At 38.2% G+C, this 72089-nt stretch overlaps 4 protein-coding genes and 1 pseudogene across 4 annotated transcripts; 4 read left to right on the top strand and 1 right to left on the bottom strand.

The window, feature by feature from the left end:
- Positions 1 to 18022: 18022 nt before the first annotated feature.
- On the bottom strand, positions 18023 to 24984 carry LOC143529231 (multiple organellar RNA editing factor 8, chloroplastic/mitochondrial-like). Its single transcript, XM_077025059.1, has 7 exons — positions 24888 to 24984; positions 24688 to 24784; positions 21247 to 21378; positions 20695 to 20792; positions 18801 to 18866; positions 18613 to 18703; positions 18023 to 18026 (listed from the first exon to the last, which is right to left on the bottom strand). Exons 1-7 carry the CDS (start codon positions 24982 to 24984, stop codon positions 18023 to 18025), a joined length of 585 nt encoding a protein of 194 aa, XP_076881174.1.
- A 19109-nt stretch (positions 24985 to 44093) lies between these two features.
- LOC143529230 (pentatricopeptide repeat-containing protein At2g39620-like) lies at positions 44094 to 47863 on the top strand. The gene is made up of 4 exons (XM_077025058.1): positions 44094 to 44223; positions 44308 to 44443; positions 46057 to 46063; positions 46160 to 47863. Exons 1-4 carry the CDS (start codon positions 44094 to 44096, stop codon positions 47861 to 47863), a joined length of 1977 nt encoding a protein of 658 aa, XP_076881173.1.
- Positions 47864 to 59886: 12023 nt separating this feature from the next.
- Positions 59887 to 63646, top strand: LOC143529229 (TMV resistance protein N-like). Its single transcript, XM_077025057.1, has 7 exons — positions 59887 to 60404; positions 60511 to 60980; positions 61103 to 61575; positions 61778 to 62056; positions 62140 to 62970; positions 63081 to 63177; positions 63285 to 63646. Exons 1-7 carry the CDS (start codon positions 59887 to 59889, stop codon positions 63644 to 63646), a joined length of 3030 nt encoding a protein of 1009 aa, XP_076881172.1.
- A 96-nt stretch (positions 63647 to 63742) lies between these two features.
- On the top strand, positions 63743 to 65314 carry LOC143529228 (pentatricopeptide repeat-containing protein At2g39620-like). The gene has a single exon (XM_077025056.1). It carries the CDS (start codon positions 63743 to 63745, stop codon positions 65312 to 65314), a length of 1572 nt encoding a protein of 523 aa, XP_076881171.1.
- A 652-nt stretch (positions 65315 to 65966) lies between these two features.
- Positions 65967 to 68733, top strand: LOC143529227 (THO complex subunit 4B-like; annotated as a pseudogene).
- The last annotated feature ends 3356 nt before the right edge of the window (positions 68734 to 72089 follow it).

Raw genomic sequence — 72089 nt, 5'->3', positions numbered from 1 at the left:
ACCCTCCTACCCCATTGCATCCCCCGTCGCCTCTCCACCCCATCCAAAAGAAAACACAAAAAGAAACAAGTAGCTCGCATGAGTTCAGTCTAAAACATCAGTATATTCAATTGTGAAAACCATAGATTCTTTATAAATACTTATTTATGTTTTCTCTCTATGTATCAAATTTGTATTTTTGGTGGGTCTTTGAGATAGATGTGTGTGTGTGAAAGTATAAAAGATCTTTGGCCATCTGGTCTGATTGTTCTTCGGAAGAGGAGGAGGACCCGCCGCTGGATTCCGGCTGTGATTTGGAGCACTGGCTAGTTTTGGTCGGGCTACCCGAAGATCGTGAGCTGACCAGAGACGAGATTATAGACTACTACATCAACATTTTGTCGGAGGTGGCGGGAAGGTACAGTTTGTTTCGTATTATTATTATTATTATTATTATTATTATTATTATTATCTATGGAACTTGCATTTGGTCGGACTTGTATTTAGTTAATTTGTGTTGTTGCTTATACATGGATACTGGAACACAGTTACATAAACCAAATCATAACCTAATATTTTTATATCTTGCTTAGAACATGGATATGTTTAGACCATTCTCGTTCTGCTTAACGGGCCATTGTGATGTAATGTCTGTTAGCAAGTGGGCGTGCGTGCGTTGGGTTGGGTAGATCTTAGGTAGTAGGGCGTTGGGTAGCTCCGTTCGAAACCTAATGATCCCTAGCACAGTTTGCACATGATTCTTCATATCCTTTGATTGAATATTAATCCCTACCAAGTGGCCTAACCTCCAAATAATACAGTTCATAACAGCTACATATATGTGCCTAACTCCAGATAATACAGTTCATAAACAGAAGACAATATACATTACATATATTTGCTTTAAACATTATGAAGTTGACTCTGGGTTTTATTGTATTTTGTGATCCCTAGCTATGATGATGCAAGAATGAAAATCTACATGGTGTCAACGAAATGCTATTATGCTTTTGGAGCACATGTCTCTCATGAGGATGCGTATTATCATTATCATCATAATCATCATCATCGTCATTATTATCATCATCATCATCATCATTTATTTATTTATTTACTTTTTGTTTAGGCTGCACAGACGTTCGTTTCGTGCTTCCTGATCATTATTGGAATAAGAAGACTCAGGATTATGGAGGTATCACGATGTTGCATACTTTTTATAGATGAATTAGTGGGTGGACCCCCACTTGACTTTGACAACGTGTACAAGGGCTGTTACAATACAATGGTTTAAAGAAACTTTTGCCCTTAAAGGGCATGGGACCCGTTGACACGTCTATTATTGAAAACTTATGCAACATGTGTTGACATTGTAAACCAAGTCCATTGTATGTAACTTGTAGTACTTATTTCTAAACTTTATAGTGTAGTAACTATCTATTACCATTACATCATCTTTTGTTAACAAAATTATAAATTCTCATTAGATCATGTTATGTTTATAAATTAAGAGTCTTACAGAATGTGCATGTTTATGTGACAGGGGAACCGTTTGTTGATGGGAAGGCTGTCCCATATGATCCAAAGTATCATGAGGAATGGTACAGAAACCAGAGCCGGTACGCATCTAGAAGAGACATGCCACCGCCGCCAAATTAGTCGCAACATATTAACTTTATTTTCAGTTTTCAGACCTGATGCACTTTATCTAGTCTTAGTCTATAAGATAGTTATCTTCGTCAGTGGACTGTCTATGCAAAAGATTCATTTTGTGGTACTTAATAGCTTTAAGGAATCATGTTGCTAACTTAATATATTCATTAGTGGCTCAAAGTATGTTATGCGCATGCTACATCAGTGAGCGGGTTATAATGTTATATAATGCATCGGTGCTGTTACAAACAGTTATAGCCGTTGACCAGCTAATTGCTAGGGCTGTTCATAAGATGAGCTGGCGTCAGCTCGGGTTTTGGTCAATGGCGATTGACGGAGACCTTTGCTTTCTTGTTCTTTCCATGAAGTCAAGGTCAAGTCTTTGCCTTATAATCTTCTAGTGTTAAAAAAGCAGGTCCAGCTCTTATAATGCTCCACATTATAAGAAATTTTAGCCCTGGTCCTGGTGATTTTGCGGGGTAGACCTCCCTCTTTGTGAATTTGTTGGTTGATTGAACTTTGACGATCTATGTTCTATGCTCATTTGACTGTGATTTCACGGGATGTTTATTAATTGTTAAATAAATGTTAATGAAGAGGTATGTACCCGCCTCAACATCGAGCGAGGCGGGTCAACCCACAAGATATAGACAAAAGGCTTGAAATCAAGATATTATGAAGGCACAAAGCCAAAACCTATGCGCATGGCGCATATCACATATGCTCACGCATCACATATGCTCACGCGTATCACATGCTCACGCATATCACATCTGCGCTTGGCGCATCCGCGCATGGCCATATCACATGCCCACGCATCATACATGCTCACGCATATCACATCTGCGTGTGGCGCATCCGCGCGTGACGCATATTACATATGCTTGTGCATATCACATCTGCACGTGAGAATAAAGAGAAGACCTCGCGCATCCTCAGGATAGGCGCATATCACACGTGCACATAATCAACCTCGTCCTTATCCAAATCAGGATAAGGACAACCTTGATTGTGCTCGTCAGCAAACCTTCCAGAAGGTATCCTTTAAGGAATAAGAATATGTTGATGTTGACAGCTGCCAATGAAAGGTGGACAACTCAGCAAAACCCATGTGCTACCACGTGATTGCACATGGGTCAGGTAAAATGCCTGGGTCAGAGAATAATCAATGAAAAAGCACCAGGTGTCCTAAGGACACGTGGCGCAAAGCAATAGGAGGAGGCCAAAAAGGCCCTAATGGGATCTGAGCCCAATCATTGGAAACCCTAACACTATAAATACCACACCACCTCCACAGGAGGAAAGGTAAGCAAGAAAATACATTCCAATTCCCTACTCTCAGATTATTATTATCTTCTCCTACAATCTCTTATTCTCACACCGGAGGGTTACCCCAAAGAGGACCCCTCTGTCCCTTTCTGAGGGGTAAGTTCACGGTGCTGTTCATTTTGTAGGTGGAAGAATTCATACTCCGGAGAACCATCGGTGAAATAGCATAATCATACCCGAGGAAAGTTGATCGTCTACCAGTGAGCCGATCCACGTTTCTTCATTGGCGCCATCACCTGTTACAACGGCAACAAAATCTCATCAGTTCTCTCTAAAAAATTTCACCATGGTTTCTGGTGTTCGTAATAGCGATCAAGTTCGGGAGGATATTGAGCGTGAGGATGTTAATGAGGGACATCAGTTTCTGAGGGTGCCGCGTGATTCTGCGCGCACCACCAGTAACCATCCCTTCATCACAACTCATAGCCAGACTGAAACTCCTCCAGACGATCTCACGTTCCAAAATCTTACCGGCGCGAAACAAAAAGGACCAATGGGTCCAGAAGATGAAACCAATGACCCTAAAGAATGGCTCATAAACGAGCAACGACGTCTAATGGACAAGTACAATGAGCTGGTCAAACACAAAAAGTTAGCCGACTTAACACAAAGGCTAGCGTTTGATAAGCAAACCATTCAAGAAACAACAAAAAGGGCACGCGCGCCGGAAGATGGTCACTCTGTTCACACTGAACACGCTGAGTTTAGTGAAGTGCACAGCATGAGGAAGACGCGAGATACTCATGCAGGAGGCTCACAGCTCCGCGCGCACATCAACATGGCGCCTGGAGTCAAAGCCGATATGGATCTGTACACACCGTACAGCCCACCAGTGAGAGGGCAAGTGGACGTAACCACACCATACAGGCCAGCCATCTTGGTGAAGCATTCAAAATTCACTGAGCGCATCGCGAAGGCTCCCATTCAGCACAAAACCAAGATGCCAAGTGGTTTGGGCAAATATGATGGCACAACAGATCCAGACGATTTCTTACAAGGTTTTTATTACACTGGAAACCTAGATGCCAACATGGTGTCACATGTTTGCTCACATGTTTGCTCGCTGCCTTACAGGCGCGGCGCGTGTCTGGTTCGAAAGCTTGCCGACTGGACAAATCGATGGGTTCGAAGAGCTGTTGGAAAAGTTCCAAGCTCACTTCGTACAGCAGCGCAGACACACGCGCGACCCTGATGACATCATGCACTGCGTGCGCAGGAATCTCTTGCCATTGGAGGTATCACTGAGCAACTCTTTTCAATCAGATTGAAGACTACATAACTCGTTTCAATCAGGAATCTCTTGCCATTGGAGGTATCACTGAGCAACTCTTGCGCGTGGCCTTTATACAAGGTGCGCGCAGTGATCAACTCCGCAGAGCTCTCGTGAGCAGAGATGGCATGCCAACCACTTGGGCTAAGCTAATGGAAGCATCGCGAGTCTTCGCACGAAATGAAAAACAAATTGCCCAAGATAGAGCAAGAGAAAGAGGGCATCAAGCAGAGGCACCGCGCAACAACGAAAGAAGGGGCAAACAAAATTCTGTATGGTCCAGGTTGCAACAAACCAGTTTTTCTCCCGCAGAAAAGCAGGCGCAACCAAGCTCACCCCAGCCCCCAAAAAGACATTCGTAATCGCGGAGAGGGTGACAAGAGGGAAGGTGGCAGAGATCCTAACAGACCTCTACCAAGAATATGGACCCCCCTCACTAAAACGCCTTCACAAGTGTTAAGCACTTAGAATGTCCAGTTCAAAAGCCCCAAGCCACTACACTATAAGGGACCATCAAACAGTGGCAAGTATTGTGAGTTTCACAAGTCCACAGGGCACAACACTGATGCATGCCACCATTTGAATGATGCAATTGAAAAAGATGTGAAATCAGGCAAGTTGGCTCACCTGGTGAAAAACCCAAGACCAGAAAATGAACAACCAGAAGGAGCCCCAGCCAACAAAAAGTTCAAAAGAATCTGTGTAGCCGAGGGAGGAAGGCAAGGGCAACGATCGAGAAAGAGAAGCGCGCAAGTCCAAGGAGATTGGCGCGAGCAACAAGTAATCTTCCCAAGAATCAGGGGAGGCCCTTCTATCAGCAGTCCTCTAGTCATCACTACACACATTGCTCATTATGAAGTGTCAAAAGTCCTGGTGGACACTGGCAGTGAATCAGACATCATGTATGAGCAATGTTTCAGGAAGTTGGATCCAGCAGACCAAGCAAGGCTCGAAATTGTGAATGCACCAATCTCTGGTGTTTCAAACGAAATCATTCACCCCCTAGGTCAAATACAATTTGAACTAACTATGGGGGATGAGAAACACAAGCGAGCCGAAATTGTCAACTTCTTGGTCTTGCCCACCACTTCATGCCACAATATGATCCTGGGTAGAGGAACGATTGCCCAATTCAACGCCATACCGTCGCCAGCGCACAGCACGTTGGGGTTCCCAACACCAACAGGTGTAACGTTCGTATACCGAGATCATTTGTGCGCAGCGACAAGTACACCGCGGGAAGGGAGAATGAAACTTCCAATGGCAGACAACGCGCCAGAGGAATGGATTCTCAACCCAAAATTCCCAGAGCAAACAATCACAATTGGAGCTACGATATCAGACGACACGAGGTTGAGAATGAAAAGATTGCTCACAACATATATGTCGGTCTTCGCGTGGCAACACTCTGATATGACCGGGGTTCCGCGAGACCTGGCGCAACATTCTCTCAACACGTTCAAGTCTGTAGAGCCAATTGCTCAAAAGAAAAGAGTCATGGGGGATGAGAAGGCGAAGGCCATGAATGAGCAAGTAGAGGATCTACTGCGCGCAAACATCATCCGCCCAATACGATACCAGACATGGGTAGCCAATCCTGTGATGGTAAAGAAGAGCAACGGGTCATGGAGGATGTGCATTGACTTCAAAGACCTCAACAAAGCATGTCCAAAGGATTGTTACCCCCTCTCAAACATTGACGCGAAGGTGGACTCCGTGGCGCCATTTAAGCTCAAATGTTTTCTGGATGCCTATAAGGGCTATCACCAAATTCAAATGGCACCACAAGACGAGGACAAGACTACCTTCAGAACCGACAATGGTGTTTTTTGTTACACAAAAATGCCCTTTGGTTTGAAGAATGCAGGAGCCACCTACCAAAGACTTATGGATGCTGTTTTTGAAGAAACGTGGATCGGCTCATTGGTAGACGATCAACTTTCCTCGGGTATGATTATGCTATTTCACCGATGGTTCTCCGGAGTATGGATTCTTCCACCTACAAAATGAACAGCACCGTAAACTTACCCCTCAGAAAGGGACAGATGGGTCCTCTTTGGGGTAACCCTCCGGTGTGAGAATAAGAGATTGTAAGAGAAGATAATAATCTGAGAGTGAGTAAGGAATTGGAATGTATTTTCTAGCTTGTTGTTGCTTACTCTTGCTTACCTCTCTTTGTGGAGGTGGTGTGGTATTTATAGTGCTAGGGTTTCCAATGATTGGGCTCAGACCCAATTAGGGCCTTTTTGGCCTCCTCCAATTTCTTTGCGCCACGTGTCCTTAGGACACCTGGTGCTTTTTTATTGATTATTCTCTGACCCAGGTATTTTACCTGACTCATGTGCAATCACGTGGTAGCACATGGGTTTTGCTGAGTTGTCCACCTTTCATTGGCAGCTGTCAACATCAGCATATTCTTATTCCTTAAAGGATACTGTCGAAGCACGAAATGAATCTGACCTGATCCATGACGATGTTTCCACGGATTTTCGAGATGAACGGACCACATCTTGATCTTCTTCTCGGCTGTGCTTGAGACCTGCAATGGTTTTCGGGGGTGTGGAGGTGACTGCTAAGATATCCTGAGGATTTCTTGTTTACAGACACAAAAAAGTGGTGGTGGCTCTTATTGAGCATGACCCCTTAATAAGGAGGTGGAGACCTCCTTATATAGAGAGTCTCATGGCCACCATCATGGTACCCTAATGGGCCTAGCCCAGTTAGGGTTACCTTCACAAAACCCCCTCAGCCCAATAACATTGTATTAGTCCATATAATAAAATAAGCCAAACATGATAGATTTAGGGTCGTAAAACCGGGTTTAGTACCATACCCCTACAGATACCTTCTGGAAGGTTGTCTGACGTGCACAATCAAGGTTGTCCTTATCCTGATTTGGATAAGGACGAGGTTGATTATGTGCATGTGTGATATGCGCCTATCCTGAGGATGCGCAAGGTCTTCTCTTTATTCTCACGCGCAGATGTTTCATGCGCAGATGTGATATGCACAAGCATATGTAATATGCGCCACGCGCGGATGCGCCACGCGCAGATGTGATATGCGTGAGCATGTGATATGCGCCACGCGCAGATGCGCCACGCGCAGATGTGATATGCGTGAGCATGTGATATGCGTCACGCGCGGATGCGCCACGCGCAGATGTGATATGCGTGAGCATATATGGTGCGTGAGCATGTGATACGCGTGAGCATATGTGATGCGTGAGCATATGTGACATGCGCCATGCGCATAGGTTTTGGCTTTGTGCCTTCATAATATCTTGATTTCAAGCCTCTTGTCTATATCTTGTGGGTTGACCCGCCTCGCTCGATGTTGAGGCGGGTACATACCTCTTCAAGCCCCCCCAGTCTAATGTGTGTCTTGTCTCGCGCGAGCGAGGTAAGATAGATATTAGACTTAATAGTTTGCTCTTTTAATAGGGTTTGTCTTTTCCTTTTTATTTCTCATCGTTGCGCGAAATTCTATCCTTTTGGTTGAAACGAATCGTCCATGTACGTGGTTGGTTGGTGCTGACATGCGTCAGAGATGGAGACGTGTCAGACTTTTCGTGTGCTCGAGGTGCTACAGTTGCCTTTCATGTCCCCTCACATAGTGTCAGGAACACGTGTCGCGCTCGTGTTGGCCTGCACCTGCGAGTGGTGGCGCGTGAACTCTGGCAGTACCTGTTTCGTTCCCTTTCGTGTCCCCTCACACAGTGTCAGGGACACGTGTCGCGCTCGCGTTGGCTTACACCTGCGAGTGGGGGCGCGTGAACTCTGATCAGTACCAGTTTCTCTCTCTCCTGGCCCTATAAAAGCAAGCCCTTTGAGTTATTATTCTTCATCTTCATTGTTATTTTAGAGCTTTTCCTTTCATTTTTATTCCGATTGCCTGTCTTCTGCTTCCAGATTTCCTTTCTTGAAGTATGAAGAAACGTGGATCGACTCACTGGTAGACGATCAACTTTCCTCGGGTGTGATTATGCTATTTCATCGATGGTTCTCTGGAATCTGGATTCTTCCACCTACAAAATGAACAGCACCGTAAACTTACCCCTCAGAAAGGGACAGAGGGGTCCTCTTTGGGGTAACCCTCCGGTGTGAGAATAAGAGTTTGTAGGAGAAGATAATAATCTGAGAGTAAGGAATTGGAGTGTATTGCTTAATATTGCTTAGTATTGCGTGATACAGCGTAATATATCGTACCTCTCCTTGTGGAGTTGATGTGGTATTTATAGTGCTAGGGTTTCCAATGATTGGGCTCAGACCCAATTAGGGCCTTTTTGGCCTCTTCCTATTGCTTTGCGCCACGTGTCCTTGGGACACCTGGTGCTCTTTCATTGATTATTCTCTGACCCAGGTATTTTACCTGACCCATGTGCAATCACGTGGTAGCACATGGGTTTTGCTGAGTTGTCCACCTTTCATTGGCAGCTGTCAACATCAGCATATTCTTATTCCTTAAAAAGATACCTTCTGGAAGGTTGTCTGACGTGCACAATCAAGGTTGTCCTTATCCTGATTTGGATAAGGACGAGGTTGATTATGTGCATGTGTGATATGCGCCTATCCTGAGGATGCGCGAGGTCTTCTCTTTATTCTCACGCGCAGATGTTTCATGCGCAGATGTGATATGCACAAGCATGTAATATGCGCCACGCGCGAATGCGCCACGCGCAGATGTGATATGCGTGAGCATGTGATATGCATCACGCACGGATGCGCCACGCGTAGATGTGATATGCGTGAGCATATATGGTGCGTGAGCATGTGATACGCGTGAGCATATGTGATGCCTGAGCATATTTGATGCCTTAGCATATGTGATGCCTGAGCATATGTGATGCATGAGCATGTGATGCCTGAGCATGTGATGCCTGAGCATGTGATGCATGAGCATATGTGATATGCGTGAGCATATGTGATATGCGCCATGCGCATAGGTTTTGACTTTGTGCCTTCATAATATCTTGATTTCAAGCCTCTTATCTATATCTTGTGGGTTGACCCGCCTCGCTCGGTGTTGAGGCGGGTACATACCTCTTCAAGCCCCCCCAGTCTAATGTGTGTCTTGTCTCGCGCGAGCGAGGTAAGATAGATATTAGACTTAATAGTTTGCTCTTTTAGTAGGGTTTGTCTTTTTCTTCTTATTACTCATCGTTGCGCGAAATTCTATCCTTTTGGTTGAAACGAATCGTCCCTGTACGTGGTTGGTTGTTGCTGACATGCGTCAGTGATGGAGACGTGTCAGACTTTTCGTGTGCTCGAGGTGCTACAGTTGCCTTTCATGTCCCCTCACATAGTGTCAGGAACACGTGTCGCGCTCGCGTTGGTCCGTACCTGCGAGTGGTGGCGCGTGAACTCTGGCAGCACCTGTATCGTTTCTTTTCGTGTCCCCTCACACAGTGTCAGGGACACGTGTCGCGCTCGCGTTGGCTTACACCTGCGAGTGGGGGCGCGTGAAGTCCGATCAGTACCAATTTTTCTCTCTCCTGGGCCTATAAAAGCAAGCCCTTTGAGTTTTTTATCCTTCATCTTCTTTGTTGTTTATTCAGAGCTTTCCTTTCTTTCTATTCCGATTAAGTGCCTATCTTCCAGATTTCCGTTCTTCAAAAGCAACTTGTGCCTGACTCTGTTGTATGTCTGATAGCCCAGACAACACAATCTCCCCCAGCAATCGCCGTGTGAAATCGTTAGTAATGTCTACGTTGAAGAAGACCGGCAAGGGGAAGAGGGCTGCTGAGGCCTCATCGGAGGAGGTAGGGAAGACCAAGGCAGTGAAGAAGTGGGATGAGATCCCCTGTAAACTGAGGCAGTCCGATTTTGACAGCCTTATCACCTCTCAGGGTTTTCTCCTTGAGTATGGCTGCATGCTGCCGGCGGCCGGGCAAACGGCGGCGGACCCGCCCACCGGCTATATATCCCTTTATTGCCATTTTTTCACCCACTGCAACCTTCGTCTCCCGATGACAAGGTTTGTGGGTGCGCTGCTTAGGTTTTGTGGGATTCATATATCCCAAGTCCATCCGTTTGGACTCGTGCGCATGACTCATTTTGAGTTCATGTGCAAATCTCAGCGCGAGGAGCCCACCCCTCGTCGCTTTCAATTTTTTTATAAGCCAAAGATCCAAGATTCTTGGTTCTCCTTCATTCCTCGCAGTCAGAAGGTCAAGTGCTGCACTGTTTCCTTCAAGAGCCTTCATGACTGGTCTGAGAGATTTTTTTACATTAAGGCTGGTGTGATCCCCATCCGCATGACCATGCGCGCGATCTCTTCTGCGCCTGCGGATGTGGGTGTCTTCAAGAACCCAACTGGCGCCTGGGTTAAAAAGTTGACTGCCGAACCATCCCCCGCCAAGAACATTTGCGAGGAGGCGCTGGTGGGGGTTGGTATGAGCAGGAGGTGGGCCGACAGCGCGACTGAGCCTGTTATCCAAGTTGACGGCTTGTGTAAGTTAACTCATTGCATTACTTCTGCGCGAAATAATTCGTTTTGCTGATATCATTTGACTTGTTTTGTGCAGTCAGCAAGGAGTATGTCCACGCCGCCTATGATGAGCATATGGAGGGTGGCTCCGTCGCGCTGGGCGCTGGGGAGGTTGGCTTCCCCGATCGCTTCGATGACATGTTCATCCCTGTTGATCTGGGATTTCGCTTTGACAGCGACGCGCCTGGTAAGCCTTTGTACTTATGCTTATGCCTTTATAATACCAGATTTGGCTAACCTTTCTGTTGCGTGTATTGTAGATGCGCTCGAAAACTACGAGCTGGAGCTCGCGGAAGAGGAGGAGGAGGAGGAGGAGGCTGAGGTGCCCCAACTAAAGCGTAAAGCTAAAGGGAAAACTGGCGCAGGGGCCAGTAAGAAACAGAAGAAAGATGATGCCCCTGTTGCTCAGGATCCTCCTACTCAGGCGAAGGGACTTGAGAAAACCCAGGAGTTTACCTCCAAGTTTTCCTTGTCTTCCTTGCCTCAAAATGTGGGCAGACCTCCGGTCCACACGAGGTATGGTGCCGCCACCTCCACCCTTCGCGCGGCAGAAAAGGGAAGCGGCGCTGCGCCTGCTGTTTCCTCTTCGACAGGTATACTTTGTTTATACTTTATGGTTTTATGAGTGCGATTCTGATAGAATTATTAATGAATCTTTGCTCACTCAAATGTTTGTAGAGCCGGCGACCTTGGTGGATCAACCTCAGGCGCAACAAGGTGCCGAGGCTGCGCCGGAGGTCGCTTCGAAGTCCCCTATTTTACCCCCAAAAAGGGGGAGAATGGACTTCATGGCGATGTTTAACTCGCGAACGGCGGTGCGCCAAGGTATGTATTGCGCTTTTATTTTCTGACTTTTTTCTTTTAGATCAAGTCATGAACCATTTCTTTTTGTTGATTTTTTCATAGGAGTCATAGCTGGCGTACAAGCTGCTGGCGGCACTGCTGGCGCCGGTGCCAGCGCCGTTGGTTCTGCTCCTGCTCCTGCAGGCACTGAAGGCCGTTTTACGCGCCGATCTGGCGGCGTCGAGACCTCCCTCACCTCCTCCTGCGCGCAGCCCTCCTCGCGAGACTGGTTTTGGTTCTTCCAGGTCGCAGGAGAAAAGGCCTGTTTCAGAGGAAGATGAGGAGGTTCGACTTGAAGACTCCGACGGCGGCCGCGCCAGCCCTGCAGCGCCACGAGATTTCTGCTTGCTCCCCTGCAGCCCTGGCGCTGACTTTTCTGCTTGCTCCCCGCAGGTATAAGTTCGTTTTGCTCCGCTGCGCGGACTTCCATATTAGTGTTTTGATGACTTAGATCATTACTTTGTGTTTGCAGGAAGCCGATCACATTTACCGCCCGAGATGGAATATTACTGAGGACAGCTCATTTCAGTCCATGGGTGTGTGTGAGGACTTCTGGGCTCATTCTGTGCCTCCAGCTGAAAGGAGGTTTCAGGAGGACCGCGCTCGCGTGGACTTGCTCAACGATCATCTGTTTGCTGGGTCGGCTTTCTTTGCTGCCTCCCAAGAGCTTCGCTATGATTACGTAAAGGTACGTGATGCTCTTGCGGAAGCCAAGCAAGAGGCTAAAGTATCTGCTTGGAATCTTTCTGATGCTCGAGAGAGAGCTGAGAAACTCCAAGCAGAGCTCAGCGAGAACCGAGCAAGTGCCAACACTGCCTTCGTGAAGCGCGGGCATGAGCTACAGGCTGCGCGGGAGAAGCTGCAGGCGGCCGAGGCGGACGCGGCCAAGTACGCGCGGCGAGTGCGCGACTTGGAGCTGGACGCAGAGGCGCGTGACCAAGCTCTTGTGCAATCTATCACCGACAAATCTTCATTAGAGAGTGAGGTTGCGCGCCTGAAGAAGGAGCTAGAGGCCGCGCGGGCAGAGAAAGATGAAGCCTTGGCGACGGCAGCGTCTAGCCAGGAAGCACTCGATGCTGCGCGAGCGAAAAAGGAAGAGGCCTTGGCGGCAGCAGCGTCCGACAGAGAGGAGCTGAAACAGACTAAGGAAACTGTTGAGTTGTTAAACTCTCAGATTCCTGCTCTTGAGACGTCTGTTTCTTCCCTCGCGCAGGATCGCCAATGGCTAATCTCACAGGGTATGACTCGTTGCGCTTACGCGATGAAATACTCAGACGAGTTTCAGACCCTTGTGATGGATTGCAACGCTGCCTCGCGCTTGGTGGGTCGAGCTGAAGGGTTCAAGGATGGTTGTGAATATAGCGTGCTGAAGAAGAACCCATCCGACTACCCTTATCAGCTCGACGTTGTCTGCGCGGACATGGCCGAGATGGGGGAGAAGTATTTGAATACTCCCATTCCCATCCTTGCGCAGGTATTTTAACCTTAATGAGTTTACCTTGACTTATTTTCCTAGTCTTTTTGTACTCATATTTTTCCTTATGATTTGCAGATATCCGCGCTCGCAGACCAGCCCGATCTCGGCGCGCTAAAGAAATTACTTGACGAGTGCGAAGGGGCTGGTGGCGGCGATGATGGCGCGGGGAATGCTGCCCCTGCTAGCGGCTCTGGCGTGGCCAAAGGACCCGCTCCTGACACTATTGTGATAGAAGACTCCATTCAGGACGAACAACTTGACTATGGTCAGTTTGGAGATGAGGAGCGGGCTGCGCCAGATGCTGAGGGCGATGAAGAGGCTGACGTCGACGTGGAGACTTGAGAAGCCCTTCATGTTTTTTTTTTTTTTTATTTGTTGTTTGTATCTCATCATCTTGTAAACTTGTAAAGTTCAATGCTTTGGAATGAAATTTTGTTTTTCCCTTATTCGCATCTTGCGCATTCCCCATTCATCTCTTTATATTGCATGTTTGCTTGTTGAATATAAGATATGCTTGCACGTTGAAATAAGAACAAGGTTGTAAGGAAATTATTATACTTAATCCTTGTCATATTGTAAGTGATTTTGCAATATCCTGACTATGTTGACACGTGCTTTGGCGTTTCATTATTCCTCTTTTGCGCGACGTTATCGCGCATTTATTATAGGGAATTATGAGTTTTTTAGCCTTTACGTGTCAGTATGTGTTACTCAGATATCCATTACTTCTACCCTGACATCCATTACTTTAGCCGACGGGTTGCTCATTACTTCTACCCTGACATCTTTGCCAAAGTGATCGAAGCTGGTTGATGCCATCTTGCTCAGCGCGTCGGCAGATTTGTTTTCACTGCGCGGAATATGTATGATTCTGAAGCAGTCAAATTGCTCGATGAGCTTTTTCGCATGCTCTAGATACAGAGGCATGGTGTTCTCCTTGGCATCATAAAGGCCATTGACCTGTGCTGCTACCAAGTATGAATCAACACGGGCCTCTAGCTTTTTAACTCCGAATTTGTGCGCGATGCGCAGGCCGGCCAGCAGGGCTTCATACTCAGCTTCATTGTTGGTGCTCTTGAAATCCAACCTGATTGCATAAGTATACTCATGATTTTCTGGATCCACCAGTTTGAGGCCTGCGCCGGACCCTTCGTTGTTTGAAGCTCCATCAGTGAATAATCTCCAAACATTCTCTTCATCATTGGCTCGCGGAGGATCTACCTCGCGCTGAGCCTCTTCAATTTTTCCTTCAGGGATTTCTGCGATGAAATCAGCTAAGACTTGTCCCTTTATTGCTGGACGGGGCTTATAGGCGATCGTGTGCTCTCCTAATTCCAGCGCCCATTTTGTCAGCCTTCCTGAGAGCGCGGGACGCCGCAAGACTTGCTGGATGTTGTAACCAGTCAGAACTTCAATAGGATGACCATTGAAATATCTATGAAGCTTGCGCGACGCGTGTGTTAGTGACAAAACTAACTTTTCTATGATGGAGTAGCGCGTCTCGAGATCTGTCAGCACCCGACTCACATAATATATTGGTGTTTGGATTCCCTTGCGATCCACCAACAACACTGCGCCGATGGCGCGTTCTCCTGCTGACAGGTACAATGTTAGAGTTTCGCCAGGAAGTGGAGCTGTGAGCGCGGGCAGATTTATCAGACATTCTTTTATCTCATTGAAAGCTTGCTCAGCCTCAGGCGTCCACTTGAATTGGCTTTTCTTTAGGCAATTTCTCAATGTGTTAACGAATGGGGTAGATTTGCTTGCATGGTTCGCTAGGAACCTGTTGATTGACCAATGGTATGGATTTTCGACCAAGAACCGGACCCGAAACCGATTCCTTATAATACCCGGTTTTTAAGAACTGATTATATCCGAAACCGGTTCTAGAACTAGAACCGGTTCTTAAGAATACCCGATTTATGCAACTCTAATGCAGACTACGATCACTTTTGGATAAACAGTTTGTACGTTTTGTAATTACTTTTTATAGATCTTAATGCATACAAATTTTCAATTAACGTTCTACTATGATCTTGAATTAAAGATGGGCATAAGTATCTTACAGGACCAATAGAACTTGTTAAATGGCCCAAGCATTTATCTTGGGCTTACACCTGCTTTGGATCTAATCTGTTCGACTTGGTTCCAGTTTATATTTACACTACTAGTTTTGTACACGCGTTTGCGGGGAAAGCGACGATAACGTTGTTTGCTCATAAGTGATTTCTGAGAATCCTACAAACGTTTTGGGGGGAAACACCATAAACGTACAGTTTAAAAACACCAAACACCGATTTTTTACCAAGTTCAAAAACAATAAAACGCTGACCATAGAAACGCTTAGTTTTTTTTAATATTTTTATATAACAATACCCTACTCATATTAAAGATAAAAAAACACTCGTTATTATGGTGTAGTTATTTTTAAAAAATAATAACATATGAAAAGGTTATGACCGCTTAAAAATGAAGGTGAATAACGTAAAAAATAATATTAATTTCCTTAAATATCGAGAGAGAAAAAAGGTGGAAAATCAAATATAATAATCAAAATAAACGTGGAGATGATACGTGGAATGAAGGCTCTAGAGGACGTCCACGTAGGCGCTAAAAACACTCTATGCTTGTCACATCAGCTTTTATGTTACTCTTTTATTATATTAGATGTTCCCAAGTTCACTCATTAAAAGAAAAGAAATGAAAAGGTTAAGTTTTCTTTTCCTTCATTTCCTTTCCAATTTGGAAAGAAAACAAAACTTATCAAATTTACTCTAAAAATCTTTTATTTTTCCTTTCCTTTCCATGGTTAAATGAAACTTGGGAACATGATTCTTTCACTTTTCTTTCATTTTCTTTTCTTTTCCATGACTAAATGAAACTTGGGAACATAGTGTTAGGCTTCACATGAGAACGCTATTGTTATACACTAAATACTATCTGCATATTGGTTGGTGTAGCTGACGTGTTAAATTTTTTCGTACAAAATCGTGTACCAAGTCAAACAAAACGAAACGTCACACGAGTGGACATGTTTGTCCCCTACAACAAAAGGACAAAAGAAACTTGGGCTTTGTTGGATTAATGGGGTTAGTTCACGGGTCACGGTTCAACGGATCATGGTCACAGTTCAAACAGGTCAAAGTAGCTGATATTTTCCCATAGTTAGTTTCAATGGCGGATGTACTATATAAGGAGGGGTAGCACCCACTACCCCTCAACTTTTACGACGTTGTGCAAATTTTTATTTTATTTTTACGGTTTTATTTCGTTACCCCTAAAAAAATATTACGTTACCCCTGGAAAAAAAATTATGTTACCTCTTTAAAATTAAAGCTCAACTGTAATTTCATGATTAAAAGCCCACTAATTAATTTAAATTTAAATATTATTAAACTAAACTATACCCACTGAACAATAAAAAAGCCCATTAACCCAATGTTGTAACTTTCATTACTACTTGTGGCTTTGTGACCGATTATCGTTTAGCTCATAGTACAAACTGCTAAGACTGAAGTTATTCTCAGAATTCTGAAGTATTTGGGGATATTAGAATATCCTGAGCATATTATTTGAACTAACCCTTTTTGTCCTCTATTATTTATTTGTTTTGCAGATTAAAGCACGTGTTAAATATGGTCATTGAATCTCACATTTACAATGGCTAAACACGAAGTCCATCACTCAGAACGTGGGAGATAACAGCAACATTTAGACTTAATCTAGGGATTTCGAGTTTATCAGAATGTTAGTTGTTATCGTTTTTCTTTATATACTAGCCGAATTGATCACTGGAAACAGACAACTCGCACACTTAGCAACTTAATACTTCCATAACACTTGGCTACGATCATTTCAAGCTCCACCCTTGTAATCACAACACTTTTTAGTACTGGATTGGAGGTGATAGTTTTCACCGTTCGAGGTTTTTTTTGTGCCAGCAATCCTCAAGATCAAGTGCTTTTTTTCCCTCGTGATAAATCATTGTGTTCACTGTTATTTTCACACTACCTCGCATACTAATTTGGTTACAAAATCCCTATTGTTGATTTTTACCCGAAACACAAACAACATAGACCATAGTTCAACTTAAAACATAATCCACGACGAAAGTGCCTTGGTAAATAAACTGAAATAAAATTTTCTAAACATAATAGCCAATAATTAAATAAAACTCTTCAAACACCCACACCACCAAGTGTCAGTCCTGTCCATGCCAAAAAAATCACGTACGCTCGACCTTTAGCTTTTCCAGATGACGTCTAAGCACCCTCCCAATATACCTTGGGGGAAAAATGAATGTAACATGCAATGAGATAAATTTCATGGACTAAAAACAAAATTTACTAACATAAAAGTAAAAGTAAAAAAATCACCAAGCTTTAAAACACTTAATGAGTTTGATATTAGGTCCGGTTCTGAAAACGTCGCTCAAATCAACCCTGTCATCTTTACTTTTAATCCCAAACACCGACAAAAACAAATCAAACCCTTCTTTACTTTCGATCCCAAACACCCACAAAAAGAACCCACAATTCAACATCATCAAAGCCCCACAATTCAACATCAGCAGAACCTAATCAAGATATGGGGATCATTGACAGAGAACGAGCATCCAGACTCCCCAACAACAAACCACCACCCATCAAAAGAAGACATGCTCAATCCCCACCAATCGGTTGATTTTCAAATCAGTCTCAGTTTTTACATCGTTTTGTACTAATTTATGATACGGACATGCATGATTCTTCAATATCGATTCAAACAGTTAAGATCTTTTGGTGTGAAGGATTGAGCCTGTGATCACGTTTGACTGAATGGGTAGGGTTCGCACTGACAGTTGAATGTGTTTATGCAGATTTAAGATTGGGTGAGGTTATTGTAAGAAGGGTAAGAAGGATTTTCAACATTCAAAAAATCATAACTCATAAACAAAAACGTTTTTTAGAAAACCACTTCGGAGCCTCTCTAAGACGCTACCATGGCTACCTGAAAAAAAAAAATTTCACGTCATCATTGTGTCTAATATTAGACACATTGTGTCTAATTTAGACACAATTTAGACACAATGATGACGTGGCAGTGTCATTGTGTCTAATATTAGACACAACATGCGCCATTGTATCTAATACTAGACACAATGATGATGTCATCATGACGTCACCAAAATTTATTTTTTTTTAGATTACAGTAGTGTCTTAGAGAGGCTCCGAATAGGATTTTCAAAAAAAGATTTCGTTTGTGATTTATGATTTTTTTAAAGTATTATGAAAATCCTTCTCACCCTTCTCATTTTTATTTCCCATTCTTATTTGAACCTTTCCCTTTAAGTATGTTTTTAAGTATTTTATGAAAAAATATAGAAAAATAATAATAATAAACCGAATGTTTTTATACAAGATGAGAATACCAATCAAGATTCAACCCTTTTTGTTAGCAGGGTGTAGCAACAACAAGAACAGTGTATAAAAACAGTCAGGTCTAAAAAGTGAAATATAGTGAAATCGAAGCTTCATGTCTACTATGCTCAGACTGATAGTTCTGTGACTAGCTTGGTGGTCGGGTCATGTCATACCTGGTTCTAGCGATAGTTTCTGCCAATGTGTTCCATTTCTTATGGTACTTAGGATCATATGGAACAGCTTTCCCGTCAATAAATGGTTCCCCTGCCACATGAATATGCAAATGCGGTAAGAAATTACTTACTAATCACAAATAACCTCTCATAATGATCTAATGAAAATATCAAATGGAATGTGATACCTCCATAATCCTTGTTCTTAGCATCTATATAACGATCAGGTAGCACCGCAAGAACGCCCGGGCAGTCTAAACAAAAGCAAAACAACAATAACAATAATAATATTGCAAGTTATTAAACTGCAGCGAGTGACAAAAATGAGATTAGTGAAAAAAACACATGAGAAGAGTGAGATTGAATCTAGTCCATTGATCTTGGATAGCCCGTTTTAGAGTTGTCAACAAAAATCCTTATACTATCCAGATTCTTTTGCAAATACAAAGTGATAAACAAATTTTTTATTAGATAATCGAAAACAGAGAATCTTAAATACTATTAAAAATTCAAAAGAATTGCACGAAGGGGCCTTGGAAAAAGCTCGGGCTCGCTTATAGAAAGTAAAAATAGAAGCAGATCAAAGACCCAACATGCATTTTTGGTGCATTGGGCTCTTTCATTAACTGATAGAAATTTCAGCTAGTCCGTCAATTTTATTTGTGACTGGAAATAAGATGGATCCATGGGTTGAGATTAGTTTGAGGAAAGAAAGGACATAAAGGGAAAATATCTCACATTCGTTGATTCGCTCTTCACATCAAAGCACATGTCATTTCCTCCAACTTTTTTAAAACGTTCATAACATTTATATACGACATTATTCTTTTTTTAAAAATTACACCATAAAAACGAGCGTAGCGTTTTTAATCAGAGTATGACTTTGTTGGGAAAGGTTCAAATAAGAAGTGTAAGAAGGAATATTCCAAAATCTTAATCGATGATGACGTCATAAAAAAAACTTTTTTTTAGGTAGCTAAGGTAGCGTTTTAGAGAGGCTCCGAAGCGGTTTTTCAAAAAACATTTTCGTTTGTGAGTTATGATTTTTTGAAAGAAAAAATCCTTCTTACACTTCTTATTTTTTTTCACTTCTTACAATAACCCCACCCTGACTTTGTTATATAAAAATTATATATTAAAAAATTACGTTTTTAGTTTTTTTGTTCGTTATTGTGTCTTTCTACTCATCATTGTGTTTTAGCCATTGTGTGTTACGTTCATTGCCTTTTATTAGTCATTTTGTCTTTCCACTCGTCATTAACCGTTAGTCATTGTGTATCGTGTTTATTGTCTTTTTGTTTAGAATTGACATGTGGCTGTCAATTAATTTGTAAAACAAGATTATGTTAATTGGGTATTACGTTCATATCATTGTGTAACAAGAATTCACAATTGTGTTTTACGTTTTAGGTCATTGTGTAATATCTATCAACCATTGTATTTTACGTTTCAAGTCATTGTGTAATATATGTATTCATCATTGTGTATTATGTATTAGATACATTTGTTGTTATTTTATCAACACTTTTACATACTAGGAATATACAACATTGTTATTTAACTATTATAACTTTCAGATTTCATCAATTAAAAAAAAACACAATGACGTGCATAAAGACACAATGACAAGTAGAGAGACACAATGACACTGAAAAACAAAATTATATTAGTTTTATACAACGACAATACTATTATAACTTTCAGATTTCATCAACTAAAAAAAACACAATGACGTGCATAAAGACACAATGACAAGTAGAGAGACACAACGACACTGAAAAACATAATTATATTATTTTTATACAACAACAATGGCACTCATTTTAAAAATAAAAAAAATTGTTTTTATGGTACAATTAATAAAAAAAAACGTCGTATATAAAAGTTATGAACGTTTAAAAAACATGGCAATCAATAGTGCCTTCTTACACTTCTCATTTTTTACCCTCTTTTAACAATAACCTAATAACATTAAGAGCAGCAGCAACAATAATAATAACAATAATAATAACAACAATATGATTAATAATTGTTACTGTTTTTAAACTACAGCGAGTGACAAAAAAGCAGCTAAGTTATTACCTCTCAACTTGTAGGAATCCTCTTTGGAGACAAGGGCTCCAAAAGCATAATAGCATCTAGTTGACACCGAATAAATTTTCATCCTTGCTTCATCATAGCTGGAAACCACAAAGTAGAATAAATCCCAGAGTAAACTTTATAGTGTTTAGAGCAGATTAGGAACCTAAAGCAAAGCACGCATGTAATATCTATGCATGTATTATCTATGTTGTGTGTGTATGTATGTATTTGTATCTATGTATAAGCAACATATATAGTCTTGCATACTATAGGCACACTATCTATAGTATTATGAAATGCACAGTCCAGAATTATACTGGAAATGATGCTGCTATTCATCAATAAGCAAATTCCAGATTTAGTTTTACATTGAAATATGTAAACCACCACATACATAACCACTAACCAAGAAATCATCCTTCCATGTACACTAAAAACAACGCTTATAATTAAGCATTAGATTGAACACTTACAGCTAAAACGTAATTAAATTTCGAAGAAGTGCAACCAAACATGAATATATGAAACAAATATTTGGTTAAAGGTAAGTACCTTCCAACAACCTTCTCTAAGATCTTGATATACGAGTGAATGATCTCATCTCTTGTACCCTGTGGTTTCCCCACCACAACAAACCAGTGTTCATAATCACAGCCATCTTCCAGGATCATCTCCTCATCCGGACTAAAAAATGAATGTAACTAACAATTAGGTAAATTACATGGACTAAAAACAAAATTCACTCTAATGAAAAACTTAAAGTAATAAGGTCATCAAGCTTTAAAACACTTGTATCATTTTTATAGTTTAACCACTTGTACATAGGGCTGTACATAGAGCCAATGTCAACTTGGCTTGTATAAATAAAAGCCAAAATCATAACTTATAAACCAAAACGATGATATATATTTTATTTATATAAACCATACACACGGTAATTTTGACATTTTTTAATGCAAAAACTAGGTTTGAAAATATAAAAGGCGGCATAGTACTTGAAATACCAAGCTCCTATCGTTGTTTTAGGGGGTTAAGGTAAAACCCTTTCATCTTTACTTTTGATCCCAAACACAGACAAAAACAAATCAAACCCTTTTTTATTTTCAAAACCAAACGCCCACAAAAAGAACCAAAAATTCAATATCATCAAAGCATAATCAAGAATTGTGGATCATTGACAGAGAATGAGCATCAAGACTCCCCAACAACAAACCACCCAATAAAAGAAGGCATGCTCAATCCCCAACAATTGGTTAATTTTCAATTAAGATTCAGATTTTACATCCTTTTGTATTCAATTTATGATATGGGCATGCATGACTCTTGAATATCGATTCAAACAGTTAAGGTCTTTTGTGTGAAGGGTTGAACCTGTGAACACGCTTAAATAAATGGTTTGAGTTCGCGTTGACAGGTTGATTCTGTTTATTATTTTAATATTGACAGTTTACATGTGTGTTTATGCAGATTTAAAATTAGTTGAAAATGTTTGAGTATTTTATGAAAATTTAAAAAATTAATATATATAATGTTGTAATAGTTTAAACCCAATGTTTTTATACATATATGTATTATGAACTTTGTAATATTTGGGTATTAATTAACATGTAACAATAATTGGTCGGTGTTTGTATCAAGCATCAACCCATAAAATATTCATGTTCGTTCACGCGATTTTTTCTCTGTGTTATAGTTAGATATAAGCCATCAATGTTTGAAAACATGCATAATAGTCTTGATAAAAATATGGTGGTGGTGGTGGTGGTAATAATAATATTACACAAAAGAAGACATGCTCAATCTCCAGCAATTGGTTAATTCTCAATTCAGATTCCGTTTTTACATCCTTTTTATGTACTCAATTTACGATATGGGCATGCACGATTCTTCAATATCGATTTAGACAGTTAAGATCTTTTTGTGTGAAGGTTTAAACCTGTGACCACGCTTAGATTGATGGTTTGTGTTGGCGTTGACAGGTTGAATCTGTTTATTTATATTAATATTAATGACAACTAACATGTGTGTTTATGCAGATTTAAATTCAACTAAAAAATGTTTGGAGTATTTTATGAAAAGATTTAAAAAATCAAAAAAATATGTATATATAAAATAATGATAATATAATATTGTTATGGTTAAACACAATGTTTTTATACATCTTTGTATTCTGAGTTTGTAATATTGGAGTATTAATTATGCACGTAACAAGAATTGGTCCGTATTTGTATCAAGCACCAACCTGTAAATATCACATGATTTTTCTTTGTGATAGATAGATTTAACCCATCAGCTTTTGAAAACATGTATAATAGTTTTGATAAAGAATAATCGAATTCGAGATTATCTACATTTTGTTCTTGAGATGGGTGTGTAATAATTCTTCATTACAAGCTTAGGAATTATGATATCATCTTATAATATAAGATGGAAGTACCAATCAAGATTTAATCTTTTTTATAGCAAAGTACAGCATCAACGGTAGAGCTAATGATGGAAAGAACGAAAGAGGAGCCACAATCATACAAACAATGGTGGTGTGTGGGGTTCAAGGGCGAGAGTTACAGCGTGGGAAGAACAGTATACCATAGCATACCATAATGGGAGATGAAAAGTGAAAAAGAAAGATTAGTAATCGAGGTTTTAGCATTCCTGGAAGTGTTGGTGGAAGAGAAGATGTTGGTTCCGGAAGTTGCGGAAAGACAACAAAGGTTTTGTATGTAACTAACTCACTATTTTTTTTATAATTTTTTTTAAACAGCAACCCGCCGCCCCGACCCTAGTATGCCCCTATCCCAGTTACCCGAAAAGGGGTACCCCACCATAAGTAGGGCGTCTCCAATGAGAACAACCCAAAGTCAAACCGCCATCCACCAATCCAGGAGGAAAAGACCCACCGCTAGGGGTGTAAATGGACCGGACCTGACAGGATCGTGTTCATGTTCGTTCGCTAAGGTTTTATCGACAAACGGACGGTTCGCGGACAGATTACCGAACAAGTTTTCATGTTCGTGTTCGTTCATTAAGAATATAGAATTGTTCGTGTTCGTTCGCTAAGATCCTTCACGAACACAAACGAACGAACGAATGAATGAATACAAACGGACACGAATGATCAGTTCATGAACATAACTGAACATGAACATTAGCGTAGAGCAGAGAAGACTTCTATATTTGTGGACGACACATAGTGTTTTATAAGGGTTTCTTAGTTATTGGAGATTAGGGCCACAAAATTATAAGAATATAAAAACTAAAGTTAATATAAAAAAAATAAAATATATATAAAATATCTTTAGTTAACAACATAGACAAACGGACATGAAAGAATGTAAACAGACGTAAACGAACGAACGCAAACAGACATAAATAAACGAACATTCATGAACAAAATTTCCGAAAGTTCACGAACCTTAATGAAGGAACGAGCTCTTTGTTCATGTTCGTCCGTTAATGTTAACAAGACGAAATATCTTGTTCATGTTCGTTTATTTAGTAAACGAACGAACATGAACAAACTTCCTGCCGAACGGTTCACGAATTGTTAGCCGAACGTTGGGTTCGTTTACAGCCCTACCCGCCGCCCAAAGACCAACTGCAGGAAAAACCCCTGGTCCCCTTCATCACCAATACAAGTTGAGCTATGTTGCAACAGCATGTAACTAACTTGTATAAATACCTAAACGCTATTTCTTCAAATATTTTGGATTTAGGGACAAGAGTAGCAATTTAATTATTAAACTTATAGTTTTGAAAATCGGTATAGTTAGTTTATAAAACTAAGAAACAAACAGTTGTTACCTTGTTGAGTCCTCAATATGCCGTCGTCTTAGTTTTGCGGCTGTAAGAGGTATTCTATATCTTGGGCAGCGACGAGCCTTACGCTGGGCATCAGTCCAATCGGCGGACTGATTGAGTCCTAGCGTGGAGGAAAAATCACGGCAGGTGTTGTGCTTTATTACCATGTTGAAACATTTTTTAAAATTTCGAAACCTGCTCTTTTTGTCTTCAAGGGTTTCGTAGACTTTGTCCTTCTCAATAATCCATTCCTCGAAAAGTTCCTTAACGTCATCGGAGGAGGAAGAGTAATCTGCAAGGGGATGAATTACACTTAACAACAATAGATTGAATCATCGAATAATAATATTATAATACATCAAGAAAGAGAGAATCTATCTATGGACGATACATACCTTTTGACTGACTAATCCGCGGCAATAATCCTCCTCGAAGCAGAAGCAGGGGAACTGTAACTGGAACTGATTTTTTCCATAGCAGGAGGAGGGCCATGATCATCCACCAAACGATGATTAAGATTAGCTAGGGAAGGCTGACTAGAATGCCCGACGGCAGTTAACCCTAATGCAAGTTTGCACGACTTGCAAGGTAATATGAAATACAAAAGCAAGCAAGTTTGATATATTTAAAAGTTGATTATTGGTGCACTCGTATTATTGTTGCATTTATATAACAATATTATTATATTTTTATATAAGAATATCGTACTCTAATTTCTTTTCTATACAATTAAAAAATATTTTGTTATAAGATTAAATACATATACTTATTTTTACCAAGTTCAAAAACACCATAAGACGCTCAATTTAAAAAAAAATATCATAAAATACGTTGAATAAAGTGAATTTTTAAAAGACGCTCAATTTAAAAAAAACGTCATAAAATACATTAAACATCTTAAGACGCTCAGTTTTTAAAAGATGCTCGGTTTTTAAAAAACATCATAGATACGTCCATAACTTTAATATGAGTAGAAATGTGTTTTTAAAAGACGTAAATTTTTAAAAGACGCTTAATTTAAAAAAAAAGATCAAATATTTTCATATAACAATATCCTGCTCATATTAAAGATTAAAAAAAACTCGTTATTATGATCCGATTTTTATAAAAAATAACAGAAAAAATTATAGACGTTTAAAAAATAAGATGAAAATTGCATGCGACTTACCCTACTAAATTTTGAGACATAAGATTTGGAAGACTTTTGTGTTGACACGTGTCCCTAAACAATATTTATATTTAGGTGGGAGAAAGGTGGATTTATCTCTAATATAATTTAATAAAAAAAAAAGTATTCTTCCTATATATAAACCCAATATCACCTAAAACAATTACCACACCCAAAATCACATAAAACAATTACCACAACTTCAAAAAAAAACCCAAAATCAACCCATCTTCCAAACTTTTTTTTAAAAACATGTCTGGAAATTGGTACCCAAACCTAGATTCAGGAAAAGCAAAAGGAACGTATTCGAAAGAGGTTGATCGAAGAAGACCAAGCCGAAGAATAAGAATAATGTTTTTTTAGTACTTTAATTTTTTTTTATTTTTAGATATTAATGTGTTTTTTTTAATGTGTGTTTTTTTTAATAATTTATGAGTTTTTTTAATAATACGTTTTTTGAATATATTATAAAAAAATAAAAAAATAAATCCGCTGGAGCCCCTCCACACCAGGGCCAGGGGCTCCAGCGGGGGCTCCAACACCCATCTTATCCAGTTTCTCTCTCTGCCACACGTCACAATATTATTGGCTGGAGCCCCCACTCGCGCCCCCGTTAGAGCCCCCAACACCCCCTCAGCCTAAAACAATGTAGTTCAAGTAATAAATGCTCTAGAAGACAATAAAAGAAAAGGATCCTAAAAAACCCTAAATCAATATGGACGCCGGCCGCCAGGCGATAATGGCCCTTCTATGGAAGAGATCATCAGCATCAGTTCTCATGGGGCGACGGTTGCTCTGTTTCCCTCCGACGACGACGATCATTAGTCGTAGTTTTTCAAAAATAGGTAAGTATCCCGATGATTTTATTATTAATATGTGTATGAATTTATTCATTCGTTAAATAAAAAACTATGATTGCATTGCTGGAGGGCCCTCCTCCTCCTCCGGTGAGGAAGAAGAAGAAGAATTAAAGAGGCGTTTCGAGGCATGGGCTGTTGAACGTGGCAAATCCTACAACACACCTGAAGAGAAGGAGAAGAGGTTTAAGATTTTCAAATATAAATTGAGGTACAAACAAAAGCAACAAGGAATAAAGAGTCGTTTCGAGACATGGGCTGTTGAACATGGCAAATCCTACAGCACGCCTGCAGAGAAGCAGAAGAGGTTCGAGATTTTTAAAGATAAACTCAAGTCCATAGAAAAGCACAACTCCAAGTTCCCTGACTGCTGCAAGAGACAACTCACCAAGTTTTCTGATCAGTCCTGGAAGGAGATTCATCGTACCTGTTGTCATATTTGGACCCCTGAGCATATCTGGGGAGTTAGTTAGTTTGTTAAAATTCCATAAATTCAAAGATCTATCTATTATGGGGACCATAACCGTTACTATTGATTTTGTGTGTTTCTGACCGGATTGTTTTGTGTTTTAATGGAATGGTGAACCTTGATGTTGGTTGTTTTCATTGTTCATGTGAATTGTTTGAATGATTTATAACTCTGTTAACCCCTTCCTTTCCCTTGCAGATTGATTGATTGATTGTTTTCAATCTCAGGTTTTTTTGGGTCCTTCATGGACTTTAGATATAATTATAATTTCAGGTTTGTTTCTCGGGACAACTTCTTCCCTTCTGCTCTGCTGCTAAGAGGCTGTCCAATTATTCCTCATGGTTGAGGAGGTAAAGACTTAATTATAATAATATTAATAATTTATCTACCTTAGGGCATGTTTAGGATTCCATTTCAAAAACTTCTTATAACTTATTACTTAGTATAAGTTAAAAATTGTGTTTGGGTAATTTGACTTTTGCAACGTTTTTAAGGGAGTATAAGGAGTTTTTGATAAGTAAGGGAGGTGTAACTTATCAAAACTCCTTATAACTTATGGAAATAAGTCATAAGGAGGCTAGGAAATGGAATCCCAAACATGCACTTAATGTTGTTTATAGATGAAGTTTGTTGTAATCTTCTTGATGTTTTTATTATATCTCAATCAATCGACTTAAACTAGGATCTTTATCTTCCTTTGAAACATGTATGGACTACTCCTTGTATTTTTTTACCTTTGAGAAAATGGATGAATCACAACAATTTATTGGTGGTTTTAGTTTTCCTTCAATTTAGACACAATCTGTGAGGAAGATGATTAGGACGATACTGTTGATGTTATATTTAAGTATGTTTTGGTTAAATCTGTGGGGAAGATGATTAGGTCCATACCGTTGATGCTACTCTGTGGGGAAGATGATTAGGTCCATACCGTTGATGCTACATTTGAGTATGTTTTGGTTTAATTGTATTTATCCCCAAACTTCTTTGGTAATTTTTTATTTTTATTTTTTTGCTGTCCCATTATATCTTAAAGCATTAATAAGAAAATTTAAATATCGCATTCACGGGGAGACGCCAGGTAAAGGAAAGGGATTTTTTAGAAGTGCGCATATATTTGTTTTTTGTATCTTTCCTTGCGCTATATAGGTTGTCTTTAGTTGTAGGTGTTGGTGTTAGCTATTTTCTACATTTGTTTCTTGTCTTAGGTGTGTCTTTAGCTTCAAGTGTGTCTTTCAAGTATAAGGAATAATAGATTTGAACACTAGCTTTTAAAATATAATAAAAAAAACCGTTATTGAATTTACACTTGTGAAATCAGATATGTGTGTGTGCGTGTTGTTTATTTATTCAGATTTTGACCTTTTCATCTTAACACTTATAGTGAGCTAATTTTATATTGCAGCCAAGATGTAAATTGTTTAGTTGACTTCAAAAGATATTCAAAAGACTTGAAAGTTCTAAGGTAAGAAACTTCTGAAAGGCCTTATTTTGCTTATGTAGTTATGTTCTTACAATTGGTTCATAATGCAGAATAGAAATAATTAACATCATCATATCCTTGTGAAGTTAGCAACTCCAAAACTGAATTATAACATAACGAACATCAATACAGTCTTGTCTAGGGGCGGCTCAAACTTTTTGGGGCCAAAGCGAGTTCTAAAATCAGAACCCTTTTAGTAAATGAAATGTACCACTTTGTTCACAATGCTTTTAGGGGAATATGATGAAATTAGATCATGGCAATTCAGATCGTATGTAATTTATTCTTTGATATATTGAATTCATTAAATATGCATGTTTGTTTTTCTAGAAAAGGTTTTCTTGACCTTTTTTGTCTGTGCCAAAAGGACGACAGGCAGACATTTAAGTCTGCAGAGTGTTTGTTTTTTTGGAAGACGTTTAATTAAAAAAGGTCTGGTCGTCCTCTTCTTGAAGAATACATGGCGTAACCTCTTTTTAGCTCTTCTTGCCTCTTCCTATCTTTTCATATTTCAAGTCTCAACCCTAGCCACCATCCATTTCAATATGCTCTCAACCACCATCGCCTGCACCCACCACCCCATCCACCGCCTGCACCCTCCTACCCCATTGCATCCCCCGTCGCCTCTCCACCCCATCCAAAAGAAAACACAAAAAGAAACAAGTAGCTCGCATGAGTTCAGTCTAAAACATCAGTATATTCAATTGTGAAAACCATAGATTCTTTATAAATACTTATTTATGTTTTCTCTCTATGTATCAAATTTGTATTTTTGGTGGGTCTTTGAGATAGATGTGTGTGTGTGAAAGTATAAAAGATCTTTGGCCATCTGGTCTGATTGTTCTTCGGAAGAGGAGGAGGACCCGCCGCTGGATTCCGGCTATGATTTGGAGCACTGGCTAGTTTTGGTCGGGCTACCCGAAGATCGTGAGCTGACCAGAGACGAGATTATAGACTACTACATCAACATTTTGTCGGAGGTGACGGGAAGGTACAGTTTGTTTCGTATTATTATTATTATTATTATTATTATTATTATCTATGGAACTTGCATTTGGTCGGACTTGTATTTAGTTAATTTGTGTTGTTGCTTATACATGGATACTGGAACACAGTTACATAAACCAAATCATAACCTAATATTTTTATATCTTGCTTAGAACATGGATATGTTTAGACCATTCTCGTTCTGCTTAACGGGCCATTGTGATGTAATGTCTGTTAGCAAGTGGGCGTGCGTGCGTTGGGTTGGGTAGATCTTAGGTAGTAGGGCGTTGGGTAGCTCCGTTCGAAACCTAATGATCCCTAGCACAGTTTGCACATGATTCTTCATATCCTTTGATTGAATATTAATCCCTACCAAGTGGCCTAACCTCCAAATAATACAGTTCATAACAGCTACATATATGTGCCTAACTCCAGATAATACAGTTCATAAACAGAAGACAATATACATTACATATATTTGCTTTAAACATTATGAAGTTGACTCTGGGTTTTATTGTATTTTGTGCTCCCTAGCTATGATGATGCAAGAATGAAAATCTACATGGTGTCAACGAAATGCTATTATGCTTTTGGAGCACATGTCTCTCATGAGGATGCGTATTTATTGACAGGTAATAAGTTAGCTGTTTTTTTCTCACCCATTGCTGTTTTTTTCTCAAACGTATCATTATCATCATAATCATCATCATCGTCATTATTATTATCATCATCATCATCATCATCATCATCATCATTTATTTATTTATTTACTTTTTGTTTAGGCTGCACAGACGTTCGTTTCGTGCTTCCTGATCATTATTGGAATAAGAAGACTCAGGATTATGGAGGTATCACGATGTTGCATACTTTTTATAGATGAATTAGTGGGTGGACCCCCACTTGACTTTGACAACGTGTACAAGGGCTGTTACAATACAATGGTTTAAAGAAACTTTTGCCCTTAAAGGGCATGGGACCCGTTGACACGTCTATTATTGAAAACTTATGCAACATGTGTTGACATTGTAAACCAAGTCCATTGTATGTAACTTGTAGTACTTATTTCTAAACTTTATAGTGTAGTAACTATCTATTACCATTACATCATCTTTTGTTAACAAAATTATAAATTCTCATTAGATCATGTTATGTTTATAAATTAAGAGTCTTACAGAATGTGCATGTTTATGTGACAGGGGAACCGTTTGTTGATGGGAAGGCTGTCCCATATGATCCAAAGTATCATGAGGAATGGTACAGAAACCAGAGCCGGTACGCATCTAGAAGAGACATGCCGCCACCGCCAAATTAGTCGCAGCATATTAACTTTATTTTCAGTTTTCAGACCTGATGCACTTTATCTAGTCATAGTCTATAAGATAGTTATCTTCGTCAGTGGACTGTCTATGCAAAAGATTCATTTTGTGGTACTTAATAGCTTTAAGGAATCATGTTGCTAACTTAATATATTCATTAGTGGCTCAAAGTATGTTATGCGCATGCTACATCAGTGAGCGGGTTATAATGTTATATAATGCATCGGTGCTGTTACAAACAGTTATAGCCGTTGACCAGCTAGGGCTGTTCATAAGATGAGCTGGCGTCAGCTCGGGTTTTGGTCAATGGCGATTGACGGAGACCTTTGCTTTCTTGTTCTTTCCATGAAGTCAAGGTCAAGTCTTTGCCTTATAATCTTCTAGTGTTAAAAAAGCAGGTCCAGCTTTTATAATGCTCCACATTATAAGAAATTTTAGCCCTGGTCCTGGTGATTTTGCGGGGTAGACCTCCCTCTTTGTGAATTTGTTGGTTGATTGAACTTTGACGATCTATGTTCTATGCTCATTTGACTGTGATTTCACGGGATGTTTATTAATTGTTAAATAAATGTTAAATTTTGAGGAATTTAAAATAGAGCTTTATAAATTGATACTTTTAGTCCTTCTAGTTTCATATTTTACATTTTTGGCACAAAAATTATAACTTCAACGAACTTTCAAGATTAACCTCACGGTATTATCGGTTTTCATGGTTGGCTAGTATAATTGTAACGAAACAATAACGTTTTCATAACGATTACAAAACGGAGAAATTCACAAATGTTACACACCACCACCACCGCTACCTCCTCGGCGGGGGAGAGAGGATGACAATTACCTTCACTAACACTTGTGATTCAAGCCCCAAGTTGTACAAATATCGACAAAGTTGTATTGTTTTTCTGGTTGGGGTGCAAGCAGGTTGTGGCAGTTTATTAGCTACAGAGTTATTATGGTCACGTCACTAACAAAAGTTAACAGTTAACAAAAATAATAGCAAATCCACCGATTATTCCTAAATAAAAGGTGTTTTTAAGAAATATACATAAATGAATATAGTTATTTTGAAAGTAGTTGGATCTTTTTAATTACTATTATATTGTTTAGAAAAGTAGAGTATGGTCCCGAAACTTTTAATTGGTTTTCTCTTTTACAAATAAAACTTTAAAATAATTAATACTTATGTTGCCGAGCCCCACCACCACTTACGCTAGTAATATAAATTTATCATTAGAACTAGATCGGATCAATTGGTAGGATTAGAAACCGTACCTTTTAACTAGTTCTGTTAGCAATGATTGAATCGACACGTGTTGGATTGCCGTTTTTACGATTTGACAGTTAAATCGTTGAACTAGGTTGGTTGGAATGGGTTGAACTGAGTGGTGGTTCACTCAGTTGTAGGTAATTTCTATTCACGAAACCAAAATGCATCACAACCCAAAAATCACCTTAATCTCCTCAAATTTAAACCATGAACAGAAATACCACCTAAATGTATAATATAAAACAGATGAATCCCATATCACACTTTTGAAGCCAAACAAAATATGGTGCTTTGGTGACATGCATGTTAAAATTGGGATATTGTTGAATACAACATACATGTTATAATAGGGATTTTGTTCATAATATATACGACAGACTATTTACGCTTACCCACTTACTAGATACTTGTATACAGCTAACTACGACTCTAGCTAAAAGCTATAGGTTGATCCTCCATAGCGACAGAGAAAACATAAATGATGCTTCTTAGAGAATGGTACACAAGCGAAAATTTCGATTAATAAAATTGGTGGATTAACAAAATGATGCATAGTTCAATTTCAAAAGTGACTGCAAACCTGCCCACATTACTTACAAATTATACAGCGACTAAGGTGCATTATGCATGCAACAAAAGTTCTGTACAACTTTTGTCCATTAAAAACTTCTTTATAAACATTGAATGTGTTAAATATGTATTGACAAACTTAGATTATTTCAATTACAATCCAATGTTTTTAATAAAATGATTTAAGATATTGTTTTAGGCATTGATAATTAGAAGCGGCAACGTTGACTTGTTTACTTATAAATGGATGCCTCGGGTTACATATATAGAAGCAACGGGTTTATACAAGTCCGGAACATAAGCAAATAGTTCAAAAGGAATCGTGTCAACTAAGTAGTCACCCAAAACATTTTTTTTTTCAAAACATAAAGCCTCCTAAACAGGTTGGTTTTTGAGTGCGAAATGCAACGCCATCTCGTCATTGGGTATCTGGAAGTACCCCAGGAATCCAATGTCAAACAAACGCATCTTGATCATTGGCCTCCAAACGCCAAACTCCCCAGTGTAGGGGCAATCTGTTTGTAACGCCAAACCTTTAACCTTAGTTCTTAAGGTTTCGAACACCAACTTAGGGTGCTTTCCTGCGGTTTCTGGTGGATCATTTCCATCTGCATTTGCATTGATGTTGATCTTGTCAAACCAGTCAACGACGTTTTGTTCAGCAAGCTTAAGCAACTTCCCGGTAGCGATTTGGTAAGCTCCCTCGAGCGATACCAGTGTACCGAAAGCAACGCACGTACCATGATCCCCCTGATTTTGTACTTCATTTGTTGCTCCCTTAGAGACCCAATCTATGGCCTTGGGAACCTTGAAGCGTGATCCAACGACTCATCCCGTAAAATTACTAAACCCTAATAGAAATACAAAATGAAAAGGATGGTGGGTGTGGGTTTGGGATTGTTTGATAAAACTCACTCTTTAACGTCACGTATGCCAGCATACTTTTTCACAAAAACCCTATTGGGCTTGACTCATGTGGGTCGAAGCTCACTGGCCAGCAAATTTTTATTTTATTTTTACTGTTTTATTTCGTTACCCCTAAAAAAATATTTACGTTACCCCTGGAAAAAAAATTATGTTACCTCTTTAAAATTAAAGCTCAACTGTAATTTCATGATTAAAAGCCCACTAATTAATTTAAATTTAAATATTATTAAACTAAACTATACCCACTATACAATAAAAAAGCCCATTAACCCAATGTTGTAACTTTCATTACTACTTGTGGCTTTGTGACCGATTATCGTTTAGCTCATAGTACAAACTGCTAAGACTGAAGTTATTCTCAGAATTCTGAAGTATTTGGGGATATTAGAATATCCTGAGCATATTATTTGAACTAACCCTTTTTGTCCTCTATTATTTATTTGTTTTGCAGATTAAAGCACGTGTTAAATATGGTCATTGAATCTCACATTTACAATGGCTAAACACGAAGTCCATCACTCAGAACGTGGGAGATAACAGCAACATTTAGACTTAATCTAGGGATTTCGAGTTTATCAGAATGTTAGTTGTTATCGTTTTTCTTTATATACTAGCCGAATTGATCACTGGAAACAGACAACTCGCACACTTAGCAACTTAATACTTCCATAACACTTAGCTACGATCATTTCAAGCTCCACCCTTGTAATCACAACACTTTTTAGTACTGGATTGGAGGTAACAGTTTTCACCGTTCGAGATTTTTTTTGTGCCAGCAATCCTCAAGATCAAGTGCTTTTTTTCCCTCGTGATAAATCATTGTGTTCACTGTTATTTTCACACTACCTCGCATACTAATTTGGTTACAAAATCCCTATTGTTGATTTTTACCCGAAACACAAACAACATAGACCATAGTTCAACTTAAAACATAATCCACGACGAAAGTGCCTTAGTAATTAAACTGAAATAAAATTTTCTAAACATAATAGCCAATAATTAAATAAAACTCTTCAAACACCCACACCACCAAGTGTCAGTCCTGTCCATGCCAAAAAAATCACGTACGCGACGCCTGTAGCTTTTCCAGATGTTGTCTAAGCACCCTCCCAATATACCTTGGGGGAAAAATGAATGTAACATGCAATGAGATAAATTTCATGGACTAAAAACAAAATTTACTAACATAAAAGTAAAAGTAAAAAAATCACCAAGCTTTAAAACACTTAATGAGTTTGATATTAGGTCCGGTTCTGAAAACGTCGCTCAAATCAACCCTGTCATCTTTACTTTTAATCCCAAACACCGACAAAAACAAATCAAACCCTTCTTTACTTTCGATCCCAAACACCCACAAAAAGAACCCACAATTCAACATCATCAAAGCCCCACAATTCAACATCAGCAGAACCTAATCAAGATATGGGGATCATTGACAGAGAACGAGCATCCAGACTCCCCAACAACAAACCACCACCCATCAAAAGAAGACATGCTCAATCCCCACCAATCGGTTGATTTTCAAATCAGTCTCAGTTTCTACATCGTTTTGTACTAATTTATGATACGGACATGCATGATTCTTCAATATCGATTCAAACAGTTAAGATCTTTTGGTGTGAAGGATTGAGCCTGTGATCACGTTTGACTGAATGGGTAGGGTTTGCACTGACAGTTGAATGTGTTTATGCAGATTTAAGATTGGGCGAGGTTATTGTAAGAAGGGTAAGAAGGATTTTCAACATTCAAAAAATCATAACTCATAAACAAAAATGTTTTTTAGAAAACCACTTCGGAGCCTCTCTAAGACGCTACCATGGCTACCCGAAAAAAAAAAATTTCACGTCATCATTGTGTCTAATATTAGACACATTGTGTCTAATTTAGACACAATTTAGACACAATGATGACGTGGCAGTGTCATTGTGTCTAATATTAGACACAACATGCGCCATTGTATCTAATACTAGACACAATGATGATGTCATCATGACGTCACCAAAATTTATTTTTTTTTAGATTACAGTAATGTCTTAGAGAGGCTCCGAATAGGATTTTCAAAAAAAGATTTCGTTTGTGATTTATGATTTTTTTAAAGTATTATGAAAATCCTTCTCACCCTTCTCATTTTTATTTCCCTTCTTATTTGAACCTTTCCCTTTAAGTATGTTTTTAAGTATTTTATGAAAAAATATAGAAAATAATAATAATAAACCGAATGTTTTTATACAAGATGAGAATACCAATCAAGATTCAACCCTTTTTGTTAGCAGGGTGTAGCAACAACAAGAACAGTATATAAAAACAGTCAGGTCTAAAAAGTGAAATATAGTGAAATCGAAGCTTCATGTCTACTATGCTCAGACTGATAGTTCTGTGACTAGCTTGGTGGTCGGGTCATGTCATACCTGGTTCTAGCGATAGTTTCTGCCAATGTGTTCCATTTCTTATGGTACTTAGGATCATATGGAACAGCTTTCCCGTCAATAAATGGTTCCCCTGCCACATGAATATGCAAATGCGGTAAGAAATTACTAATCACAAATAACCTCTCATAATGATCTAATGAAAATATCAAATGGAATGTGATACCTCCATAATCCTTGTTCTTAGCATCTATATAACGATCAGGTAGCACCGCAAGAACGCCCGGGCAGTCTAAACAAAAGCAAAACAACAATAACAATAATAATATTGCAAGTTATTAAACTGCAGCGAGTGACAAAAATGAGATTAGTGAAAAAAACACATGAGAAGAGTGAGATTAAATCTAGTCCATTGATCTTGGATAGCCCGTTTTAGAGTTGTCAACAAAAATCCTTATACTATCCAGATTCTTTTGCAAATACAAAGTGATAAACAAATTTTTTATTAGATAATCGAAAACAGAGAATCTTAAATACTATTAAAAATTCCAAAGAATTGCACGAAGGGGCCTTGGAAAAAGCTCGGGCTCGCTTATAGAAAGTAAAAATAGAAGCAGATCAAAGACCCAACATGCATTTTTGGTGCATTGGGCTCTTTCATTAACTGATAGAAATTTCAGCTAGTCCGTCAATTTTATTTGTGACTGGAAATAAGATGGATCCATGGGTTGAGATTAGTTTGAGGAAAGAAAGGACATAAAGGGAAAATATCTCACATTCGTTGATTCGCTCTTCACATCAAAGCACATGTCATTTCCTCCAACTTTTTTAAAACGTTCATAACTTTTATATACGACATTATTCTTTTTTAAAAAATTACACCATAAAAACGAGCGTAGCGTTTTTAATCAGAGTATGACTTTGTTGGGAAAGGTTCAAATAAGAAGTGTAAGAAGGAATATTCCAAAATCTTAATCAATGATGACGTCATAAAAAAAACTTTTTTTTAGGTAGCTAAGGTAGCGTTTTAGAGAGGCTCCGAAGCGGTTTTTCAAAAAACATTTTCGTTTGTGAGTTATGATTTTTTGAAAGAAAAAATCCTTCTTACACTTCTTATTTTTTTTCACTTCTTACAATAACCCCACCCTGACTTTGTTATATAAAAATTATATATTAAAAAATTACGTTTTTAGTTTTTTTGTTCGTTATTGTGTCTTTCTACTCATCATTGTGTTTTAGCCATTGTGTGTTACGTTCATTGCCTTTTATTAGTCATTTTGTCTTTCCACTCGTCATTAACCGTTAGTCATTGTGTATCGTGTTTATTGTCTTTTTGTTTAGAATTGACATGTGGCTGTCAATTAATTTGTAAAACAAGATTATGTTAATTGGGTATTACGTTCATATCATTGTGTAACAAGAATTCACAATTGTGTTTTACGTTTTAGGTCATTGTGTAATATCTATCAACCATTGTATTTTACGTTTCAAGTCATTGTGTAATATATGTATTCATCATTGTGTATTATGTATTAGATACATTTGTTGTTATTTTATCAACACTTTTACATACTAGGAATATACAACATTGTTATTTAACTATTATAACTTTCAGATTTCATCAATTAAAAAAAAACACAATGACGTGCATAAAGACACAATGACAAGTAGAGAGACACAATGACACTGAAAAACAAAATTATATTAGTTTTATACAACGACAATACTATTATAACTTTCAGATTTCATCAACTAAAAAAAACACAATGACGTGCATAAAGACACAATGACAAGTAGAGAGACACAACGGCACTGAAAAACATAATTATATTATTTTTATACAACAACAATGGCACTCATTTTAAAAATAAAAAAAATTGTTTTTATGGTACAATTAATAAAAAAACGTCGTATATAAAAGTTATGAACGTTTAAAAAACATGGCAATCAATAGTGCCTTCTTACACTTCTCATTTTTACCCTCTTTTAACAATAACCTAATAACATTAAGAGCAGCAGCAACAATAATAATAACAATAATAATAACAACATATGATTAATAATTGTTACTGTTTTTAAACTACAGCGAGTGACAAAAAAGCAGCTAAGTTATTACCTCTCAACTTGTAGGAATCCTCTTTGGAGACAAGGGCTCCAAAAGCATAATAGCATCTAGTTGACACCGAATAAATTTTCATCCTTGCTTCATCATAGCTGGAAACCACAAAGTAGAATAAATCCCAGAGTAAACTTTATAGTGTTTAGAGCAGATTAGGAACCTAAAGCAAAGCACGCATGTAATATCTATGCATGTATTATCTATGTTGTGTGTGTATGTATGTATTTGTATCTATGTATAAGCAACATATATAGTCTTGCATACTATAGGCACACTATCTATAGTATTATGAAATGCACAGTCCAGAATTATACTGGAAATGATGCTGCTATTCATCAATAAGCAAATTCCAGATTTAGTTTTACATTGAAATATGTAAACCACCACATACATAACCACTAACCAAGAAATCATCCTTCCATGTACACTAAAAACAACGCTTATAATTAAGCATTAGATTGAACACTTACAGCTAAAACGTAATTAAATTTCGAAGAAGTGCAACCAAACATAAATATATGAAACAAATATTTGGTTAAAGATAAGTACCTTCCAACAACCTTCTCTAAGATCTTGATATACGAGTGAATGATCTCATCTCTTGTACCCTGTGGTTTCCCCACCACAACAAACCAGTGTTCATAATCACAGCCATCTTCCAGGATCATCTTCTCATCCGGACTAAAAAATGAATGTAACTAACAATTAGGTAAATTACATGGACTAAAAACAAAATTCACTCTAATGAAAAACTTAAAGTAATAAGGTCATCAAGCTTTAAAACACTTGTATCATTTTTATAGTTTAACCACTTGTACATAGGGCTGTACATAGAGCCAATGTCAACTTGGCTTGTATAAATAAAAGCCAAAATCATAACTTATAAACCAAAACGATGATATATATTTTATTTATATAAACCATACACACGGTAATTTTGACATTTTCTAATGCAAAAACTAGGTTTGAAAATATAAAAGGCGGCATAGTACTTGAAATACCAAGCTCCTATCGTTGTTTTAGGGGGTTAAGGTAAAACCCTTTCATCTTTACTTTTGATCCCAAACACAGACAAAAACAAATCAAACCCTTTTTTATTTTCAAAACCAAACGCCCACAAAAAGAACCAAAAATTCAATATCATCAAAGCATAATCAAGAATTGTGGATCATTGACAGAGAATGAGCATCAAGACTCCCCAACAACAAACCACCCAATAAAAGAAGGCATGCTCAATCCCCAACAATTGGTTAATTTTCAATTAAGATTCAGATTTTACATCCTTTTGTATTCAATTTATGATATGGGCATGCATGACTCTTGAATATCGATTCAAACAGTTAAGGTCTTTTGTGTGAAGGGTTGAACCTGTGAACACGCTTAAATAAATGGTTTGAGTTCGCGTTGACAGGTTGATCCTGTTTATTATTTTAATATTGACAGTTTACATGTGTGTTTATGCAGATTTAAAATTAGTTGAAAATGTTTGAGTATTTTATGAAAATTTAAAAAATTAATATATATAATGTTGTAATAGTTTAAACCCAATGTTTTTATACATATATGTATTATGAACTTTGTAATATTTGGGTATTAATTAACATGTAACAATAATTGGTCGGTGTTTGTATCAAGCATCAACCCATAAAATATTCATGTTCGTTCACGCGATTTTTTCTCTGTGTTATAGTTAGATATAAGCCATCATGTTTGAAAACATGCATAATAATCTTGATAAAAATATTGTGGTGGTGGTGGTGGTAATAATAATATTACACAAAAGAAGACATGCTCAATCTCCAGCAATTGGTTAATTCTCAATTCAGATTCCGTTTTTACATCCTTTTTATGTACTCAATTTACGATATGGGCATGCACGATTCTTCAATATCGATTTAGACAGTTAAGATCTTTTTGTGTGAAGGTTTAAACCTGTGACCACGCTTAGATAGATGGTTTGTGTTGGCGTTGACAGGTTGAATCTGTTTATTTATATTAATATTAATGACAACTAACATGTGTGTTTATGCAGATTTAAATTCAACTAAAAAATGTTTGGAGTATTTTATGAAAAGATTTAAAAAATCAAAAAAATATGTATATATAAAATAATGATAATATAATACTGTTATGGTTAAACACAATGTTTTTATACATCTTTGTATTCTGAGTTTGTAATATTGGAGTATTAATTATGCACGTAACAAGAATTGGTCCGTATTTGTATCAAGCACCAACCTGTAAATATCACATGATTTTTCTTTGTGATAGATAGATTTAACCCATCAGCTTTTGAAAACATGTATAATAGTTTTGATAAAGAATAATCGAATTCGAGATTATCTACATTTTGTTCTTGAGATGGGTGTGTAATAATTCTTCATTACAAGCTTAGGAATTATGATATCATCTTATAATATAAGATGGAAGTACCAATCAAGATTTAATCTTTTTTATAGCAAAGTACAGCATCAACGGTAGAGCTAATGATGGAAAGAACGAAAGAGGAGCCACAATCATACAAACAATGGTGGTGTGTGGGGTTCAAGGGCGAGAGTTACAGCGTGGGAAGAACAGTATACCATAGCATACCATAATGGGAGATGAAAAGTGAAAAAGAAAGATTAGTAATCGAGGTTTTAGCATTCCTGGAAGTGTTGGTGGAAGAGAAGATGTTGGTTCCGGAAGTTGCGGAAAGACAACAAAGGTTTTGTATGTAACTAACTCACTATTTTTTTTATAATTTTTTTTAAACAGCAACCCACCGCCCCGACCCTAGTATGCCCCTATCCCAGTTACCCGAAAAAGGGTACCCCACCATAAGTAGGGCGTCTCCAATGAGAACAACCCAAAGTCAAACCGCCATCCACCAATCCAGGAGGAAAAGACCCACCGCTAGGGGTGTAAATGGACCGGACCTGACAGGATCGTGTTCATGTTCGTTCGCTAAGGTTTTATCGACAAACGGACGGTTCGCGGACAGATTACCGAACAAGTTTTCATGTTCGTGTTCGTTCATTAAGAATATAGAATTGTTCGTGTTCGTTCGCTAAGATCCTTCACGAACACAAACGAACGAACGAATGAATGAATACAAACGGACACGAATGATCAGTTCATGAACATAACTGAACATGAACATTAGTGTAGAGCAGAGAAGACTTCTATATTTGTGGACGACACATAGTGTTTTATAAGGGTTTCTTAGTTATTGGAGATTAGGGCCACAAAATTATAAGAATATAAAAACTAAAGTTAATATAAAAAAAAATAAAATATATATAAAATATCTTTAGTTAACAACATAGACAAACGGACATGAAAGAACGTAAACAGACGTAAACGAACGAACGCAAACAGACATAAATAAACGAACATTCATGAACAAAATTTCCGAAAGTTCACGAACCTTAATGAAGGAACGAGCTCTTTGTTCATGTTCGTCCGTTAATGTTAACAAGACGAAATATCTTGTTCATGTTCGTTTATTTAGTAAACGAACGAACATGAACAAACTTCCTGCCGAACGGTTCACGAATCGTTAGCCGAACGTTCGGTTCGTTTACAGCCCCGCCCAAAGACCAACTGCAGGAAAAACCCCTGGTCCCCTTCATCACCAATACAAGTTGAGCTATGTTGCAACAGCATGTAACTAACTTGTATAAATACCTAAACGCTATTTCTTCAAATATTTTGGATTTAGGGACAAGAGTAGCAATTTAATTATTAAACTTATAGTTTTGAAAATCGGTATAGTTAGTTTATAAAACTAAGAAACAAACAGTTGTTACCTTCTCAGTCTTAGTTTTGCGGCTGTAAGAGGTATTCTTTGTCTTGGGCAGCGACGAGCCTTACGCTGGGCATCAGTCCAATCGGCGGTCTGATTGAGTCCTAGCGTGGAGGAAAAATCACGGCAGGTGTTGTGCTCTATTACCATGTTGAAACATTTTTTAAAATTTCGAAACCTGCTCTTTTTGTCCTTAAGGGTTTCGTAGACTTTGTCCTTCTCAATAATCCATTCCTCGAAAAGTTCCTTAACGTCATCGGAGGAGGAAGAGTAACCTGCAAGGGGATGAATTACACTTAACAACAATAGATTGAATCATCGAATAATAATATTATAATACATCAAGAAAGAAAGAGAGAATCTATCTATGGACGATACATACCTTTTGACTGACTAATCCGCGGCAATAATCCTCCTCGAAGCAGAAGCAGGGGAGCTGTAACTGGAACTGATTTTTTCCATAGCAGGAGGAGGGCCATGATCATCCACCAAACGATGATTAAGATTAGCTAGGGAAGGCTGACTAGAATGCCCGACGGCAGTTAACCCTAATGCAATTTCTTTTTTTTCTTTTTTTTTTATAAAAAGAGTTGAATCTTTTGGGGTTAAAAGAAAAGTTGAAAAGACTGCAGGGGCTAAACTAAAAATATATAGAAAAAACAAAAATTTACTGTTTGAAAATTTGTATTTTCAATACGATGGGTAATATAATAAATGAGAACCATAAAAGCTTATGTCGCGAGGAGAGAGAGCTTTTAGCGTCTACATGGCTTTCTCTGGAGCCTCCATTTCACGTGTCATCACCACATTTATTTTGATTATTGTATTTGATTTTTCACCTTTTTTTTCTCTCGATATTTAAGGAAATTAATATTATTTTTTACGTTATTCACCCTCACTTTTAAGCGGTCATATATGTTATTATTTTTTAAAAATAATTACACCATAATAACGAGTGTTTTTTTATCTTTAATATAAGTAGGGTATTGTTATATAAAAATATTTTACAAAAACTAAGCATTTTTATGGTTAGCGTTTTACGATGTTTTTAAACTTGGTCAAAAATCGGTGTTTCGTGTTTTTAAGCTGGACGTTTATGGTGTTTTCGGCCAAAACGTATGTAGGATTCTCAAAAATCACTTATGAGCAAACAACATTATCGCCGCTTTCCCCACAAACGTGGGGTACAAAACTAGTATACTATAACTTCTTTTATTCAAGTACTTAATTAAAATTTCTATTTCTTTTATTTAATATTTCAATTCTAGCTATCTCTTCCATTCACTACTATTCAATATTTTATTTATTCAACAAATATATACAACATAAACAAATGTTTCTAATAAGTTTATTTCAAAAACTAGTTTACGTGCCCGTGTGACACACAAGATCGACAAAAAAATATACATAATACTATATTTAATTATAAGAATAAAAACAAATGACTTTTAACGTCGAATGAATAAAGCAACATGATATATGAAAAATAAAGTGCAAGTTTGCACGACTTGCAAGGTAATATGAAATACAAAAGCAAGCAAGTTTGATATATTTAAAAGTTGATTATTGGTGCACTCGTATTATTGTTGCATTTATATAACAATATTATTATATTTTTATATAACAATATCGTACTCTAATTTCTTTTCTATACAATTAAAAAATATTTTGTTATAAGATTAAATACATATACTTATTTTTACCAAGTTCAAAAACACCATAAGACGCTCAATTTAAAAAAAATATCATAAAATACGTTGAATAAAGTGAATTTTTAAAAGACGCTCAATTTAAAAAAAAACGTCATAAAATACATTAAACATCTTAAGACGCTCAGTTTTTAAAAGATGCTCGGTTTTTAAAAAACATCATAAATACGTCCATAACTTTAATATGAGTAGAAATGTGTTTTTAAAAGACGTCAAATTTTAAAAGACGCTTAATTTAAAAAAAGATCAAATATTTTCATATAACAATATCATGCTCATATTAAAGATTAAAAAAAGCTCGTTATTATGATCTTATTTTTATAGAAAATAACAAGTTATGAAAAAATTATAGACGTTTAAAAAATAAGATGAAAATTGCATGCGACTTACCCTACTAAATTTTGAGACATAAGATTTGGAAGACTTTTGTGTTGACACGTGTCTCTAAACAATATTTATATTTAGGTGGGAGAAAGGTGGATTTATCTCTAATATTATTTATTTAGAAGACAATAAACTAATAAATGCTCTGGAAGACAATAAAAGAAAAAGGATCCTAAAAAACCCTAAATCAATATGGACGCCGGCCGCCAGGCGATAATGGCCCTTCTATGGAAGAGATCATCAGCATCAGTTCTCATGGGGCGACGGTTGCTCTGTTTCCCTCCGACGACGACGATCATTAGTCGTAGTTTTTCAAAAATAGGTAAGTATCCCGATTATTTTATTATTAATATGTGTATGAATTTATTCATTCGTTAAATAAATAACTATGATTGCATTGCTGGAGGGCCCTCCTCCTCCTCCGGTGAGGAAGAAGAAGAATTAAAGAGGCGTTTCGAGGCATGGGCTGTTGAACGTGGCAAATCCTACAACACACCTGAAGAGAAGGAGAAGAGGTTTAAGATTTTCAAATATAAATTGAGGTACAAACAAAAGCAACAAGGAATAAAGAGTTGTTTCGAGACATGGGCTGTTGAACATGGCAAATCCTACAGCACGCCTGCAGAGAAGCAGAGGAGTTTCGAGATTTTTAAAGATAAACTCAAGTCCATAGAAAAGCACAACTCCAAGTTCCGACTGCTGCTAGAGATAACTCACCAAGTTTTCTGATCAGTCCTGGAACGAGATTCATCGTACCTGTTGTCATATTTGGACCCCTGAGCATATTTTCAAAGATCTATCTATTAACCGTTACTATTGATTTTGTGTGTTTCTGACCGGATTGTTTTGTGTTTTAATGGAATGGTGAACCTTGATGTTGGTTGTTTTCATTGTTCATGTGAATTGTTTGAATGATTTATAACTCTGTTAACCCCTTCCTTTCCCTTGCAGATTGATTGATTGTTTTCAATCTCAGGTTTTTTTGGGTCCTTCATGGACTTTAGATATAATTATAATTTCAGGTTTGTTTCTCGGGACAACTTCTTCCCTTCTGCTCTGCTGCTAAGAGGCTGTCCAATTATTCCTCATGGTTGAGGAGGTAAAGACTTAATTATAATAATATTAATAATTTATCTACCTTAGGGCATGTTTAGGATTCCATTTCAAAAACTTCTTATAACTTATTACTTAGTATAAGTTAAAAATTGTGTTTGGGTAATTTGACTTTTGCAACGTTTTTAAGGGAGTATAAGGAGTTTTTGATAAGTAAGGGAGGTGTAACTTATCAAAACTCCTTATAACTTATGGAAATAAGTCATAAGGAGGCTAGGAAATGGAATCCCAAACATGCACTTAATGTTGTTTATAGATGAAGTTTGTTGTAATCTTCTTGATGTTATTATTATATCTCAAATCAATCGACTTAAACTAGGATCTTTATCTTCCTTTGAAACATGTATGGACTACTCCTTGTATTTTTTTACCTTTGAGAAAATGGATGAATCACAACAATTTATTGGTGGTTTTAGTTTTCCTTCAATTTAGACACAATCTGTGAGGAAGATGATTAGGACGATACTGTTGATGTTATATTTAAGTATGTTTTGGTTAAATCTGTGGGGAAGATGATTAGGTCCATACCGTTGATGCTACTCTGTGGGGAAGATGATTAGGTCGATACCGTTGATGCTACATTTGAGTATGTTTTGGTTTAATTGTATTTATCCCCAAACTTCTTTGGTAATTTTTTATTTTTATTTTTTTGCTGTCCCATTATATCTTAAAGCATTAATAAGAAAATTTAAATATCGCATTCACGGGGAGACGCCAGGTAAAGGAAAGGGATTTTTTAGAAGTGCGCATATATTTGTTTTTTGTATCTTTCCTTGCGCTATATAGGTTGTCTTTAGTTGTAGGTGTTGGTGTTAGCTATTTTCTACATTTGTTTCTTGTCTTAGGTGTGTCTTTAGCTTCAAGTGTGTCTTTCAAGTATAAGAAATAATAGATTTGAACACTAGCTTTTAAAATATAATAAAAAAAACCGTTATTGAATTTACACTTGTGAAATCTGATATGTGTGTGTGCGTGTTGTTTATTTATTCAGATTTTGACCTTTTCATCTTAACACTTATAGTGAGCTAATTTTATATTGCAGCCAAGATGTAAATTGTTTAGTTGACTTCAAAAGATATTCAAAAGACTTGAAAGTTCTAAGGTAAGAAACTTCTGAAAGGCCTTATTTTGCTTTATCCGATCAGATGAAAAACAATAATCTGAATGTAAATATGGTGTCGGTTGTGAGTGCTTTATCCGCAGCTGGTGAAACAAAAGATTTAGTGAAAGGAAGAATGATTCATGAATGTGTCAAGAAAAACAAGTTTGATTCTGATATTCGTGTGTCTACTTCACTTATAACAATGTATGTGAAGTGCGGGGAGTTGAAAAAGGCGCAAGATTTATTTCATAATCTGTCGGGAAAAGATTTGGTGGCTTGGTCTGCGGTTATCGCAGCATTTTCACAATCTGGTTATCACGAAGAAGCGATTTCTCTGTTTTGTGATATGATGTATGCAGGTTTCAAACCAAGTATGGTAACTATAGTTGGTGTACTTCCAGCTTGTGCAGAGTTGTGCTTTAAGAGATTAGGAAAAAGTGTGCATTGTTATTCCATTAAACACGACATGGTTTGTGATATATCTATAGAAACTTCCCTAGTGGCCATGTATGCTAAATTTGATGATTTTACATCAGCAATGACTGTTTTTGACAGAATGGTTTACAAAGAAGTGGTTGCATGGAATGCTTTAATTAATCGGTATGCTCAAATTGGCGAGGCTGATCTTGCAATGAAGATGTTTTGTAGATTACAGTTGACCGAGGTGCGCCCTGACCCTGGGACCATTGTGGGTGTGGTTTCAGCGTCGGCTCACTTAGCCGATCTCAACCTTGGATCCAGCATTCACGGGTTAGTTATGAAATGTGGGTTTGAATCAGATTGTCATGTGAATAATGCTCTTATTGACATGTACTCCAAAAGCCGAAGCCTTTCCTCTGCTGAACTACTGTTTGGTTTGACCAAAGGTCGAGATCAAGTTCTATGGAATATAATGATTGGAGTGTATATGCGAAATGGGTGTGCTCAAGAATCCATTTATACATTTCACCAAATGAAATCCGAAGGTTTTCGACCTAGTTTAGTCACATTTGTTAGCACACTTCCTGCAGTGGCTCATTTAGCAGCTGTAAAGGAAGGTACATCTCTGCATGCTACCATATTCCGTATGGGTTTTACTTCTAATACCATAATTTTAAACAGTCTAATCGACATGTATTCAAAATGTGGGCGTGTTGATTTATCAGAGGCGGTTTACAATGAAATTAAAGATAAAGATACCGTATCTTGGAATGTAATGCTGGCTGGATACGCGTTAAATAGGAGTGTGGATTGTGCATTTGATTTCTTTTCACGTATGCAAACTAATCTTTTGGAAATCGATCCTGTGTCATTCTTAAGCTTGTTATCTGCTTGTAGACACGCGGGTTTAGTTAGCGAGGGCAAACATGTGTTCAACTTGATGAAAGAAAAACACAATATTGAGCCAAAGTTGGAACACTATGCCTGTATGGTGGATTTGTTAGGAAGGGCGGGTTTGTTTGATGAAACATTGGGATTAATCGAGTCGATGCAGATGGAGCCTGATGCTGGAGTTTGGGGATGTTTATTGGGTGCGTGTCAAATGCATGGTAATGTGAAGTTAGCAGAGTTAGCATTAGATCATCTTGTGAAATTAGAGCCAAGAAATCAAGCTCATTATGTCGTTTTATCGAGTATTTACGCACAATCAGGCCGATGGGCTGATGCAAGAAGCTTGAGGTTAAAGATGACCGAGTCAGGGGTCAAGAAAACTCCGGGTCGTAGTTGGGTTAATGAAAAACGAGATCTAAGTGTGTTGGAAGGATGAGAAACTGATATAACTGTAAAGATGCAAAACTTTGTGTTCCAAGTCTTTCTTCTAATACAAAGAAAGATGGGTAATTTCGACATGGAATTTGGAAAAACTGTTTCCTGAGCTTTTGTTTTCCTTGTCATCCTCATTCATAATAAAAAAGATTACCCCCCCCCCCCTTCTTAAAAAAGATAAATAAATAAACCCAAAAACCCCTTCAAAAAACCTAAACTTTAAAGCTAAACTCAAAAACTGATGTAGATTGTAAATAACAACGAGAATCAAAACACGTTGATTCTACGAATACCCGTGTTGATTTCCCAAACCCCCAAATTCGTCTCAAAAGACAGAATTTGATCAGGCAAAAGTTTTAATACGAATTCATTAGCTGATCTTTCATATGGCATAACATACATATAAATAAAAACTGGAAAGATAAACGGGCCGATAACGGGCCATGGGCCAAACACAAACCCAAAATAAAAAGTCCAAAATACGAGAAAAAAACATAAAAAGCCAAATAACTCATAGAAAAAGCCGTTTTTGGGCCCGGACGACCACCCAAACCGCCCTCGGCGTTTGCCAAGACGTGCTCCTCGTTTCAACGGTCGTTTCGACTAGTCACACGCCCAAAACAGCCATTTCAGTGAAGGCCCTTTTGTCACTCCCTCCAGAATCAAAATAGCCTTTTCTTCAACACTTGGGCCCGCATCAAAAACCTAACCATTATGTCTAATATATAACAGTATAACACAATGAAAAAAAAAATGTTGATTGTTTTTTCTAACTTTCGTTTTTTTTTTTGGAAAGATACCGACGAGTGAAAGGTCTCCGAAGCGATTTTTGAATTTCGATTGTGAGTTATAATTTCACACTTCTTATAAATAAAGAACTTCTCATTTGAACCCAACACTAGATAGAATAGATATCAACCTGAAATTCAAATGCCAAGTCTCAGTTCACAAATCTGCGTGTTTTATTTCTAGGGAAAATTCCTAAAATGTCTCCTTTTGACATTCTTTTTCAGAATTTGTCCCTTTGAAAATTTATTTCCATGAATGTCCCTTTGACAACGTCTATAGAGACATGATAAAGCTAACAAAAGGCGGGGTAGGAAAACCCATAGAAATGTGTCATGCGTCTTTACAGACGAGTTATTAACGCATGTGGTGTAACATCTGCCCTGATCCGACCCGACCCAGGTACCCGTTTCTCTGACCCGATCTCTTTCTGTTTTGATTTTATATTTATTTATTTTACTTAGTATGTATTCCTTCCCGCCTTTTTCTCTTCCTTCCCGCTGTTCCGTTCCTCTTCTCTTTTCTTTCCGCCCTTCTCTCTTTCCGCCTTCTTTTCTCTTGTCCCCGTCCCGCCTTCTTCTCTCTTGTTGCCGTCCCGCCTTGTTCCTTCTCTTCCAACTCCTTGCTTGTCCTTTGGTTCTTCCCGCCTAAGGATGTCTGCGCAGCCCCACGCGCCAGACTCCTTACAAGGAAACCTGCGTGAAGACCGGCTGTTCTTAGGCGAACTGTTCCCGCAACACGCTAAGGACCGTGGTTCTTCCCGCAGCGCGCGAAGGATTTGCAATTCTTCCCGCAGTGCGTTAAGGTTCTGTTCGTGCGTGTGACCTTCCCGCATACGCAGCCTCCTCGCACTAGCCTTGTATCTTTTCTTCTGTTTTATCCTACCGTTTATCTTTTGTGATATCTTATCCTTTGAGTTGTTGACCTAACCTGCTTTATGTCTGAAAAGCCACTTTCGGCGCAGCATGCGCACCAACCCCATTGGTTGGCAGAAAAAGTGACTGACACAATCTTTTGAGATCTGCTTTTCCATGCTTTGACCTGTACCTTTTCCTGAAACCTCCCATGCCTTTTTACTGTTCCCTTTTGCTTTTCCCTGCCGCGTATCTTTTGCTTTTCTGATCTTTTGCTTTTGATATCTTTTGCTTTTGGAATCTTTTATTTTTGGAGATCTTTTCCTCTTTTCTAGGGATTGTGTTCCCTAGGGTTTCCCTATAAATATTAATATTATTTTCCTAACACTTCACACACAAACACATTAACTCTCCGGTTTCTCCCTAGCCTTCTGCCGTTATCCTCTTGCCGTCTTCCTCTCTTCGCCTCCGTTTTCTTCTCCGTCTTTTCCCTGCCTTCCGGTAATATATTATATATAATAATTTACTATTAATTATGCTAACTTATATTCAAGACTTAAAACCGATTGTTAAAACAATAATCTTTAATTATAGGTTAACTTTGCTTGTTTGGTTCTTGCTTTATCTTTCTACCCACCGATTATCATGTGAGTTATCTCGTACCTAATCCCTTTTTATTTTAATGTTTTGGGATGTTCATGTGTTCATACAAACTTGAGTCTTAAACCTATTTATGAACTTTAGTCGCGCAGTATCCCATGTGTTATAGATATTTACTTGGCTGTTATTTGTATGTGTGTATCATTAACCGCTGTGGTCGGCCTATTCCGCAGTTTTCATGGATCCATTAGATGAACACGGGAGACCTATCGTTTACGGTTTCTTTTGTTTACACTTGCACAGTTTTCTTGTTTTTGTGCTCAATTGGGAGCACGGATTGAACTACATACTATGAATCTTAGGCTTGGTCACAATCTGATTTCACCTTTGTTAAATACCAGATTAACATATGTTGCGCGCAGATTTACTGTTATCTATGATTATCTATTAAACTTGATTTCTCACCAACACGCAAGTGTTTGACGTTTATTTTAACACATGTTCAGGTTTGCAGTAGCTGTTTTGGAGCTTGAGGACACATAGGATGTTTTCTTTTATTTTGGACCTAGATTAAAATGTAACAAGACAAGTTTATGTTATTGAATGTTATAATTTATAATATTGAATTATGTTGACTTATGTTATCTTATGCCTACGCTGCGTGAGCGCGATAAATGTGTATTAATAAATATTGACACCAAATAGTGTCACGAGTAATGAAACAATATGTGGCGCCCCGATGTATAATCCGCCTTTGGTCGGGGTGTTACAGATTGGTATCAGAGCTCGTTGACTTTAGGATAGGTGGTTAGACGTAACGGCCTAGAATACCTAAGAGTCCCTCTTGCGCATGAGAGAAATCTCATGTTTACGCGCTTATTGTTATTTACTCGTTATTTATAGATATGCTTGCGCCTACGCAGTGTATGATTTTATTTCACGATATTTCGATTTTATTGGATTTCGATTTTTATTAATTTTTCTCGCATATTCGTTTGTTGGGATTGAAGATCCGACAAGTCATGGTGATACATGAATAGTGATTCTCAATTTCCATTTACGATTATGTTCTGAGGATTGGAGACTTGAAAAGTCATGGTGATACATGAATTGTCAACCTCCAATACTCATTTTCTTGTATATTTTATATTTTATATTGAGGATTGAAAAGTCATGGTGATACATGAATCGTCAATCTCCAATACTCATTTGCTTGTATATTTTAAATTGAGAACTCGGAAAGTCACGGTGATACGTGAATTGTCGGTTCTTGATTTGAGTTTGTTACCTTCATTAAGTCTGCATTTAAAATCATTTATCTTTAACCTTTGATAGTATCTAACTTCGCGAAACCGAGCTTTAACAAGGATATACTGTGTGCTAAAACCAAGATGCTAACTAAAAATTAAAACTTTTATAGAATGCCTCCGCTATCAGCTCGCCATCTTAGAAGGCAAGAAGCCGCACGCAGACGTTCGCTGCAACGTTCCCAGGAAATGGCCGCCGCAATAGCCCAAGCCTTAAACCAAAACAATGCCAACTCCTCTGGTTACAACATTAAATCCTTCAATGCGGGTAACCCACCAAAGTTCACAGGTCTTGAAGGAGCAACCGTGATGCTCCAGTGGCTTGAGAAAATAGAAAACACTTTCATTCACACCCAATGCCCCTCAGACAGACGAACCCTATACGCATCCAGTGTCCTGGAATCTAGAGCGCTTACATGGTGGAATGGAGTAGCTCATGCGCGTGGCGCAGAGACTGCTTCTAACATGCTCTGGGAGGAATTCAAAGAAATTCTTACGCGAGAATTCTGCCCTCCCAACGAAGTTAAGCGCCTGGAGGAAGAATTTTGGAACCTGAAGCAGTACAGCGGTGAAGCGCGCGAGTACGCGACGCGCTTCCATGAACTAAGTCTGCTTGTCCCGCACTTAGTTACCCCATCCCGCCGAGCCATAGAGAAATTCCTTGGGGGTCTCCCCATGGAAATTCAAGATTCTGTATGGGCCAGAAACCCAGTAACCCTCTCTGACGCCATCGAGTTAGCCGCTGTGCTCAGTGACAACCATGTCAGAGCAGGATCCTTGTTCCTGCGGGGAACTGAAAAGACCAAACCCACCAAGACTGCCCCTGAACCCGCAGAAACCAAACCAGAACCCTCAAACCATAACCAGAAACGTAGACGCAAAGCTTACGCGCTTACCAACCCGCCCATTGTCCAGCAACCCGCATACCAACCCCTAGTATACGCTCCTACCCCACTGTCAGCCTACCCAACTCCTGTAGTCCACAACTATGCCTTAACCAATCCCGCACTCCCTGCCCCACCAATTAAGAAACCCTACTCAGGAAACCTACCCTTTTGCCCAACCTGTAGACTTCATCATCCACCTCAAGTCCCATGTCGACTTTGTAACCGATGTGGCCGCGCTGGTCACATTACTGAAAACTGTAGAATCCTACCCGCCAACCCAATTGTGCCAACACCAGTCTACCCGCAGAACCTACAACCAACCTACCAAAACCCACGACCCAGATCGTGCTTTAACTGTGGTGACCCCAGTCATTTCCGGAACGCGTGCCCGAGGCTACAAGTTCAGATCACGCAAGCGAACCCGGTGAACCAGATTTCGAACCAAGTGACACGCGGACGAGATTTTAACATAACCGCGCACCAAGCGCAAGCGAATAATGACGTAGTTAATGGTACATTTTTTCTTAACGGATTTTATGCTTCGGTACTCTTTGATACTGGCGCCGATCGAAGTTTTATCTCTCGAGCGTTTGAGCAGAAACTTGCGCGACCGCGCAATGACTTAAAAGAAAATTTTTCAGTTGAATTGGCTAATGGCGAAACTGTTTTGATTAACTCCGTGATCAAGGATTGCACGCTTAACCTTAACGAAAACGATTTTCTGATCGACCTCATCCCCATGCCGCTTGGAAGCTTTGATGTTATTATTGGTATGGATTGGCTCTCGCATCATCGCGCCGAAGTTATTTGCGCCAAGAAGATGATTCGCATTCCTCGTGAAGATGGTGATCTTCATATCTACGGCGAGAAACCCTCCCGCGGTCTTAAGCTTATGTCTTGCGCCGAAGCCCGGAAACTCATGCGGAAGAAATGTGTTGCATTTTTAGCCCATGTGGTTAAGCCTGATGAAGGAAAGAAGAAACTTCGCGATATTCCTATCGTGTGTGATTTCCCTGAAGTTTTTCCTGATGATCTTCCTGGTATCCCTCCCGCTCGTGAAGTCGAGTTCCGTATTGATCTTGTCCCTGGTGCTTCCCCCGTAGCCAAATCTCCTTATCGTCTTGCACCCGCTGAAATGCAAGAATTGGCAAGTCAACTTCAAGAGCTGACCGCTAAAGGATTCATCCGCCCTAGCTCTTCGCCCTGGGGTGCTCCGGTGTTGTTCGTTAAAAAGAAAGATGGTTCGTTTCGCATGTGCATTGATTACCGCGAGTTGAACAAACTCACCATTAAAAACCGGTATCCCTTACCGCGCATAGACGACCTCTTTGATCAACTCCAAGGTGCCTCTTGTTTCTCCAAGATTGATCTCCGCTCTGGCTATCACCAGTTGCGCATCCGCGATGAAGATGTTCCAAAGACTGCTTTTCTTACTCGCTATGGCCATTTTGAATTCTTGGTCATGTCCTTCGGTTTAACTAACGCACCCGCCGTTTTCATGGATCTTATAAATCGGGTGTGTAGGCCTTTCTTGGATAAATTCGTGATTGTTTTTATCGATGACGTTCTGATTTATTCTAAGACCAAGGCCGAGCATGAGCAACATCTTCGATTGGTGTTGCAAAAGCTTCGAACCGAGCAGCTCTTTGCCAAGCTCTCCAAGTGTGAATTCTGGTCTGAAGAAGTACAGTTTCTTGGCCATGTTGTGAACAAAATGGGTATCCATGTTGACCCATCCAAAGTTGAAGCAATCAAGAACTGGATTACGCCGTCTTCTCCTACCGAGATCCGTTCATTTCTAGGCTTAGCTGGTTATTACCGGCGCTTCATTTCGAACTTTTCGAAGATCGCTTTGCCTTTAACAGCTCTAACGCACAAAGGTAAACCGTATATTTGGGGCTCGAAGCAAGAAGAAGCCTTTCTGTCGCTCAAGCAATTGTTGTGTGAAGCTCCTGTTCTTGCGCTACCCGAGGGTAATGAAGATTTTGTCGTGTATTGCGATGCATCCAACCAAGGTCTCGGATGTGTTCTTATGCAACGAGGCAAGGTTATCGCTTACGCATCAAGGCAACTTAAAGTTCACGAAAAGAATTATACAACTCACGACCTCGAACTAGGCGCAGTTGTTTTTGCCTTGAAAATCTGGAGACACTACCTTTATGGTACTAAGTGTATCCTTTACACTGACCATAAGAGCCTTCAGCATATCTTTGATCAAAAGGAACTTAACATGAGACAACGCCGATGGAACGAACTCATCAGTGATTACGATTGTGAGATCCGTTATCATCCTGGTAAAGCTAATGTGGTAGCTGATGCGCTCAGCCGTAAACCCTGCCAGCTTAACTGTGTCTTGCCGCACACGCAGCTTCACTTCGCGCCGATTGAGAACAATCTTGAGTCACGCATTCGCGATGCGCAGCAAGCATCCACCCGCAGTGGCAATCTTCGCGCCGAGTTAGCGTGTGGCGCGGAAGCACACTTTGTTCCTAATCGGAATGGAATTTTGTGTTATCTTAATCGTATCTGGATCCCTTGTGTTGAAACTCTCCGATCTGTCATACTGAGTGAAGCGCATAAAACTCGGTATTCCATTCATCCCGGCGCTGATAAGATGTACAAGGACTTGCGCATTACTTATTGGTGGCCCGGTATGAAAAAGGACATTGCTATGTTCGTAGCTAAATGCCTGACTTGTTCTAAGGTAAAAGCTGAACACCAACGCCCATCTGGTTTGCTCGAACAACCGGAAATTCCTTCGTGGAAATGGGAAGGTATTGCAATGGACTTTATTACCAAGTTACCTTTGACAGCAAGCAAACATGATAGTATTTGGGTAATAGTGGATCGTTTGACTAAGTCTGCACACTTTCTGCCCATTCGTGAAAACTACCGTGTTGAGCATCTCGCGCAGCTTTACGTCAAGGAAATTGTCTGCCGCCATGGTACTCCTTTGAGCATCATATCCGATCACGGTGGCCGTTTTATATCCCGCTTTTGGAAGTCTCTCCAATCTGCGCTAGGAACTCGTTTGGACATGAGTACAGCATATCATCCTCAGACTGACGGACAGTCTGAGCGGACTATTCAAACTCTTGAGGATATGCTCCGATCTTGTGTTCTTGATTTTGGAGGTAATTGGGATTCACACCTGCCTTTGGTTGAGTTCTCTTATAATAACAGCCATCATTCCAGTATCGGTATGGCCCCATTTGAAGCACTTTACGGTCGTAAGTGCCGTTCCCCGATTTGTTGGAGCGAAGTGGGTGAAGTTCAAATCACAGTACCCGAACTGATTCAAGAGACAACCGATAAAATCGCCAAGATCCGTGATCATCTGCTGACTGCTAGAAGCCGACAGAAGAGTTACGCAGATCGCAGGCGAAAGCCTCTCGAATTTCTAGTTGGTGATCTTGTTCTCCTCAAAGTGTCGCCTTGGAAGGGTGTTATCCGCTTTGGGAAGAAAGGTAAGCTTGCTCCTCAATATGTTGGACCATTCAAGATTCTCGCGCGTATAGGAAAAGTTGCCTACAGACTTGACCTGCCGCCTGCGCTCAGCAATGTGCATCCAACGTTCCATGTATCCAATCTCAAGAAGTGTTTAGCTGACGAGAACCTTCACATTCCGCTTGATGAAGTTCAAGTTGATGAATCTATGCATTTCGTTGAGAAGCCTGTTGAGGTTATGGATCGTGAGGTAAAGCAAACCAAGCGCAGTCGTATCCCTATTGTTAAAATTCGATGGGAGTCCAAGCGCGGAGCCGAGTTTACATGGGAAAGGGAAGATCAAGTACCCGCACCTGTTCTCTGCGCAACCTACTTCGAGATAAATTTCGGGACGAAATTTCTTAAAGTAGGGGAGACTGTAACATCTGCCCTGATCCGACCCGACCCAGGTACCCGTTTCTCTGACCCGATCTCTTTTTGTTTTGATTTTATATTTATTTATTTTACTTAGTATGTATTCCTTCCCGCCTTTTTCTCTTCCTTCCCGCTGTTCCGTTCCTCTTCTCTTTTCTTTCCGCCCTTCTCTCTTTCCGCCTTCTTTTCTCTTGTCCCCGTCCCGCCTTCTTCTCTCTTGTTGCCGTCCCGCCTTGTTCCTTCTCTTCCAACTCCTTGCTTGTCCTTTGGTTCTTCCCGCCTAAGGATGTCTGCGCAGCCCCACGCGCCAGACTCCTTACAAGGAAACCTGCGTGAAGACCGGCTGTTCTTAGGCGAACTGTTCCCGCAGCACGCTAAGGACCGTGGTTCTTCCCGCAGCGCGCGAAGGATTTGCAATTCTTCCCGCAGTGCGTTAAGGTTCTGTTCGTGCGTGTGACCTTCCCGCATGCGCAGCCTCCTCGCACTAGCCTTGTATCTTTTCTTCTGTTTTATCCTACCGTTTATCTTTTGTGATATCTTATCCTTTGAGTTGTTGACCTAACCTGCTTTATGTCTGAAAAGCCATTTTCGGCGCAGCATGCGCACCAACCCCATTGGTTGGCAGAAAAAGTGACTGACACAATCTTTTGAGATCTGCTTTTCCATGCTTTGACCTGTACCTTTTCCTGACACCTCCCATGCCTTTTTACTGTTCCCTTTTGCTTTTCCCTGCCGCGTATCTTTTGCTTTTCTGATCTTTTGCTTTTGATATCTTTTGCTTTTGGAATCTTTTACTTTTGGAGATCTTTTCCTCTTTTCTAGGGATTGTGTTCCGTAGGGTTTCCCTATAAATATTAATATTATTTTCCTAACACTTCACACACAAACACATTAACTCTCCTGTTTCTCCCTAGCCTTCTGCCGTTATCCTCCTGCCGTCTTCCTCTCTTCGCCTCCGTTTTCTTCTCCGTCTTCTCCCTGCCTTCCGGTAATATATTATATATAATAATTTACTATTAATTATGCTAACTTATATTCAAGACTTAAAACCGATTGTTAAAACAATAATATTTAATTATAGGTTAACTTTGCTTGTTTGGTTCTTACTTTATCTTTCTACCCACCGATTATCATGTGAGTTATCTCGTACCTAATCCCTTTTTATTTTAATGTTTTGGGATGTTCATGTGTTCATACAAACTTGAGTCTTAAACCTATTTATGAACTTTAGTCGCGCAGTATCCCATGTGTTATGGATATTTACTTGGCTGTTATTTGTATGTGTGTATCATTAACCGCTGTGGTCGGCCTATTCCGCAGTTTTCATGGATCCATTAGATGAACACGGGAGACCTATCGTTTACGGTTTCTTTTGTTTACACTTGCACAGTTTTCTTGTTTTTGTGCTCAATTGGGAGCACGGATTGAACTACATACTATGAATCTTAGGCTTGGTCACAATCTGATTTCACCTTTGTTAAATACCAGATTAACATATGTTGCGCGCAGATTTACTGTTATCTATGATTATCTATTAAACTTGATTTCTCACCAACACGCAAGTGTTTGACGTTTATTTTAACACATGTTCAGGTTTGCAGTAGCTGTTTTGGAGCTTGAGGACACATAGGATGTTTTCTTTTATTTTGGACCTAGATTAAAATGTAACAAGACAAGTTTATGTTATTGAATGTTATAATTTATAATATTGAATTATGTTGACTTATGTTATCTTATGCCTACGCTGCGTGAGCGCGATAAATGTGTATTAATAAATATTGACACCAAATAGTGTCACGAGTAATGAAACAATATGTGGCGCCCCGATGTATAATCCGCCTTTGGTCGGGGTGTTACATGTGGTCTTCATAGACGGGATGCATCTGTATAACGGTTAATGGTTAGGGGTGTTCCCGTCTTTACAATGCAATTGATAAGTGTGTTCCCGTCTTTGGGGACGGGATAAACAAGTCATAAGCCGGGATATTCATGTCTTACAGACGTGATATACTAGTGTTAAAGACAAGATGTACATGTCTTACAGATGGGATAAATAAGTGTTAGAGACGGGATATTCATGTCTTGAAGATGTGATAAACAAATGTTAAACACGGGATATGGATGTTCATGTCTTAAAGGCGTGATAAACAAGTGTTAAAGACGGGATATGGATATTCATGTCTTACAGACGTGATAAACAAGTGTCAAAGACAAGATATATACGTTGTAGATGACATCTATTATACATACTTTTATTAATTTTTTAGAACACTATACTGATATAGTATATATAAGGAATGAGTTTTCAAACTTTATGAAATGAACAAATTTTTTTTTGAGAACAAATGAAGTTATTACAGCATGCTTTAATAGTAAATATGTGATTTTTTCAACGAAAAAAAAAAATTTAATAACTACCCCATCTTCAAAGACGGGAACACGATTGTTAGTTGTCCTGTAAAGACATGAATATCCCGTCTTTAACACTTGTTCATCACGTCTGTAAGACATGTATATCCCGTCTTATCACTTTTTATCCCGTTTTTAAGACGTAGAACACACTTGTCAGTTGTCTTGTAAAGACAAGAACACCACTAACCATTAACTCGGCTTTATACAGATGCATCCCGGCTATAAAGACAACATACATTAATAACTCGTCTGTAAATGCACGTGACACATTTCTATTAGTTTTCCTAACCCGTCTTTTGTCAGCTTTTATCCCGTCTCTGTAAACATGGTCAAAGAAACATTCCTGGAATTAAAGATTAGAGAAGACAAAATTTGAAAAAGAAATTAAAAAAAAGGACATTTTTAGGATTTTCCTTTCCCAATTTATCTAGGAGAAAAAGAAAATAAATTATAAGAATAAAGAAAAGAGAAAAGTAATTTTATTTCGTTGAACCCTCTCATCGATCTTTTCCCCAATTATTCTCATTACTCCTTTCGCAATCTAAATGGGTGGAAATTTCTGACACAACCTGAAAACCCGACACGAACCCGACACGAAATTTGTGGGTTTGGGTTTGGTCTAATCGGGTTCGGGTCAGTTTTAGGTCGAACCCGTTGACATGTTAGTTAATCCGGTCGGGTTCGGGTCAACCCTTCGGGTCAACGGGTTGACCCGTATATTCTATTAATAGAAAAATTTAGGGTAGATTGTGCCAATATAGATATAGTTTAATAGATAAAATGCAATTTTGAACAAATTATTCTCGTGAGTTATGCTTTTTTGGATTTCTCAATACCCAAATCCACAAAACGATTTTATTTGTCAATTTTACTTCTTGATCGTTAGTTTCCATGACAATAATTTACTTTTCTTTCCATTTATTTTATTTACCGTACCCACTGAATTTTTTTTTCCATTATTGTTGTACAGTAGCATTAATTTTGTAAGTAATGATTTTTGCTTTCTATTTCTTTCTTTATATTTATTTTATTTTTTAATTTTATAGAAACAATAAAAATAAAGTTAAAATAAAATAAAAATTTTTTTAGGTCAAATGGGTCTGGTTCGGGTCGACCTTATAAATTTTGGGTCGTGTTCGGGTTAGTATTCTCAACCTGATTTTCAGGTCGGGTCGGGTTCAGGTCAGTATTTTATTTTCGGGTTCGGGTCGGGTTGACCTTGTGACCTGCTAACCTGACCCATTTTCCACCCTTGTCTAACAATAAGACTTGTCTCTTTGTTTATTATTTACGGTATAAACTGTTGCTCCCACAACCATGGACGGTGCATCTTCATCGTCTTCATGCTCGTGGTATACTGCTCCAGCTACTCTCGGATGCACGTATGATGTGTTTTTGAGTTTCCGAGGGGAAGACACTCGAAACAACTTTGTGGGTCATCTTTATGAAGCTCTTAATCAGGCGGGAATATACACGTTTAAGGATGATGAGAACCTACAGAGAGGGAAACCCATCTCCCCTGAACTTCTGAAAGCAATCGAAGAGTCAATGGTTTCAGTGGTTGTCTTCTCAAAAAATTATGCAAACTCTTGTTGGTGTTTGGATGAACTTGTGAAGATCATCGAATGTCAGGATAGTATGGGACAGAGGGTGCTGCCAGTGTTCTATGACGTGGAACCGCGTGACGTGCGTGGCCAAAAAAGAAGTTTTCAAACAGCATTCCTTGAACATGAAGTGAATTTCGTAGACGATGTTGAGAAAGTGAATAGGTGGAGGGACGCTTTAAAGACCGCTGCCAATTTATCTGGATGGGATGTATCCAGAACGGCCAATGGGTTAGTTCGCTTGCTCTATCGTTTTAAATTACAGTACTTTAAGGCTGTCAACAACGATTTACCAAAATTTGTTCATTGAGTTGCTCTTTTGCTGCTAAACATACAGGCGTGAAATTGAATGTATCAAGCAAATTGTAAGAACTGTCTCGAGCTATACTGAACCTCGTCTAGAAGAAAATCTGATTGGAATGGAATCACGGATACGTCATTTGAAGTTGTTGTTAGATAAAGGGGGTGATGATGTTTGCTTTATTGGAATATGGGGAATGGGAGGAATAGGCAAGACAACAATTGCCAGAGCCTTGTATCGTCAAATCTCGTATGAGTTTGAGGGTAGTAGCTTTCTAAAAGATGTTAGAGAAAATGGTTCTGATACGAGAGGTCTGAAATCTTTACAAGAGAAGCTTCTTTCAGAAATCTTAATGCAAGAACATTTTAAAGTAAAGGATTGTGATGATGGAATGTGTCAGATTCAGAGAAGACTCGGCCGTAAGAAGGTTCTTGTTGTTCTCGATGATGTTGATAATATTGAGCAACTGCAGTTCTTAGCTGGTGCTCGTGACTGGTTTGGCCATGGTAGTTAAATTATAATAACAGTGAGAGACAAGCATTTGTTATGTGATGCACAAGAGATATATGCACCTGAATTGTTAGGGGAAATGGAAGCAATGAGGCTCTTTATTGATTTGCATTTAAAGCAAACAGCCCTCCAGAAACGTATAAGAAGCTATCAGGTGATGTAGTAAGTCATACCGGTCTCCTTCCTTTAGCCATCAAAATTTTAGGCTCTCATTTCCGTAGTAAAAGTTTAAATTTCTGGAAAAGTGAGTTGAAAGTTTTGACCAAAACACCACATAATGATGTCAACAAAGTTCTAAAGGTAAGTTATGATGGATTGAGTAGCCTTCAACAGAAAATATTCTTACACATTGCATGTCTCTTCAAAGGCAAGGAAGTACATCTTGTCACTAGAATTCTTGATGCCATTGGTTTAGAAGCTGTAAGTGGAATAACCGTGCTGGTTGGAAAATCGCTTTTGAGCATCTCAAATGGATTTCTTAAAATGCATGATCTTATTCAAGAGATGGGTCAGTGTATTGTCCTTGAATGCTATCCAAACACCATGGTATGGCTTCCAGAGAAAATTGAAGAAGTAATGACAACAGTCAATGTAAGCACTGTTTTTTAATGCTAGATAGCAACTTAGTTTGCTATGGGCGTCTCTGCTCTTTTGTTTCTGAAAATGATTGTAAGGCTTTGATTTCTTTACACATGGAAATAATGGTTGTAAAAAACAACATTGATCTGTTCAAACAACTGTATTTTTGTATTCTCAAATATACATGGACATAACTTATTGTTGTTATTTGCAGATTTTAGAGGCAGTTGAAGTCATGTTGTTGGGTGAGCACAATAATAGCCCAATTGTCTGTTGTAGTGCAGAACTTTGGAAAAGCATGAAGAAACTGAGGCTCCTTGAAGTTAAAGGGTCATTCACTTCCAGTGAGCCTACATATTTTCCCAATAAGTTAAGATGGCTTAGCTGGAACCAGTACCCATTTGATTCTTTGAGAATAACAAGAGACATGACCAAGATTGTTGGCCTTCAAATGATGCGTGGTTCGTTGAGAAATCTACAGATGGAGCAACAGGTACCATTCTTGTTAATCCATAAATTTTTTTGTGCGAGTCTTACATTGACCTTAATGTAGCAAATGTCATCTATATCCGCCAGGTCATCTTCCCCAACCTCAAGTATATTAATCTACAGGGTTCAAACGTGACAATGTTTCCCAGTGTCTCAGGGGCACCAAACCTTGAGTGGCTAAATTTGTCACAGTGTACTTTTGCGGAGGTTCACGAGTCTGTTTTTTGTCACGGAAAGATCATTTACTTGAATTTGAGTTATTGTTACCATATTCGGATTCTCCCATCCAAAATAAATATGAAATCTCTACAGACTCTGCTTCTTAATAACTGTGACCGTCTCAAAACATTCCCAGATGTCTCCACGGGTATGGAGAAGTTGTCAGTTTTAGCAATTGATTCTTGTGGAAGCATACATGCATTACCATCATCAGTGAAACTTTTGACTGGCCTTACCACTTTGACTATGCAAGGATGTTTTCAACTAGGTAATTGTCATGGTAAACTAGCAAAACGGCTTAGTCAGGGTTCCTTTCATTTAGCTTCTTTGAGGGTACTGGATCTTAGTCAGAACCTTCTATATGACATCTTCCCCAGTAATCTACATACTGCATGGCCCTCTTTAGAAGAGCTTGTTCTAGATGGGAATAAGTTCACCAGGCTACCTGCAACAATCTCTCGACTCTCACATCTCAAATACCTTGACCTGAGTTACTGCGTCTTCCTCAAAGATTTGCCTGTGCTTCCATCACTTACTCAAGTTCTGAAGGCAAATGGTTGCACATCTTTGAAAAATATTGAAGATTTGTCTAATAGATATAAGTGGTTGTTTAAGATCTCAGTCAGTGGCTGTCCCATCCTGGACGACATTGAGAGTCAAAGCCACATTGCTAATATGTTGATGCAACCTTTTGTCCAGGTATCTTCTTCATCTTAATTAATTACTAATTAGTGTATCCTGATCCTGATATGTACATAACACTAATTGTTTAGTATAGTTAAAGTAAATGTTTATGTTTGTGGATTCAGAAATGTGCTGATGTGAATCATCGATTAAGTATCATGGTTCCTGGAAGCACAATTCCCAACTGGTTCAACAAGCGAGATTGGATAACAAGATCAAACTGTATTTACCTCAAAGCCAGATCTCCAAAATGAAAGGCCTGGCCTTATGCTGTAATCTACCAGCAGACCAAGGATTATTTACAATCAAGTTCAAATCGTCAAATGCAGGGAAGGTGATTTCTAGTCCAGCAGATGCTGCCACATGTGCAGACTGTATATGGACTGGATATATGTCGATGGATATCGTTGGGAAACTATGTCATGGTTTTGAATCTGAACATCTTTTCATAAGTTTTGAATCATTTAATTCTGTCATAGAATGTGGTGCTTGTGTCGTGTACGAAAAAGATATTAAAAAAATGAGAGGAATTGGATCATGGATATCAGATTACGATGAATTGGGTAGGATTGAACATCACAGTGCAACGAGTGAGGAATTGCAGCATGGAAGATGGTCACGCCCTAGTTATTCCTTCAAATACCGGAAAAGCAGTGACCGTGACCATAACTTGGTTACTGTTTTTGTATAATTTGATTTGATTATCTTAGGTAGTCAAGCGTCTCAAATGTCTTTAATCAATGTGATATTGTGATCATATGGCATCTTTAATCGCGTATTTGAGCTAATGCGAGAACCAGATGATGTTTCGTGGGGTGTGCTAATGACAGGATTTGCACTTAATGGGTGTCACTATGAAGTTCTGGAATTATTTGATCAGATGAAAAACAATAATCTGAATGTAAATATGGTGTCGGTTATAAGTGCTTTATACGCAGCTGGTGAAACAAAAGATTTAGTGAAAGGAAGAATGATTCATGAATGTATCAAGAAAAACAAGTTTGAATCTGATATTCGTGTGTCTACTGCACTTGTAACAATGTATGTAAAGTGCGGTGAGTTGAAAAAGGCGCATGATTTATTTAACAGTCTATCTGGAAAAGATATGGTGGCATGGTCTGCAGTTATTGCAGCATTTGCACAATCTGGTTATCACGAAGAAGCGATTTCTCTGTTTTGTGATATGCTGTATGCAGGTTTTAAACCAAGTATGGTAACGATAGTTGGTGTTCTTCCAGCTTGTGCAGAGTTGTGCTTTAAGAGATTAGGAAAGAGTGTGCATTGCTATTCGATTAAACACGATATGGTTTGTGATATTTCTATAGAAACTTCCCTAGTGGCCATGTATGCTAAATTTGATGATTTTACATCAGCAATGGCTGTTTTTGACAGAATGGTTTACAAAGAAGTGGTTGCATGGAATGCTTTAATTAATCGGTATGCTCAAATTGGAGAGGCTAATCTTGCAATGAAGATGTTTTGTAGATTACAATTGACCGAGGTGCGCCCTGACCCTGGGACCGTTGTAGGTGTGGTTTCAGCATCAGCTCACTTAGCCGATCTTAACCTTGGAACCAGCATTCACGGGTTAGTTATGAAATGTGGGTTTGAATCAGATTGTCATGTAAATAATGCTCTTATTGACATGTATTCCAAAAGCCGAAGCCTTTCCTCTGCTGAACTGTTGTTTGGTTTGACCAAAAGTCAAGATCAGGTTCTATGGAACGTAATGATTGGAGCGTATATGCGAAATGGGTGTGCTCAAGAATCCATTTATACATTTCACCAAATGAAATACGAAGGTTTTCGACCTAGTTTAGTCACATTTGTTAGCACACTCCCTGCAGTGGCTCATTTAGCAGCCATAAAGGAAGGTACATCTCTGCATGCTACCATATTCCGTATGGGTTTTACTTCTAATACCATTATTTTAAACGGTCTAATCGACATGTATTCAAAATGTGGGCGTGTTGATTTATCAGAGGCGGTTTTCAATGAAATTAAAGATAAAGATACCGTATCATGGAATGTAATGCTGGCTGGATACGCGTTAAATGGGAGTGTGGATTGTGCGTTTGATTTCTTTTCACGTATGCAAAGTAATCTTGTGGAAATCGATCCTGTGTCATTCTTAAGCTTGTTATCTGCTTGTAGACACGCGGGTTTAGTTAACGAGGGCAAACATGTGTTCAACTTAATGAAAGAAAAACACAATATTGAACCAAAGTTGGAACACTATGCCTGTATGGTGGATTTTCTAGGAAGAGCGGGCTTGTTTGCAGAGATTTCGCGTAATAAAGAATTATTACAGAAAGACTACAAAAAGAAAATAACATATAATGATACCCTACAAGAATAACCACATGATGAATAAGTATAATTGGTGTTAACCATTCGTAATTCATTATTTGTTTCCCCTATAGTTAGTATTGAATTAATTGATTTTTCCATTAACACACAAAAAAAACCTACTAGTCCAAGTATTTAATGTGATTACTTTTCTTGATACCTTCATAAATGCAAAATTTGGAGTGCCTCGACATAAAGAATAAATATTACAGAAAAACAGTTGACATAACGATATTATTGAATAAATATACATTGTTAGCATTTAATTCTTAACTTCATTCCAACGGTTCCGATAAACGAATCTCTAAAACGCCAGGTTCATTTTTTGGTGAAAGGCACCGGTGATAACTCTACACGTTCACTTAAAGCCATTTCAAAAACTTTTAGATCAACTTGTTTGTGAAAAGACACCTCATAACATTCTAATGTGAATGGGTTCAAATTCTCAACACAGAAAAGAAAATATGAGTATGTAACCAGGTCAGGAGATTTACCTGTTAAGTATTTCTTCCGGTGTAGATTGTCGTGAATGTTCGAGGTATTGTTTTGAAGAAATTGAAAAAAGAAAAAAGGCAAATAAAAAGCTGAGTCATATTAAAACCCCTGTTGTCCAATTTCTTCTTCATAAACCCTAACGACAACATACCAAAACCAACGCAAAAATGGCGGAGTATCTGGACATGTCACTGGATGACATCATCAAGAAGAACAAAAAACCCGAAAGATCCGATACCAAAACCACTTTCAGAGGCGGTCACGGCTGGACCCGCGATTCGGAGCCCCGGCCCTACCAGACGTGTTGACAACCGAGCTCCAGCTCGTACCAAACCCTACTACGTCCCACAGGTGGTGTTTTAGCTTTTTAGGGTTTTTGTTTTGTGTATTTTATAATCATTTCTACGTTCTGTTACGTTTTGTTCACTGTTAACGGTTTTGATTGTAGGCTTTTCATGCGCAAACTATGCTGGTTCCAGGGGAGTCGAATGCCGAAGCAGGGACGAAGCTTTACATCTCGAATCTCGACTGTGAAGTTACTAATGAGGATATTAGGGTAAAATATTTACAATTATGTGGATTGTGTCTGGTTAATTTTGTTGATGAAGTTGTATTCTGATATCACGGGTTATTAAGATAATATGTTGGTTAGGCGAGTTTTGTTAATGATAGTATAGCACATTAGTGTTTATGTTAATGTTAAGTGCCTTTTCGTTCTGGTTCGAGCTTATTTTGTTGTTATCGAGGTGTTAAAGAATAGTATTTAACAGATATGTGTTTCTTTATGAAATTAAAAACATAGAAAAAAGGAAGTAAAACTGGTTAAATTGTGACGGTGCAGGGCGATTGGTGTTATAGGAAAGGTGTAAGAATTGGAGTTTGCTGGAAGTTTTGTTCTGTTTTTGTTTTTATATATGTAAGTTATGCAACTAAATACAATACAAGAAGAGGTTGGATATCTTGATGGATGTTATCTTACTTTTCTCAAACTCTAGTTTTCGGCGTGCATCTTTAATTTGTTTTCATGAAGACCTACAAACTCAATATTGTTTAAGATTTAGTGTTATGAAAGTCTCGAGACACAATAAATGTGCATGATATCTTCCCTAATTATAGAATTATCTAGTATTAAATACTCTGTATAGGTCTTGTGGCAAGATTGGTGCACCAGCGTTACTAAGTTCTGTCATTGCTTGACTGACTTATGCTGTTGTATATAAAGATATTTGGTTAACAAAATTATTTACGGGTTTTGCTGGCTATTTTGAGCTAAAATCTATTCGTTTTTTTCTATATTTTAACTGTTGATCTTATGTAAGCATGCTGTGAAAGTTGATCAAGTAAAGAGTATGCTATGAAATAAAGTAATAAACATGTGACATTTCTTGATGTATTCACTTAAGTGTATGAGATAGACACATGTTGTATTTTCTTGATATTTGCTTCAAATACATGATTAGTTTTGAAAGTATTTATGAGTTGTACTTTGTTGTAAGCTTTTACCCAGACATTTTTTAATACGTGATGACTGATGCTATACATATTCTAGAACAATACTCTTTAAACTAAGAATTATACTATCGCTATTACTAGTTGCGTGTGTATATTAGGTATATCTGTCTAAAGAAATAGATGATCGTCTTATCAGTATAAACAGATTTTAAATTGGATATACATAATACCATATGTTTACTGAAATTTTTTTTATTGATTCTGGAGTTTTTGGCTTATAATAAAGTGCGTCATGTTGTACATGTATATAATATATTTGTATTTCATGTTATTTGTGCACATGATTGGTTCAAAATCTTGTCGTATCACTTTGTATGTTTTAGAGGTGCCACAGCATATTAATTTGAAATCAAGTAAATTCTGAAATATGTAAGTAACGTCAAGAGTGTCTAATCATTCTTTCAAAATTCATTTGGGTTTTTTTTTCTTCTTTAGAAGAATGCAATGCACTATCTTTCCCCTTTCGCATCCTACTCATGTGGCTCATCTACAGGTGCTGTTTTCAGATGTTGGTGAACTGAAATGCTACTCGGTTCATTGTGATAGAAGTGGAAGATCAAAGGTATATCAGTTTTGCAGTGTCAAAAGTGTAACCTTTGATATGGGTCAAATGGGTTGGGGTGACCTACACACACTTGTCTTTCTCTTTTTGTTTTTAATATCTATAGTTTATATGAAATGGATATCTATAAGTGTTTAATGATGTTAATATGATTAGTTAACTGCTTTGCTACAATGATAATCTAAATAGTGAAACCAAACTAATTCCGGTGGTTTTTGCATTGTGAATACGCATTGACTTTTGACTTGTTCAACCCTTTTTCATTTTAGCTAGTTTTTCTAAGTTCACTCATTTGACCCCTTAGAGGCAAATTTTAACCCAGTTTGACCCATGTTGTCTCCCAGGGAACTGCGGAGGTGGTGTGCATGCGCCAGTCAGATGCAGTGGCAGCAATGAAGAGATATAACAATGTACGGCTGGATGGCATGTACGGCTGGATGGCAAACCTATTAGACTTGAATTGGTTGGAGTGAGCATCTTGACTCCTGTTCCAGTTCCTCCAAAGCAAAAGGGTAGTTTGGGAAGTAATCCCATCAGTCCTTCTCGAGGGTATAAATTCTGTTATCCCACAAATAATTATTTCCACCCGTAACACAAATTACCACAAGTAATCACATTCACTGTGTTCTTTTTCTTTATATACTTGTGTTTTAACTAGACACATATGTTTTATTTGTATGTTTGACAGCATCCAAGGTAGAATTGTTGGAAGAGGGCAAGCACGTGGTGGTAGTAATGTGTCTCATCGTGTATCTGAAAAGGATCATGGCGGAGGTCAAAAACGTCCGGAGAAGTTATCAGCTGATGAACTGGATGCCGATTTGGAGAGGTATCGTCTACAAGCAATGCGTATAAACTGAGAATTACCATACTCTTGATGAGTTCATTTGAAACCAAACCAAGATTACTTGTTGTCTAGTAGGTATGTGGAATATTAACAGATAGTTAAAGACCAACAAACTGACTGGCAGGCAATTAAGTTTTGATATGTGATTCACATATTATGATGATTAGTGGCACATATTTGTTAACCTTCTAACTTTTGGTGGCATATGATATGCAATTATGCATAGTGCAATCTTATGATGATTAATGTTTGGTATTTTTGTGTTCAATTTGGATTCTGGTTTTTCTCATTTTAAAAGGCTAGTTAATGACCTTGATAGAGGTTCGAAGGTGAAGACATGTATTAGCAGTATGTTGTGGTCAGATTGAGACAATAGAGTGAGGCTTGTTTGATTATGGTAAAACTAAGCTCTATCTATTTCGAAAGGGCGTTTAAAATGTGTGAGTTAGGTTATTGCTATAATGTTAAATTGAGTCGTACTGTTGGACTCATTGGTATTTGGTAACATAACTTAAATCTAAAAGTAAACGAGTCTATATTGCTTCTCAAAAGGAATTTAACGAGAAACTACTATTGGTTAGTACAAGAATAAAGTCAAGTTGACCTAAACCTGTATTGACTTTTATCTTTTTGACAAATCTTTGTCTAACGATACCAAGAACAATTCCTCTCTCTCAGCAACTTTGTCATGAGTCGCTAAAAAAAATACTAAGAACAAGATTGCAAGATCCAAAAGAAACATATATTTGTTGTTTTATGCTAAACTAACAACTTGAGGTATAATGTTTGTTGATTCCTGCTGTGCACTTGTGCCATACTGACTAGAGAAGAGAGACGTGTGTGCAATGTTGTAAAAATCCCGATTGATCACTGATTAATCGCCGATTAATCAAAATTCTGATCCTACCAATTTTTGTCCGATTAATCAAAAATCGGTGACGTCATTTGTAAATTTAGAAAGCTTTTGAAAAAATTATATAATTTTTGAAAATTACATGTAAAAATGTGTACATGTATGTATAATTATTAAATATTGTATATAAAAATGTGTATATATGTATAAACATGGAAATTACATACAAAAATGTTTATATGTATATGAAACTGAAAATTACATATAGGAATTTCCGATTCGATTAATCCCGATTAATCCCTAGTAATCTCGATTAATCCTTAGCGGGGACCTTACCGATTAGCGCCGCCTAACGACTTTTACAACACTGCGTGAGTGCACTTTAGAAAAGAGATCTATATTTGAGCAACTTCAGAAGAGAAAGTAGAGATCTACAATGTGCAACTTTACAAGAGGAGAGCCCATATCGTGAGATTTTATATAGTGAAAAAAAAACTTTTAGTTGTAAAATTGTGAAAATAAAATTTATGAGATGTTATAATTGGCACGAGAGAAAAGTTTCCGAAAAAGTAAAAGATTATAGAGTCATAGTCAAATTCGTTTTAACAAAATATAGTTTAAAAAATAAATGTTACCAAAAATATAAGATATGTGACTTTAGGTTACTTGATCATTTTATTAGTTACTAAGTTATTCATTAAACATAACTTTATATTTCTTTAAAAACAATTAAACATAATATCCTTAGAAAAACTATTTGAAAATGCAATGTATACATAACATTAATGTAATTTTAACATCGTTTTTAAATGCAATGCATACACAACAGTAATGTAATACATTTTTAGATAAAACACCTATATGGTCACAACTTTCATCACGGTTTGAACATGTTATGTATATGAAGCTTATTTTAGATCACGTGTAATGGTCACAACTTTTATCACGGTGTGAACATGCTATGTAAACTTCCACTAAATTCAAGGATTGTGTTTAACTTAAAGAATTAAATTTTTTAAAAGACGAATCGTGGATTTTTTTTCATTATTTTTCTTAAAATAAACAGTAAAACACATACGTTTTATTATTAAGCTATAAAATTTCACAAACTTATAAAAGTGATTGGCTAAATCAATCCTACATCATGCCAGACAGTATCACTACATGAGTTCCGATAGAAAATTAGACCTCATCGAGCACGAAGACATAAGATATGTTTGGTAAAACTAGCTCTGTCACTCCCGGGTAGTGGTAATGCCGTTTCAAGATAAATTGCAGGGACATTAACGCCTCCTATACCTTATCTATTCAGAAGAGAAGTGAAAATTCAAACCACTTAACATTTTATCAAATCCATATTCTAATCATCGTTACATCCTATAATAAATATTAAGACATTTAACAACTTTGATTGATTTACACGTTTTCTCATGTTTGGTCACTTTGCATGAAGCATAGTAATGTTATGACCCTGTCGTATTTAAAATCTATGTTTTGCTATAAAAAAAGTTAGCGGGGCAACTTATTTTGATGTAATTTATCAACTAATACACCTTTGGATTGTAGAAAAACAAAATAAAAAACATCTATCCTTCCGCATCACAACGTAATCGTGAGCCTGTGCTAGCATAAAACCTGCGGCGGACACTTGCCACACTATCAGTCACTTTAGCCAGCCTATTAGAAAGGATCTTCGCAACAATCTTGTATTAAAACCGCAAGATTTAAATCCACATCACTTTTGTAGAGGACAAACACTAATACCTACTAGGCTATAAGGCCATGTGCATCAAGTCGATCATCAACCAAACTAATAGGTCGAAAGTCTTTTACAAGCACCGGATTGATTCGAGCACTTGTTATTTCATTATTTGTGGTTAGCATCATGGTACATGAAAATGTCTGTTTTACTCACATCATTGGTTGGAATCGAACCCTTTAAGTCATAATCTCCCAGGATTAAATATGACTCTTTTGCCTGCCCTTTGTTATCCATCCGTTTGTACAGAAGTCTGAAATCATACATACAAATAGAAATGGTCCCTCTTTTTGGTCCTACTTCCTTTTCAACTAGTCATATAAGTTGTTTGTAGGAAGATGGTCTTTTTCAGTTGGAATAAATTATAAAAAATAAAGATACTTTCTTTAATTATACAACTGTTATACCTTGGGCTGCCAGGGTGGCGCATGCGCATAATATAAAATCTGCTCTTTTGTGGTGTCAACCAGCCTCTATATTGGTTAGTTACTACTACTCTTTCAACCAATATCAAACTTTGATATCTAGTAACAACAACAACCCAACGTTTCCAATCAATTTGCCAGGACTGCCACTGATAAACATGGCTGATTTATCGTCGTTTTTGCTATCTTCATGCCCAAAGGAACACGCGTTTCTCAAACCAATTATGAAAGATCATGTTGATGTACTGGAAATATGTCCCACAGTACTTGTAAACACTGTCCGTGATCTTGAAACCGAATCAATAGAAGCAATTGAGAAACTTGAGTTCCTT

This window comes from Bidens hawaiensis, unplaced genomic scaffold (assembly GCF_021521415.1).
Source record: "Bidens hawaiensis isolate Kalapana, Puna unplaced genomic scaffold, B.hawaiensis_p1.1 tig00008515_1, whole genome shotgun sequence".
NCBI classification, from domain to species: Eukaryota; Viridiplantae; Streptophyta; class Magnoliopsida; order Asterales; family Asteraceae; genus Bidens; species Bidens hawaiensis.
This window is presented reverse-complemented; position numbering and strand designations above follow the sequence as displayed.

What these genes read in the sequence shown, in the direction of transcription:
- LOC143529229 (XM_077025057.1), top strand. Translation starts at nt 59,887, where the DNA reads ATGGACGGTGCATCTTCATCGTCTTCATGCTCGTGGTATACTGCTCCA. An exon ending in GTATCCAGAACGGCCAATGG is followed by an intron (nt 60,405 to 60,510) that starts GTTAGTTCGCTT and finishes CTAAACATACAG; the next exon opens with GCGTGAAATTGAATGTATCA. An exon ending in TCGTGACTGGTTTGGCCATG is followed by an intron (nt 60,981 to 61,102) that starts GTAGTTAAATTA and finishes TTGCATTTAAAG; the next exon opens with CAAACAGCCCTCCAGAAACG.
- LOC143529230 (XM_077025058.1), top strand. Translation starts at nt 44,094, where the DNA reads ATGGACGCCGGCCGCCAGGCGATAATGGCCCTTCTATGGAAGAGATCA. An exon ending in TCGTAGTTTTTCAAAAATAG is followed by an intron (nt 44,224 to 44,307) that starts GTAAGTATCCCG and finishes GCATTGCTGGAG; the next exon opens with GGCCCTCCTCCTCCTCCGGT.
- LOC143529228 (XM_077025056.1), top strand. Translation starts at nt 63,743, where the DNA reads ATGCGAGAACCAGATGATGTTTCGTGGGGTGTGCTAATGACAGGATTT.
- LOC143529231 (XM_077025059.1), bottom strand. Translation starts at nt 24,984, where the DNA reads ATGGCCCTCCTCCTGCTATGGAAAAAATCAGTTCCAGTTACAGTTCCC. An exon ending in CTTGAAGACAAAAAGAGCAG is followed by an intron (nt 21,379 to 24,687) that starts GTTTCGAAATTT and finishes TTCATTTTTTAG; the next exon opens with TCCGGATGAGGAGATGATCC. An exon ending in TAAGAACAAGGATTATGGAG is followed by an intron (nt 18,704 to 18,800) that starts GTATCACATTCC and finishes TTCATGTGGCAG; the next exon opens with GGGAACCATTTATTGACGGG.